This window comes from Lactuca saligna, chromosome 4 (genome assembly GCF_052625555.1).
Source record: "Lactuca saligna cultivar CGN05327 chromosome 4, ASM5262555v1, whole genome shotgun sequence".
NCBI lineage: Eukaryota > Viridiplantae > Streptophyta > Magnoliopsida > Asterales > Asteraceae > Lactuca > Lactuca saligna.
The window spans coordinates 324,157,879-324,229,967 of NC_136420.1; the positions used below are offsets into that span (position 1 = coordinate 324,157,879).

The window sequence follows — 72,089 nt, forward strand, 5'->3', positions numbered from 1 at the left end:
AAGCATATGAAATGTGAAACACACATTTGAAAACATGTTTTCAGTACAAGAAATCCCTTGTACTTTGCTTGTGTTCCCCCCTGAAAACAGTGAAAACGGTGAAAAAGGGTAGGGGTATGAACTCACCAGACTCGGGAATGCGACGGTTTCGGACACTAGACGTTGGTTCGGGGTTTAATTACTCGCGATGTCCCTATGTAAAATGAAATAATGTCCATATATATTCAATTAGGTATACATTCACTAATTATATGGAACATTACACTCCGACGAGGTTAAACACCTCAAAACAAGCGTTTGGAGTGACCCGGGTGACATCTACGGACGTGTATTGGTACTAGGGACTTGGGACTTGAGTTTACTCCCCAAGAGTAAACATTTAAGTGAGTTTACAGCCATAAAACACACACATACATGAGTTTACGGCCGTAAACTCATGTTGGTGTGGTTTTGAGTGTTAAAATGGCTTAAATAGACAAGGGGATGTTGGAATGAACTTCTAAAATGCCTTGGATTAATTTGCTTTGGATTTATACCATTTAAAAGGGAGTTCACTGCTATAAACTTGGAGTTTATGACCGTAAACTCTCTTATGGTCAAGGATAATTGATTTGAAGCACTTAAAGCAATCACATGTGATTCTAGTAATTTTTCCAAGCCTTAGGGTGGTTTAAGGGCATCATTTGACACACTTTTATGAGTTTACAGCCTAAGAGTATGTGCTATGGCCGTAAAATCCTAAATGTGGTGTTTTAATATGTTTAAGGCCTCCAAACTATTTTTAGGTGGTTCTATGATTTATTCCAAGGCTATTGGTTAAGTTTCAAGGCATTCTAACATGATGTAAGGTGTTTAATCCCCATTTTTGAGGATTTTACGAACCAAGAAGGAGCCTTGGCCATAAACTCTCTTTTGTCCCACAAAATTCATGTTTTAAATGTTTCAAGTCCCGATTTGCAAGCCTTAAGGTCGTATCTAAGTCCCAACAATGATTTGGAAGGGTTAAATGGCTCAAAAACCCCTTTATTGTGTGTTTACGGCCCAAGCTTATTCCTTGGCCGTAAACACATGTTCCAAGTCCTAAATCTCATTTTGAACTCGGATTTGAAGGCCTAAGAGGTTGAATAATAAGCTAGGAAGGTTACCTCTACGATTTGGAGCCTTAATTCTTTGATTTTGGACCTTAATTTAGAGTGAGGAGAGAGGTTAGAGAGAGAGAGTAGTGAGATGAAGCCAAAAGATTCAAATGAAGGCTTAGAACACTTTATATAGTGTCTAAGTTTTGGACACGGTGGGATTCTACCCGATACCGGCGTTAGGCGAGGCTTTTGGTCGTACCCGATTGAGTTGCCGTAACCCGATACGGTAAATTCTAGAAATATTCCGATCACTAATATGGGGCGTTAAAATGATTTCTAAATGTATTAAGACACCCATTAAGTCATTTTAGATACTTTCAAATTAATGACTTAATTAAACAAGAAAATCGGAATCGAATTTGGAAACGACGATTGGTTGCTTGAATTGAACTACGAAAGAGTTACAAGAGATGGTACGAAATTTCGGGTTGTTACATAATCCAACTTGATAATCCATGGAGCCTTTTAGCCCACTATACAAGTTATGGATGATTTACATAATCAACCCATATATTTAATTAGTCATCTTTTGATCACTCAATTAATTTCAAATTAATTCTTGATCAATGTAACAACCAAAATTTTACAACGAAAAATTTCATTTAATTTAAATAACACATTGACATAAAACCGTGAACTCCACATTTAGTTTAAAACACCATCCATTACATTATATAGATTATCAAAGTGTGTCCCCAAACATATTAGTGGAAAAAGAGATAGATAGAGTGCACGACGCGCCATGACGCCTTGCCCTTGCCTTTTGGCTCCGATGTACCTGAAACAACTCAACAACATGTAAGCTAAATGCTTAATGAGTTCCCCAGAGCATACCACACACCACACATGAACATATCCAAGTAACATATCACATAGGCCATACATACATAGAACCAGGAAGATTGCAATGGGCTACCCCACATGGACTTTACCTAGGACTACCATGGGCTACCCCGCATGGTCTTACATCCAATGTCATGGGCTACCCCACATGGTCTTTACCTAGGACTGTCATGGGCTACCCCACATGGTCTTACATCCAATGCCACAAGCTCCCTCCTGGGGTCTTCATGCAAAACATACAATCACATTACACACAAAGCGATTGAACATATATCAAAAACACATAATGGGTCGGCCTTGGTGCCGTAGACCCATGGGTATGGTGAAAAGACTCATCTTTACCCGAAGAATACGAATACTGCACTCTTAATGACCCGCAACCTCCCGAACTGAATAATAACAATGATAATATCATCAATGATTGGTCCATAAATTATCCCAAGGGAGGGCCCAACCTTTAAACCCTACCTCAAAGGCCCAAACACCGTTTCATTGCAAATGGGCCCAAGATCTAAGTCTAATTTCCTTAATTGGCCCCCTTGGCCCAAGAAGGCCAACCTAATAAATCCATGGTCCACATGCTCCAACTGATAAAAAGGCCTTTAGCTCACATAATCCAATTCGGCCCAATAACCCAAAAGAGGCCCAAAAGTTCGACAGCCCAAAACAAGAATGGCCCAAACTGTCCCGCGTACGCCCAGCGTACGCTTCAGGTATGCGCAGCGTACCGGGTTTTCAAAGGTTACACGTAGCATACTCAGAGTACGCCCGGCGTAAGTCTCAGTTAAGCACTTTCCCTATTAAGTGCTTATTATTCCATTCTTTTACGTCCAGAATCTAGATCTGAGTCCATTAACACCTCCTAGGGCATAAAGTTGCTAACTTTATGCCTTTGCATGTCCATTAAACCTCCAGAGTCATCATTAAGACTTTTCCCAAGTCTATAATTCATACACAAGGTTAAGACCTCCACCAAGCTCCTATTTTTATGCTCTTAAATGGCTTAAGCACCTTAGATCTGACCTTATTATCGAATGGGGATGATCTAGCCAATAAATGAGGCCCAAAGTCCATCAAAAGGACCGACTACATAAACCCTAGCTAGATCTAAAGAGCAAAGAGGAAAGGTGCAAGCTTTTTACCTCTAAGAGCTCTCGAAGATGATTATGATGCAAGATCTTGAAGCTCCCTCTTGATCCAAACTTGCTTGACCAACTCTTCACTTTAAAATGAACACTAAAGATCACAAAAGCACACTTTTAGGGCTTACAAATGATTTCTCAAGGCTTCTAGCAGTGAAATGATGTTCAAGGGTAGTGGAGGCTCTCCAGGGTTTAGTCCCAATGGCTTAAAGTCGTTTGTATAGGCCTCAAGTCCGAAATTAGGGTTTTCTGGTCCCTGGCGCGTACGCCCCGCACAATCCATGGTACACCCAGCGTACCTCCAAACATTCACGCCCATAAAAGGTCCTAGTACGCTAAGCATACTCCTAAGTACGCCCAGCGTACTAAGGGACTAATAATGAAAAAACTCTAATTTAAAGGGGGTTCAAGTCATACCTTTTATTTCTGGGTGTTACAATCAATACTAATTAAATAATACTATTAATATATTAGAACTTATAATATATTAATAAACCACAAGTGTTATTTCTCTCATTTAGTTTATCTAAATGCGTGATGCCATGCAACCCAAATGCACCATGTCGGGTCAGGTCAAGTATATACCAAATATAGTTATGGAATTAGACACCTTGTCCAATAGGGACAAGATAAGGCATTTAAATAGGGTGCAAACCCTAAATATTAGGGTTTTATCCAAGCAGTCCTACTCGCCGAGTCGGGCTACCGACTTGTTGAGTAGGTTACTTAAAACTCGCATCCTAAGTCTAGTCTACTCGACAAGTTGGGCATCCAACTCGTCAAGTCCCACTGCAAAAAACATACAATTATTTAAATTTAAAATACATACCGGGAACCGGGTATTACACTATAACAGGTTATATGGTTTATTTCAATGGTTATTTGGTACCCTAGAAAAGTAAAAAATAGTCCGCTATTTCCAGATCTTCAATTGATTCTGAGTATACAGCTTTAGGTTCAATCACTTGTGAGATTATATAGATACTGAAAATTTTGTTTGAGTTAGGTGTTAAAGATTTAACACCTATATCCGTATTTTATGATAATGACTCAAGTATTAAGTTGGCATAAAATCCCTTTTTTTCACGAGTGTACTAAACATTTTAAGATAGATTTGCATGTTGTTGTAACACTGTAAAATTTAAAACAAATTTTTCACATTTTAAACACACTTTTCCAACACATTTATTGATAAAACCCCATTGTATCATACTTTGTTTCACAAATATTTCCCAAGATCAAAATACATAAAAACCCATGCGTGTGTACGAATCATGTTGGCGCCCTCCCGTGATCATCACTGGTACCTGAAACACATAACACATAACACTGTAAGCATAAAGCTTAGTGACTTCCCCAAAGTACCATACTAGCCACTCGAGGCTATAACTCTATGGGCATGTGGGCCCTAACTCTGTGGACCCTCTGGTCCTAACTCTGTGAACTTTTCGGTTCTAACTCTGATATACTCTGATATACACATGATATAAACCACATACAAATAATGCAGTACAGCACATCACATAATAGCATACAATAACTTTGTCACATAAATCTAATGACCACTCAAGGTAAAGTATAGTGAGAAGACTCACCTCAGATATCCCAGTAAATCACTGGCTCGGTAGAAATACGATCTAGCCTCCACCTAAACACATAAAGTAATACTCTCATAAATCTAACTCTCAGAACTAGACTCACCCTCTCTAGGCACCCACAGAAGGGTAAAAGACCATTTTACCCTTCCTTTGGCTCAAAGGCCCTCATTGTTGACCAAACCCTAAAAGTCAACCAAAGTCAACGGTCAAACTTTGACCCGACTCGTTGAGTGCACTTGGGCAACTCGGCAAGTCCACATGTGTCCACTAACTCTTTAGTCCCGTTTAACGTGTCGAGTCCCTCCCTTTACTCAACGAGTCCCCAGGTATGAATCGCGGGGCCACCCCGACTCAACTCACCGAGTCTCAAGAGCAACTCGACGAGTACATGCCATGCACAAACTCCATTGACCTCCTGAGGTCAAATCTATTCCTCTAATCCTTAGATTTGGCCTTCCCAAGCATAATAATTACGTAAAGTCCAGACCTTGACACTCATATATCATCTAGATGGTCTCATTTGATGATTTAGCCCCAAAAATGGCATTCTAAGCTCATGACTCCCAAGATAACTCATAAAGCTCTAAGGGTTAAGGTCTTTGGACCTCTTTGAGTCTAGATCCAAAGCATAAACTCAAGAAGGGACCAATTGCTCCACATAACCATCCTCAAAAGAGGTTAAAAAACCCTAACTCTAAGAATCAATACCAAAACTGAAGAAGGTCGGAATAAATACCTCAAGTTGAAGTCTCTGGACTCTGAAACCACTAGAATCACACCTCTTTCAGTCTCCTCTTGCTCTTGATCACCTTCTTCTTGCTAAACCAAAGACAGAAAGATCAAATATAGCTTCTCCTTCCTCCTAAACGATTTAGCTCACTTAGGGTTCTCTCAAGGGACTGGTAGCCGCAATGGGGGACTATGAGTGCCCTTAAATAGGCTCCAACCCCGGGGGATTAGGGTTTCATTAAACAGCGTGGACTCGACGAGTCCAGTTGCGAACCCGGATGATAATCTGCGATCCTACTCTGCGAGTCTAAGCATCAACTCGCCGAGTTCCTTCACAAATTCCAAAATAAAAATATTAGAATAATATACCTGGGAATCCGGATGTTACATTTGTCAGAGAAAAGATTTCAAATGGTGTTTTAAAATGGTGAAAATCAATTCGTCTGATCAAAATGCAGACGTTTTAAAAAAATCTTTGGGTTTAAAACAAGATGATTTTTTGTCCAAAGAAATGGGGTTAGTAGATGTATTTAGGGATAATGACTTGGAATGGTAATATACTTTTCGATTTCTACACATTTAATCACTGATGTTTTTTCTTCCATATTTATCCATTCAACTTGTTTAACTATACATATTTAGTCCTTATGACCGTCTACTTTAGGTAAGCCGAAAAAAATGACTTAAAAGGGAAATATATTTCTTATTTTGTACAAATTTAGTCCTTCATATTTTTTACACATTTAGCCCTTGATATATATATATATATATTCACATAAGTCGTTTTTGTACACATTCAGTATTTATGACTTTTTTTTATGTTTTTCTCACAACATCCTACGCGAGACAATCATTAATAAGGTATATGGGTATGTTCATGCTTATGCCCACCACTGCCACTGCTACTTGGTTGCTTAGGTCTTGTGTTCTGAACGTCAAAACGTCTTCAAACAATCACATATTTTAAGGATATTCATATCTACACGTTTGTATTTGAGTCTACTACAACTTTCATTTAGATTATGTTTGTTAAAAAGTCAAAACATTTTTACTTATGATCTTTATATCCAAGCGTTTTTATGAATGTACATATGAATGTTTTTTTTATAAAATCGCAATAAAAATATATATATTGTTTTTTAACGGGATTAATCTAAACGAAAGTTTTAGTAGACTCAAATACGAACGCGTGGATATAAAGATTGTTAAAAATTCGTGATTATGTGAAGAAGCTACGACGTTCAAAACACAATACCTAAGCCAAACCACAAGAACCAAGCAACCAAGTAGTCGATGTCGCGGTGACCATAAGCATGAACAACCCCAAACACCTTATTAATGATTGTCCTACGTAATATGTTGTGAGAAAAACTAAAAAAAAACGGTCATTAGTATTGAATGTGTAAAAAAACAACAAGGACTTATTTTGCAACAAAAAATATATTAAAGATTAAATGTGTAAAAAAATATTAAGGACTAAATGTGTACAAAATGAAAAATATATTACATTTTAAGTTGTTTTTTTGACATGCTTGGAGTAGCCAGTAATAAGGATTAAATGTTTAAAGTGAAACAAGTTTAATGAGTGGATGTGAAAAAAAAAAAAAAAAAAAAAAAAAAAAAAAAAAAAAAAAAAAAAAAACTTGTTAGCCAAATGTATACAAATTGAAAAATATATTAACCTTTTAAGTCATTATCTCATGTGTTTAATAAAAAAGAAAATAAATAATTACATTGATGGGGGATGTTGAAAATATAAATATATTTTCATATTCAATCTCATTATTTATTTTTGTATTTATCAGGGTGTTTTTGTGTTTTTAGCAATTCTTGTTTTGGGTTTATTTTGTTATGATTGTTAGACAATGGGTTGTTTGTGTTGTTTTGTGGTTCTTGTGGGTTGTGGCTTGCTTTTGTCAAACTTATGGAGGTGGAAACACGCAGGTTTTACCCATGAACCATATCAGATTACCCGAAGATAAAAGGAGTGATTGGCTTGCATTTGGTTCACACACACACACACCTTCATGACTTTCGCTCTCTTTCTTCTCTAAACTTGTATAGAGTTAGGGTTTCAGTTTTCTGGTTCTGCAATTGATTTCTTGTGTAATCATTATAGTTTTAGGTTGAGTGATATTGTTGAGAGTAGACATAGGTGATTTGTAGTGAGTTTTTTTTTTTTTTTTTTTTTTTTTTTTTTTTTTTTTTTTTTTTGTAAGTTTCTTAAAACCTTTTGCTTCTTTATCCTCTTATGACATTATAATCGTTGATCTTGTGCATGATGATTTTCTATGTTTTTTGACAAACTCAGTTCATCGAACTCCTATTATGAGTGATTCGTATATATTAGTTTTTCTCTGTTCACAACAATTTATATTTTATAGAGTTGTACAATACAACATTTTAAAGCATAAATTGTTGTGTATAGAGAAAAATTATTATATACGAATCATCTCCCATTATGAATGGTCTTATACAATTTCTCAAACCTCCATACTTCTTCCTTCTATTAATTGTCAAATCATTTTCATGCCATTTGTAACATATAATCTTTAGTTTACCTATGTGTATAAAATTTGCGACTCACTTAAATTGTTCTTGAGCTTCCGCACAACTTTATCATGATCAACCCTAAGTTTGGAGAAACATATATAAAAAATTGGGTTTAGCTTCTTTCTCAATTTCTTTAAATGCCCAAAATATTTATGTCGGTTCTCTAAAAATTAATCTCCATTAGCACAAACTTCTCAAGAATCAAGTAGTTGTGCATATAGGGAGAGTATAAATGTAATGGTTACATACAATGCTTTACACAACAATACTAGCATCATAAAGCTAACAATAAAATAAGATCTTGGCATTCGAGTTTTGTTGTACACAAGTCGAGAACTAAACAATGTAAAGACATAAGTTAGTATATCTCTTAATCATAAGACTTATAAACATCCTATAACATGGAATACTAACTTTTGTTGTCGTGTCAAGGTCCAAATATCATTCTAAATTTCAAAGCATCTTACAAACATCCTCACTCTAATTGTTAACATAATCAAAAGACTTAAGAGTACACTTTTACAAATGCTTTGTTACGAGCCAATGCAACTCTCAAGACATGAACAACAAATCGATTATACCCATAGTATCCTCTTTTTCCCATTAAACATAACATTTGAACTCAAACCGAGCATACAACAAAGAGCCGATTAAAATACCATATCGCTTTCCTCTTTGTTCTTAAGGTCCCTCACAAACATCCATCCATATATAATCAAGACACATAGTTTTTGTCGGCTTCCAAGTAGTCACCATAGTATCCTTCCTCATCTCTTCTCCTTCGCAAGTGTTTGTAGTACACATATTGCATTATGATCTATGATTATTACTTCCATTAAGGAAGTAATCATGTCAGATGTAAATTAGATATATCAATCCAGATGGCTATAATATAAATAAAAAGGATACAAATGTATCAAGTGCTACACACGCTGCAGCATCGAGCAACCAAGGCATGTTGGCTTTGATTTTTGACCATTCTTTACTTCTTATAAGAATGTTGCGATTGAAAGTTTCATCATCTATCAGTAAACTTCACTCGTATGTATGTATGTATGTATGTATGTATGTATGTATGTATGTATGTATGTATGTATGTATGTATGTATGTACGTATGTATGTATGTATGTATGTGTGTGTATGTATGTATGTATGTATGTATGTATGTATGTATGTATGTATGCATGTATGTATGTATGCATGTATGTATGTATGTATGTAACTAGATGATTGAAAGTACTTCATTTATTGATATCAAGCATTGGGGTTGTACCAGATATATGGAAGCACTTACGGGTAGGATGCCCGTTGAGGTTGTTGCAATGTTGGATGATGCGAAGGCATGTTTTCAATCTCCTTGGAAGAGCAGGAGGATAGTGGTTCTAGATTGGAGATCTGGACAGAGGAAGTTGAGACAGCAGGTTATCAAACTCGGGAGTAGTATCGGCCCATTATAGGCATGCATGGTATTCCAACCCGAGGCTGATTGGGCCAGGTACAAGAGGTTGCGCGAGATGTTTGGTTGATGGGTTTTGGGGGCTGAAGGATGTGGTATCATGTCAGCGCGTGAGGTATAGAATCAGAAGGGAAAACAGGGTTCGTTCCAGGTTGCAAGTTATCATAGTTATTGCCAATCTTGGGCGAAGGAAGATGGATTAGTGTCTTAATAGAGCTCAGTGGGTGTTTGTGGTATCTAGCGCTCGCAGGGCGCGAAGGTGTGTTCCTGATTTGAAGGGATGGTATCATCGGGCGATATGTGACTGATAAGTGGTGCTATGGAGTTGAAAGACCAATGGTTGGCTTGGAGTAGTGGCAAGGATTCCACGTGCGAATAAGCCATTTTAATAGAGATATAGAATTAGGGTTTGTAAGAGCATGAGTTGATTGAGAAATCGGAGTCTACAGTGCAAGGGGTTTGTTCTGAAGCGTATACTGCAGTAGGCTTCGAGGACAAAGCCTGATTGAAGTAAGGGAGAGTTGTAATACCCCAAATTCCAGAGGTGTTGTTGAAGGGCTTCAATTGTAAATTAAGGAAAGGGACTCGACGAGTAGGCATGATTACTCGCCGAGTCGGAGCGGGATTTGTCGCGGGTTTAAGTGGCCAACTCACCGAGTCGGCGACTTGTACTCGACGAGTTGGTGCTGAAGGGAGAAAACCCTAATCCGGAGGGTTGTGCCCTATATAAAGCACATTATAACCCACCCTCAGCCTATTTTCTACCCTTTAGGGATCCAAAAGCCCTAATTTCGTTTGTGAGAAGACTTGGAAGCAAATTGGTGTGATTTGTGAAGGGATCTTGAAGATCAAGAAGCTTGGATCAAGGAGACTTGAAGAGATTCAGATTATACTTCAGTAGGAGGTCATTTTGGAGGTAAGGAATCATTATCCTTGGCCTTCTCCTTTCTAGTTCCATTTTCAGGGGGTTTTAGGGTTTGGTTGGAGAAATATTGTTGAGATCTTGAAGCATGAGTTAGATCTGGAATTGAAACTCCTGATCTAAGTTCTATATGGATCATTGACGAAGAAAGCCTTTCTAGTTGTTATGCAAAAGCCTTTCCCCAAGAGTTAAGTCCCTTTCTAGCATGGTTTTTGGTATTATGGGGAAGCACATAAAGGTAGCAACTTTATGTTGCTAATGGACCTTAGAGACCTAAATCTATTGCTTGGAGCAAAGGAGTAGCTCTGTGACTCGAGATTATGGGAATACACGAATGGACTCGGCGAGTCTGGGAGATGACTTGACGAGTCGGGCTAAGGATCAGACTTTGATTCGCATAGTAACTTAGCGAGTCGCATGGGTGACTCGGCGAGGAGTGTGATGATGAGCTTTCGGTGAGTTGGAAGAATAACTCGGCGAGTCTGTTGAAGATTTCCTTGGACTCGGTGAGTCTGTTCTTGGACTCGGAGAGTCAAGTCGTAGAACCCCAACCTATTTTGGTTAAAGCCTTGGATTAAGTGAGTCGGTTGGCGACTCAGTGAGCCGGACTTGATGGGACTCAGAGGTCGTTGGACTCGGCGAGACTTGGGGTGACTTGGTGAGTTAGGTTGTGTTATGAGAGTTTTCTGAGTATGGGGACACGATGAGTCGTCGGGGTGACTCGGATAGTAGAGTCACCCAGGAAGGTTGACTTTGACTTTGACCAATAGTTGACCAATTTGACTTCCAAGGGTACTTTGGTAATATTGGTATTTATGGAATTGGTTCTTTGGTAGTGTTCAGTGGCGACGATCGTGTCAGAGATTGGAGCAACTTGGTCTTATCTTTTCAATCAGCAATTGCAAGTGAGTTATCATCACTATATCAATAGGATGTAAGGCACCAAGGCCGACCCTTTTAGTTGTTATCTTGGTTGCAATATGCTACATGTGGTTATGTTCCGTTAGATTGGTATCAGAATAGACAGTATATTGTTATGCTCATGTGATCCGTTTGGATTGGTATGTTAGTGACCTGGTTAGGTCGATGCCTTGGTCATGAGAGATTGCTATGATCGATGATCTGTGAGATAGTTATATCTGATATTTGTGCTTGTGTTGTTGATGTGCTTATTGATCTGGTAGGTCGGCGTCCTGGTAATTGGGACAGTATTATGTCATTAACCTGGTTTAAGTCGGTATCCTGGTAGATAGGATGATGCTATCTTAGTGATCGGTTCGGTCGATATCCTGGTAAGGATGATGCTATTCTTTATGATCTGCTAGATCGATTTGTTTGCCTATGAACTGTTATGTGATTTCTTGTTATATGTACACAAGGTTATTTGCTTGATGTTGGGTTGAGGCGGTCCTGCTTTGTGCTGAAGGCCAACATACCCTATGAGTGGTCCGGATAGATTGTAGGCCCGTATGGCGGCCCATTCATAGCGAAGGCTCAGATACATCCAGATAGACTGAAGGCTTGGTGCGGACGGTCCAGTCATGATGTAGACTCAGAGAGTGGACCAAGTGAACTGAAGGCCTGTTGAGGGCAGACAATTCACGCTGCAGACTTGAGAGGCATGGATGTTCTGTATTGTGATACAATATGTTATGATTATGGTTGTATGTGGTTGGTATTTTTGGGGTAACTCACTAAGCTTCCGGGCTTACAGTTCAGTGTATTGTTTCAGGTACTTCATGAGATTGTGGCAAGGTGAAGGTGTGATCGTACTGCCCCTCATGTTTTATGATTCACGTGATATGGTTCTGGGGGATACTCTGATGTTTAAACTATTTTGAAAAAAAGATGTATGAACTTAATGGTTTTTGAATGAAATAAAATGTTTTAAATTGGCTCAAATTTTTGGTCGTTACAAGTTGGTATCAGAGCCTTGTTTTGAGTGAATTGGAGGAACATTCGTGTGAATCCAGTCTCAAATCAAGGAGGGATTTTAAAAATGGTTTTCAAAAGGTTTTTCGAAATAAGTAAAGGAGGATGCAGAGGGTACGATCAGCCAGAGCCAGTATGTAGACCCCCAAATACCATACGAGTTATTTGATTATGTGATATTATAGAACAACATGCTAGTACTAGGCTAGGGGTCCTCAGGAATTGCATGATAGAATTGCATGATTATATGATGCCTGGTAGCCTAGGGTTTCCTTTGTATGAAATTGACATCATTACTGTAGTTATTTAGTGTATGCATCATGGTTATACATAATTAAGATCTTATAGCCTGAGAATGTTTGATTTGGCCTTATGTTCTGTTCTTATATGTTTGGGAGCTTAGGGTAGGATTGGATATTCGAAAGTCTATAGGGTCTAGCGTTATGTATGACTAGCATACACTAGTGCTTCAGGGTTGGTGGAAGTTTCATGGATGGGAGAGTTACGTGAGACCGGTAGGTAGGTTATGGGATAGTGGTGCTCCTTTAGGAGGGGGGATCGAGTGTTCGTTATGTGTATGCTATTGTTAGGGTGTTGTGGTGATACTTGATACAAATATGGGTAGGTGTGGAAGGTAGTATGTGCCCGTACTACTGAAAGAACAGGACCCATACATGTATCAAGGAAGTCACAACCCCTAGGCTTTTTTGGAAGCTAGTTCTCGGGGTTATTATGAGGAATGCATAATATCTTGTGGTGTATTTTATGTATGGAGATTACGAGACGTCTCGGGGCAGGATCCAATTCGGGACCAGGATCAGGAGAGGGTGATCAAGATGGATCAGTACCACCCGGGGTCATTGGTTAGATGAGTACATATGAGTTGGATGCCAGGATTCGTAAGGTCCTGCATGATGAGGTTGCTGCTATGTTCCGGGCTGAGTTGTCGGAGATGTTTGGGTCGATCAAGAGCGCCATGGTTGAGTACCTTGATGAGCGTTATGCATCTCTTACGTAGGCGGCTGTTGCGGCTGTAACAACGGCAGGGGGGGAAACTGGTCGAGGTTTTCAGTATCGGGACTTTGATAATACGAAGCCCTTACTTTCGATGGAGTTCAGGATCCGATCATTGCTATGAGAGGGATGTCAGACGTGGAGGGTTGTTTCTTCACGTGTTGATGCCCTGCGGATCAGAGGGTGAGGTGTGCTCTGAACCTTTTGAGGCTCGGGCGAAGGATTGGTGGAGGTTGACTACGGGATCTTATTCTAATGGGCAGTGGGCTGCAGTTACATGGGATCAGTTCCGGAAGATGTCCAGCACTCGTTATGTTCCACGGGTTGAGAAAGAGAGAGAGAGAGAGAGAGAGAGAGAGGGGGGGGGAGAGAGAGAGAGAGAGAGTTTGGCTCAGGAGTTCCTGGAGCTGAAGCAGGATTCAGAGTCGGTGACGGAGATCACCAGGATGTTCATTGAGAGGGTGATGTTTTGCCTAGAGTTTGCTTCGGAGCAGGCTCAAATGTCCCGATATCTAAGTATGCTCAAGAGGGATATCAGACAGTTTGTGTCCACGCAGAGGTGTGATACCTTGATAGAGTTGCAGGAGGCCGCCAGGCGGCGGGAGTTGCAGATGGAGTTGCAGTTATGAGAGAAGAGGCAGGCCCCGGTGCAGTCGCAGCCGGCGCCAAAACGTTCCAAAACCATTGACTCTAGGGTTGGAGGTCAGAGCAGCCGCACCTGTGAGAAGTGTGGGAAGGGTCATGCCGGAGTTTGTAGGTCCGATGGTGTGTGTCGCAAGTGTGGGAAAGAAGGGCACTATGCGAGGGATTATCGTCAGTCGGTCCCGGCTCAGGATATGCAGATATGTTATCATTGTCATCAGGTTGGACACTTGAGGGTCAACTGTACACAACTTGTTGCAAGACTAGTGCAGGCTCCAACATCGGACACTTTGAGGACTACGGGAGGAGGTCAGGGTAGAGGCGGCGTCCTGGTATATGTGCTTGTGCTGTTGATGTGCTTATTGATCTTTTAGGTCGGCGTCTTGGTAATTGGGACAATATTAGGTCAGTAACCTGGTGTAGGTCGGTATCCTGGGATATAGGATGATGTTATGTTAGTGACCGGTTCGGTCGATATCCTGGTAAGGATGATGCTATACTTTATGATCTGCTAGATCGATTTGTTTGCATATGGACTGTTATGTTTTTTTTTTTTTTTTTTTTTTTTTTTTGTAATTTTCTTAAAACCTTTTGGTTCTTTGTCCTCTTATGATATTATAATCGTTGTTGTTGTGCATGATGATTTTCTATGTTTTTTGACAAACTCAGGTCATCGAACTCCTGTTATGAGTGATTTGTAAATATATTAGTTTTTCTCTATTCACAACAATTTATGTTTTATAAAGTTGTACAATACAACATTTTAAAGCATAAATTGTTATGTACAGAGAAAAATTATTATATACGAATCAACTCCCATTATGAATGGTCTTATACAATTTGTCAAGCCTCCATACGTCTTCCTTCTATTAATCGTCAAATCAGTTTTATGCCATTTGTAACATATAATCTTTAGTTTACCTGTGTGTATAAAATTTGGGACTCACTTAAATTGTTCTTGAGCTTCCACACAACTTTATCATGATCGACTTCAAGTTTGGACAACCATATATAACAAATTGGGTTCAGCTTCTTTCTCGATTTCTTTAAAGGCCCAAAATATTTATGTTAATTCTCTAGAAATTAATCTCTATTAGCCCAAACTTCTCAAAAATCAAGTAGTTATGCATATAGGGAGAGTATAAATGTAATGGTTACATACAATGCTTTACACAACAATACTAGCATCACAAAGCTAACAATAAAAGATCTTGGCATTCGAGTTTTGTTTTACACAAGTCGAGAATGAAACAATGTAAAGACATAAGTTACTATATCTCTTAATCATAAGACTTATAAACATTCTATAACATGAAATACTAGCTTTTGTTGTCGATTCAAGGTCCAAATCTCATTCTAAATTTCAAAGCAACTTACAAACATCCTCACTCTAATTGTTAGCATAATTAAAAGACTTAAAGAGTACACTTTTACAAATGCTTTGTTACGAGCCAATGCAACTCTCAAGACACGAACAACAAATCGATTATGCCCATAGTATCCTCTTTGTTCCATTAAACATAACATTTGAACTCAAACCGAGCATACAACAAAGAGCCTATTAAAATACCACATCCCTTTCCTCTTTGTTCTTAAGGTTCCTCACAAACATCCATCCATATACAATCAAGACACATAGTTTTTGTCAGCTTCCAAGTAGTCACCATAGTATCCTTCCTCATCTCTTCTCCTTCGCAAGTGTTTGTAGTACACATATTGCATTATGATCTATGATTAATATTTCCATTAAGGTTAAACTACGATTACTTTTACACTGTCCTTTCCCATGAGCATCATGTCAGATGTAAATTAGATATATCAGTTCAGATGGTTATAATATAAATAAAAAGGATACAAATGTATCAAGTGCTACGCACACTGCAGCATCGAGTAGCCAAGGCATGTTGGCTTTGATTTTTGACCATTCTGTACTTCTTACAAGAATGCTGCGATTGAAATTTTTATCATTTATCAGTAAACTTCACTCGTATGTATGTATGTATGCGTGTGTGTGTGTGAGAGAGACCTTGAAATTTTTATCATCTATCAGTAAACTTCACTCGTATGTATGTATGTATGCGTGTGTGTGTGAGAGAGAGACCTTGCGACATAAGTGGCATTTGCAACAAGAGCGAAGAGGAACATGAGAGGATTCAAACCCTACAAAGATTTTGTAAAGTTAGAAACTTATAATCTAAAAAAGTAGAAACAACAATATATAAAAAATATTTTTAAAAAAATAATAATTAAAAAAAAAAAAAAAGTAGTTGAAATGTAATAACTTCACCTCTACACTGCCTCTTTTTATCTGTCAGTAACAAAAACAAATATTTCAGAAACCTTCCAATTAATCAAATCACAATCGAGATTAAATTATTAAAAAAAGAATTAAAAAATAATAATAATAATAATAATTCTTACATTCAATACAATTTGAGGAATCCGACCACCCATGTAAATAGCCGCCATCATCCACCCTAACCATTGCCCATACACCGTACTACTTCCACCACCCTCCTACATCATCAACACAATTAATTAATTAACCAAATAAAAAAAAATTCATAACTAAATACAAATTATTTAAACAAAAAATAAAATAAAAATCATACTTGTAACAACTTTCTTCCAACATAAACTTGCATCAAACCCTTGGTATGTGAAGGCAAATTTAATGAAGTAGCCAAGAACGCTCCATACCCCGCCTGTGACGTTAATTAATACAACAACTTATAAATATTTAATATATTTTCTTGACTTTTATCTCTATTAAGCAGGGTTTATGGTTTCTTTAAAAGGAAACGACAATAAATTACAAAAGCCAAAAACATGAAAAGAAACAAAATTAAATTTTTTTTTTTAAAAAAAACCCCCACGTTTTAAAAAATTCAACTTACAGAACGTGGAATGGGTTTGGGTTGTGTAGTAGGCTTCGGTATTTGAACAGATGACTCATCTTCTGAAGAAGAGTCGTCATCGGCAGCCATGGCAGAAGCTGGACCACTTCTTGTTGTCCATAGATAAGATCGATTGGGTGGTGTTGCGCTTCCCGCCATTGATCTTGCAGACCTGCAATTAAAAAGATTTCAATTTAATTTCCGCTCTTTTTCTAATTTCATGTTATGGTGTAATGAAATTCCCAATTAATGATGCCCAATTCGAGGTATGAACATGAAGATGAAGATGAAGATGAAGACGTACGTGAAGAAAAAGTCTTGACGTGGAGAAGACGATGTTGTTCTTATTGCGCGGCTTCGAGAGGTTAATTCATGGGGTTCTGAAGCTGTTGAAGGTCTGAGAAGTTTCTTCGCTTCTTCATCCTGTAAATGATTTGAAATTTTAACGATGTTGAAGCAAAATTTGTAGTGGAATCATTGTGTTAATTCGTAGGAGTGATTTTAATTTGTTATTTGTACCTCTGTGTTAGATGTAGCATGAGCATCGGCTTTTCTGGATTTGAGCCATGTGTAGATGTGATCGTAGTATAAGCTTTGTAAAACTAAGATGATTGTGCTGATTGTGTAAAGCTGTGTGAAATTAACATAAATCGTTAGAGTAAATGTGATTTAAAGAGAACGATTGAGTGAAGTTTTGCGAAAATTAATCCCAAAAAAGCACGACAGATTTACCGCAGCTGTGTAGTATTGAGTCGGCAACTGCATCGAGAAGAAAGAAAGAAAGAAAAAAACGTGAGAAGAATGATAACGAATTAACGATGAAGGTGGATGTGGATTAGTGGATCTGTTGAAGGTTTTATCGGAGTTTTTTGATTGTATACATGTTAAAAAAAAAAAAAAATCGTTAGAAATTGGAAATCAGACGAAGAAATTCACCGTTGCAGGTTCGAGAAGACAACCCACGAGATTAAAGATATCCCTGCGAAGATCAAATTTCACGATTTGATTCAAGGAAACGAAAAAAAAGAAGAAAAAGAAGAAGAAATTTCACTGAGGCATTAACACAAACACCTACCCGGCAATCCAAGTGAGGAGGAAGAGAAGTGAGACGCCATGGCTGGATTTAGTACGAAAGTTGGTGATGATTTGAGGGATTTCAGCGACACCCCAACAAACAAGACTTGCGATTCCAAATCCGAAAGATAATTCGTCTCTAAGATTACACAAACAATCTTTGAAATACTTGTCGACCCACCCAATACATGATTTATTCTCTGTTACACAGTACGATAGTGAGTTACTCGTTGTAGGGGTGATATTGTTATTCAAGAACAACAACTTCATCTCTGCAATGGGGTTTTTGGTATTCGACCCGGATCCGAAAGCAGAATGTGGTGTGGGATTTTTGTGTATGTAATATGCATATAATAGGCCTATATAATGTATGGAACGAATGAATCAAGAAGAAGAAGAAGATGATGATGATGATGATGATGATGATAGACGATTGTAGTAACAGTAGCAAAGTATGTGGGGGCGGGGGAGGGGGTGTAATGTGAAATTACGGAAATAACCTTTGTGTGGATTTTGGTGAAAATCGTAAGAGATTGGATAGCTGTGTGGTGGTCCTTGAGTTCTTGCTCGAAATGTTCGGACCCTTCGCTTTTTTATGTTTAGTTTTATTTATATTTATTTATTATTATTCCTTGGATTTTGAACAATAAACATTTAGTATTTCTTAATATAACATTAAAAAAATTGTTTTGTTTTTTTATATATGAAACTTTGTTGGAAACGAAATATGCAGAGATTAAATTTAAAGAGCAAGTTGTCGAAAGAATACTTGATAATATATTTGTATATTCATAAGAATCATTATATTTCATTTAATTTTATGGGTTTAACAAATTGTATGTTCTCATTAATGAATGTCGATAAAGTTTGATAAGTTTTTGATGTCTGCCACTTTGATATACTATAGAAAAGTTAAAATAGTTATTAATAAAATATAGTGTCAAAGTACAATGGTTTTAGTATGATATTTAGTGTTAAAGTGTGGAGTTTTATTGTGGAAAGATAATACGGTAATAATATATATTTTCATAAAAAATAGTTATAATAAAATATTGTGTCGAGTGATAATAAAATTAGACCGTTATTAGTTGCATGTTACCATATTTCTCAAGAACTGAATCACATACTTAGAACATAACTCGGTATATATATATATATATATATATATATATATATATATATATATATATATATATATATATATATATATATATATATATATATATATATATATATATATATATAGTACATTACAGCCCCACCTAAGCTTAGGTACTAAACCTCTTGAAAATACGTTGTTTTACTATATAACGATTACGGTTAATGGATTCACGATTAATACTTCAAGATGTAAATTCAAGATCGACACAATAGGGTTTAGGGTTTAGAGTTTAAGGTTTAGGGTTTAGGGTTTAGGTTTATGTTTAGGGTTTAGGGTTTTGGGTTTAGGGTTAGGGTTTATGGTTTAGGGTTTAAGGTTTAGGGTTTAGTGTTTAGATTTAGGGTTTAGGGTTTAGCTTTAGTGTTTAGGGTTTAAATTTAGGGTTTAGGTTTAGGTTTAAGGTTTAGTAATGTTCACTTGGATGAAGTAACAAAAACAATAATTGAGGAAAGAAAACAGAGATGATAAAACGATAATGAAATAAAGAAATATTATTGAGAATGATATATTTACCAAGTGAAACCAAACCGGATATATTTAGCATGTTAAAACGACATATTTTAGAGGTTTAGTACCTAAGCTTAGGTGGGGCTGTAATGTATATATATATATATATATATATATATATATATATATATATATATATATATATATATATATATATATATATATATATAAGAGGTTTCCTAATATTAGATAACTACTAATAGTCTAATACACAAAGGAAACTTGTTGAGATTTCCTTTTGAGAGAAGAACTTTGAAAAACACTTGAACAAACGTTATTATAAGATTATAGTTACAGAATAAGTTAATCTCAAATGATCATAAAAACTCTATAGTAATAAGTTGGATTTGTTAGATAGTTAGTTGTGGAATTAAAGTGCTGAAAAGTAAATGAAAGATAAATGACAACAAGCTATATATTAAGTAAACACTAAATTGATTCTTAACAAGGTTTGCAATCAAACACGAGTTAGTATGTGAGATCAGTTTAAAGTGAAGAGTGTCTTCGATGATTATCAATAAGATAGAGATATAAGAAAGTGATCTTTGTATTTCAGAGAGAAAGATCAAAAGATCATAGTGAAGAAGTGATAAGAGGTGTTTAATACAAAAGATGAACACTCTATTTATAGAGCCTCTAAAAGTTACATCCTAAATAAACAAATAATAACCTACTAACTAACATGGCCATGCAAGGTCCATTGGATAAAGAAAGGCTATCACACCAACGCAGAGGATGTAACATAATCTTCATTGAGGTAGAGGGATTGGGGTTCACTTCTTGAAACTACGGTAAAGACTTCATTGCGGTAAGGAGAGAGTTGATTGTGGTAGCAGAAAGATAGTTGAGGTAGACAGAAGATGATTGCGGATTGCTAAGTTTAAGAGGGTCACTTTTTGTTCTAACAATTTCCCCCAAAGTGACCTCTTCAACTTTTCTTTATTACTTATCAAGCATAAAAAAATTGATGAGGAGCCACCAAAACTTCCTTACTTCTCCTAGCCAAGTGATTCTTCTTGTAATCTCGTACTTCACTTCTTCAGTTGTATGCTTAGATCTCTGAACCGAAGCCAAAGTCACTTCAAGTTGTTTGCGGGTCAGTTAATGCATTGCGATGATTGGGATAAAGTACTTGATATCATTGTTGGCTCTTTTATACACAACTCTAAGTTCACGGAAGTTGGTTATTCCTAAGGACCTTTCTTAATATCCTTCAGTGAACACTAGTGCGGGTTCAAGAGTAAGGAGATTGAACTTTTGGGCAAGCATCAGATGAATATCTGCATCGATCTTGGCAAAGTTACACATTGATGACTTGAGAAATTCGTGGGCTTCTCATACGCAATCTTCATCTTTGGATGTTTCTCAGACTTGATTTGAAAGACCCTTACAATCAGAAATACTTCCTTAGGATTCATGCAAGGAAAATCAGCTTGAGTCCTGAATTAGTCATCGCCTCTTCTTGTAAGCATGTACTTAATAAAGTCTGACTTCATTAACTTCCTTATCTTGAAACTTTTCACAGCTGATTTGTCTATCATTAGACCAGATGCTCTCAAATTTAGATCCATGCTTGGCATGGAACTAGTTCAGACGTTTAAACTCGAGAGGTATCATTTGATCATCGGGAAGGCTAAGGTCGAAAAGTTCAAAGACAAGGAAGAATTTGGAGTTGGGCGAAATCGGAACATCCCAGTATCCATCCAAAGGTGGTTCAACATAAATTAGAACTGGCCTGTAATAATCATCAAATAATCTTCAAGTGGGATTTACCCAAGAATTGATCAGGGTTTCATTCATGGTTGTGTTGAAGCCATGTTCTCTCCAAATTTGTTCAGCGAATTTTGTTGTATTCCAGTCTTTCTTCCGATGACGAGTGGCAGGAGAGTCATTGGAGTGCTCTGAAGACATTGTTGGTTCCGAATTATTGAATTTAGGAGGAGGTTCTTGGTGAGGGGATTGATAATGAACTTCTTGTTGAGGGGAATCTTGTTACAGTGGAGGAGAATGATGAGATTGCACCGGAGTTGATGTTTTAGGAGATGGTTGCGGTGAAGATTATGGAGTTGGAGGCTTGTTTTGATCCGAAGTTCTTGTAGGAGTTTGATGAACCGAAGGAATTTTGGAGTGTGAAGGATCAGGTTGTTGATTGAACGGACTGTGATCATTTCCCCGTTTTGAGGAATCAGACACTTGTTGATCCTCAAACAACTGCTTTAGTTTTTGGAGAATGTTTCAGTAAACTGGTATTTGATCAACTCGGAGACTTGGAGATTGTTTGGGATTTCTTTGTTGAACAAGAGTTAGTGGATTTTCTTTGTAAGCTTGAGAATTTCATTGACATGGGATGGAGCAGAGACAGAGCGTCTGAGGTTGTTAATGGTGGATTGGAGGACCACAATGGCTGACTCATAAGCATTGTGATTCTCTTGTACCAGGTTCTTAGAGTGAACAACTTGACTATCAAGGGTAGACTTGATTTCTTCTTTGAGTGCAGTTACCTCTTTGATGAGGTTTTTAGAAGTGGATAGAAATTGTTTGTGATCCGCAATGTGACTGTTATCAAGGGATCTAATGCCTATTTCAATTTTGAGAGAGATGCGCTCTGTAGTCAGACGTTCCCTGGTTTCAAGATTTTCAACCCTTTCAACTAACGACTGTGGGGTAGGGAGCTCAGTGTTTTGAGTTTTGTTGGAGGAGACTACATGCAAAATTTGGTCGAATTTAGATTGTAGAGAAAGAAATTCTTTTCTTGTAGCTACCAGCTTCTTCTTCTTCTTCTTCTTTTCCTTAGGCTTTGAAGTGGAGTTTTTGGATCCACTTGATTCTTATTCTTCGTAAAAAATCATCATGAACTCATTTGAATGTGCAGGTTGTACGACTTCATTAACATCCAGAACATCAAGTCCAAAAATCAGACCTAAGCTGATCTCTATTGCGGTTCCATCATCGTTTGATTCGTGATTTTTAGTATTTAGGGGAAGTTGAGATGGACCAGAACCATCTTGAAGATTCTGAGCTTGTTGCATCATGGCTTCCATTTTTGACATTCATTCTTGAATCCACAAGATATCATGAATAGTTTTTACGTTGTTGAATGTATCAACCCAACACTTAGCTACGGTTTGAATATCCTTTTCCTATTGCTGAAGTTGTCGAGTTTGCTCAGCCTTGCGTGCCTAAAAAGCCCTGAGAAAATCTTCATATTTCCTGACTCCGGATTCAGTACTTGGTTGGTACTGAGTCCAAGAATCGTCATAATGATATTTGTCAAATCCTTTGATTCACATCGAGGTGTCCCCCGGGTTCGTGGATCCTGGTATAATGGTGCTTACCACACCTAAACCACTTGTATTTAATGGTGGTGGAGTAGGTTTTCCCAAGCTTCCTTGGTCTCCTTGATCTCTAGTCAAGTTTGGCCTTGGCTCGATTCTTTCAAGAGCTGAAGAAGTGCCATGCAGTAGGTCATGTGCTTGCAGTGTTTGGGTTACATAAAGATGGATGGACTGCAACTCCTCAGGCTCAAAGACATGTAAGTGGATTGTCCTGGAGACGTTAGGGCGACTTGTAGTAATTGGATCCTCTTGGGATCCAACTATGGGTGTGTCTCAATGTGATGAAACAAATACACTTTCTGTATCTAAGTAGTTAGATAGGGTAAAAGCGATTAAGCCTGCAGGGGCTCCAAGGACTACCAGAGTCTTTAGAGAGACTGCAGTATGAGTCTGGTCACACATTTGGCTATGACTAGGGGTAAGTTTGAGCTTTTTGCGTCTGAAAAGATCAATGGAGTCATGATCAGAGTCTTCTACAACATTGACATGTATGTCTTGAGTTTCAGAGGGGGAGGGAGGGGCTTCAACCGAATATTCAATGATTTTAGACTTGCATTTCTTTGAGAAAGTTTTTCCCTTTTGGACAATGTTACGAGTAGCTTTCTTGTAGGATACAACTTTCTTGAAGCATTTGGGTTTTGGTTGACTAGACTGTTATTCGGTACGAGGGACTGAGGTTGAGATAGGAGTTGTGGTACCAGAAGGACCTTGATTTTTGTAGGAACTAGGATAGACTGACTAGGATGAGGAGAGGAAGAATGGTATCGGTCAATACCATCTGTAGCCTCAATATGATATGTGACTTCACGAGAATTGAGTCCAATAGTGTGACACCCCCGAACCAGACGGCGAAAACGTCCGGGGGCTCATGTGACTAACAATTGAATAATCATCACAATGAATATACATGAAACATAACACATTCATCACCAACATTACATAATACAACCAACATTGTTCACATCAAGTACATTGTTAAAATACATAAATTCTAATTGTTCAAAGTACGATAAGTGACATTACATAAACAAAACCAAACACACTCGCATATCTTCCAGCTTAACGATTACCTGAGAACACAAGTTATTATGAAAACGGTCAACATATATAATGTTGGTGAGTTCATAAGTAAGTTTGAATAAAAGTTTTTGTATCTTTTGTAAAAACCCAGAAAATCCGATATTTTTTGTAAATTGTCTGAAAATGATGTGAAAATCCATTATAAATGCATGTGTGAATTTCACAGCTATAACTTGTATAAAAGTAGGTTATGTTCATTGTATTTCGAATAACTGGTAAATATGTACGAATAATTTCCCCAGAAAACCCGATATTTTCCGTTTTATAGCAATGTTTAGATTTTTGTATCCTTAAATAAGAGTTTTGTATTGACACCCTCAAAGAGTTTATCTTTAAAAGGTTTAACTTTTGGTATCGAATCCCTAAATGAGCCGTTATAACCATGCATGATAATGACTAGGTCGCCCGTCTTGGTATTTTTCCAAATGTAGGTCTTGATAAGGATGTTGTCGTCGTAGACTGGTCTAATCTAGTTGTAGCGAATAGCTAAGGCTAGGGGGTCACCCCGTATAGATCTATACACAAGCTCCCACTTTCCACCCAGGAAACTCTGATTATAACTACAGGTACAATTGTAGACTCAGTGGTGCCAACCAACATCTCTCACTAGATTCTCAACTCCTTTTTCGTACCATGTTTAATGTTCACACATATGTTGTAGGTTTGGATTCAAAAGGTACATTTTTATATAAGTATAAGACGTTAAGTGATTACGTAACGGTATAGTTTTGATCACAAGCACATGGATTCCATTCCAAACCCAATTAGCATGTAAATGGACCACGAAGGCCCAATAACATGTAAGAAGGTAACTTGGGCCCAATAGATATGTATATGGGCCACAAAAGCCCAATAAACATATAGTCCATAATATAAGCTCAAATTAACATGTAAGTGGGTCGCAAGGCCCACTAAACACGTCATGGAACACATTGGGTTCAATATATTCTTAGTTGGGCCATTTGGGCCCAACGGCCAGGTATCGTGAATATTAAGCCCAATAATTGATTATCAACATAGTTTGTTCGTTCGTTTTTGTTTCGTGGTTTGTTTTAGCTAAGGGTTTACTAGATTGTCGATAAGAGTTTTCTTTTTGAAAAAAAAATGACATTTTTAACCAATAATCCTCAAAATTTTAGTTAAGGCCCAAAGTTTTGTAAAAAATAACATTTTAGGCCATAAGTTATAAAAAGTTGCAGTTTTGTCCCAAATGTCTAAAAACTTACGATTTTAGCCCAAAAAGTTATATTTTCAAATTTCGAAACCTGTGTTTGCAGAAAAGTGCATTTTCAGCCCTTCGTTTGTAAAAAATTACATTTTCGGCCCAATTTTGGAAAGTTTTTCATTTTTGGTCCATTTTGAAAATAGATGTTATTTTCACCTCCAAATTCAGTTTATTTACATTTATGACTCCAACTTTGGCCAAATAAAAATTTTAAACCTTAAAACTTCATGTTTTTCGCAAATTAGACCCTAAGGCCGCGAGGCCCAATAAGCTTAAATTTGCATTTTTGACCCTTGTAAAAGTATGTTTAGCATAAAAATATCTTTTTATACATATAGGACCTGTTTGGCCCCTTTAAAAACAAAATGTTCTCTTTTTACCCTTATCTTTTGTTTTCTTGACAATTTTGACCCTTAACAAGATTTTTGTTGAATTCTTTTTGTATCTTAAACATGTGTTCTTCTTTGGCTTGGTAATATGATATGTATAATGCAATAGTTCATATATCCTTGCTAGATAATACTTGAATTTCGAGATTTGCTAAGATCTAACCCCTTATTACCAAATAAAACAAGTATTCACACAAAACATGCATCCAACACATAGATCTACACATTTTACTTGTATTCACCCCCAAAAATCTTATGAAAACCGAAAACAAGGGGGTATGAACTCACCTTTTCTTTGATGTTTCGGTTTTGAAGAAGAAATGAAGAAGATTTTGATCCTAGAGAGCTTTCTTGAGTGGATTTCGAACTTAATAAGTTCTAGGAAGCAAAATCACCAAAACTTTGCTTAAAAGAGTGATCTAACAAGAGAATGGAATTATAAAACTTGGAGGTGTAAATACTTACCAAGAAATGATGATTATCTTTTGAAAACCTCTTGGAACACAAGAAAAATTCTTGAGAATTTTGGATGAAGAAGATGAATGAGTCTTGAGAGAATTGGAGAGAGTTTGGTGTAATGCGAGTGTGTATTTGTGGCTCCCAGTCGAGAGTAGAAGAGGAGAGGGGAGAGAGAGAGTGGTGAATGACTATCTTGGATACATGAAGGATCTTGCATGGGTGTATGATGGACAAAATGGAGGTGGCACTCCAAAGTCACCCCCCCCCCCTTAATTCTCTTCTTTTTTTTTATACATGGATCGAGATTTTGGGCCAAGGAGAAGTGGTGGAGTAGTTTGGGATTATCTTTAGTTTGGACATTTGGGTCCTAAACATAAAATTTTTCGGCCCATTGGGCTCTTGGAAGCATTTAATGCCCAATTAGAATAAAAGAATGGTTTATGGCTCACTAATGGTTAATTGGACTGGTTATGGCCCAATTAGGCCCATTAGGTTTAAAATGAATCATTCTAGGCCAAAATGGTCCAAAATGTTTTAGTTTTTTGAATTGGGTCCAATTAGGATCCATTGAGGGCTTCTAAGTCCAATAAAGTTGAATAGGGTGCTTATTGGTCCATTAGGCCCAATAAGGAACTTTTAGTCCAATATGGACTTAAACCGGGATTCTTAGGGTTTTTAGTCTCTTTGTTGGACATCATTGATGAATCTAATGAGCATAGTGGGAGGTTTAATTAGAGTATAAGATTTAAAATAGTTGAATGGTTACACAGGAATAGAATTTCCTAGCTAAAATGCTAGTTGTGACAAATAGACTCCAAAATGTGTTTTGGTAATCACTAAGGGGTCCAAATACAGATTGATCTTTAGAGGCAACGTACCTTTTAAGATCGCGGGTGACATATAGGCTTGAATCATATCCCATGTGGAGATTGGCTTGCTTGTGAAGATTAAGAATGCAGAGTGACCAAAAACGAGCAGATGTGAGATCGATTACACCTTCTTTAGGAGTCTCTTTGGGGATATATTAAAGAAAGTCATTCCAATGAATTTGACCATAGTTGATCGGATTCCCACTGAAGATACTCCAAACCAATTCCATAAGCTTTATACCCATATTATCGGTGCCGCTTGTTCTGCAGGAAAGGCTTCGGATGATGAAGTGGCACATGAACTGCCACACCGTCGGTAGCCGATTTTTCTAGAATTCTCCAATGCCTCTTAATTTATTCTAATATGCAATTCGATATAGGGTTATGATCACATCGTTGGTGCTAGGGGAGAAGAACTTTGTATTAGGCATAACTCTTAGGTTGATGGCTTCCAAGAACTTTGCTTTGGTTGAAACTACAAGAGAATCATCCACCAGATTAAGATGAACCTCTTGAAGGTTATGAGATGGCCAGAAGGCACTGAAAGCAAATTTGAATACGATTGGTAATGGAACAATTTCAGTGAAAGCATTGAATGGTCCAAACAATGGGTGTTTTGAGAGAAACTGGATCATTAGTCTGATCACATCATTGTATGAAGGATAATCAGCGAACATTGCTCTAAAATTGCTTGATGCGATGGAAGGATATTGACCTTTGATTGTTGATTCAGAGCCAGTGGGTCAAGCAGACCCAGAAGCCTTCGATTGTTTCTTGGAGATGCTTGGTTTCACCATTGTTTTGGAAAAGGTTTTTGAAGAACTTGCAAGAAAACTGTTTTGAGCAAGAGGGAAGAAGATGAAGATCGTCGATTTAGGGACTCAGAAAGCGTAAAGCCTTCTTGGGAGAAATAAGGGGTTTTATACCTCCGGATTTTAAATATTATTTGAAATAACTTATTTACAGTTCTTAATGGTAAAAACCCTTGGGTTTTAACCATTATCAGCCACAAGAAAATTAAATCAAAAATAAAAGATTTTACTAAAAAAACGGGGCATTTAATGATTGTTAGACCTATCTTCACACGTTTGAGAAATATTAGGAGCGTAGGGTTTATCCATTGTAAAAAGAGAGAATTTGAAATAGATTAGATAGTTTGGGGGCTGTGAGAAGTGATTGACTAAGAAAAAGAGATTTCTTAAAGATTTATTTTATTGGAAAAAAATTATTTGTCATTTAACCTAAAATAGGCCTGACACAAAAAAGTGATTTAGAAAGAAACCGAAACGTTGTATACTAAAAAATGAATGTTTTTATGAGGAATCTTTTTATTTAATTAAGATCATTAAATAGCACACAATGTTATCAATGAATTTATGAAGTGATTGTGGGATCATTAATTGTAGTTACGGATGGATTTTGATGATTGCGGTGGAGAATAGTGTGACTACGGTAGTGGAAGCTAAAAGGAACACTTGATAAAAGGTTAGAAATAACAAAAATTAAAGACCCAATGAATATAAGTATTATATATGATTGTGGTATACAAAGTATACTAAAAAGATATATGATAAGTATATTATTTTAGTACCGTAGAGGAGACCAGAAGTGGTCTGCAGTACCTATCAGTTCACGAAGAAAGACACCAATGATACCTGAAGCAATAAAGAACTAGATAAGCATAAAGCTTAGAGATTTTCCCCCAAAAATACCACCACATAAACGGATAACATATATGGTCAAACATGTCGGGTCCAATCAACCATCAGGTTAGAATACCCAGGGTTTGTTGGCTTACCGCCTCAACCCTACCGCTATTCCCGAGCTTCTGTGCCTATGGATTACAGCCATCCCGCACCAGGTATCTTGGCTACAACACATAGCAGGATCGTGTCAACCCAAAACAAACATAACATGTCGACATATAAACAATCAGGATCAAGTAGACACATAATACAGGCACACAACAATCACACTAGTACTCTCACAACATACAGTCCTGCTACTAGGTAACCTCCATAGAATGCATAACCATAAGTAACCAAAGGTGAGATAGCCACCCGAACAGATGATCCTACTCTAAAGTCACATCCAAACAAGGAACATGGAAGCGAGCCTAGACCAAGAGTTATCAGGTTATCCTGCATAACTACAGACAGTCCTTAATGGAAATCCATAGATAATAACCAACACGCACAGATAACATACAGTTCTATAGTTCATTATATCATAGCAGTATACTCAATACCAGAACACAGATCTAACATATCACTACATCATAGCAACATACTCAATACCAGAACACAGATCTAATAGGTCACTACAACATAGTGGCATATTCAATACCAGAACACATATCTAATATATCATTATAGCATATTCAATATCAATAATAAAAAAGAATGCATGGTTGTATATACTTAAAGGTGAGATAGTGTAACAACGTAAATTTTCAAAAAAAAAAAATCATTTCTTAAAACATGTTTTCATCCGATCAAATCATAAAATCCAATGTATCATAACATAATACAAATCATGTAAAATCCCAAGATCATAAATACATCCACTGATAGTGTGTAAAGATCACGTCGGCGCCTTCCCACGGTCCTCGCTAGTACCTGAACACGTAACACAACAACTGTAAGCATAAAAGCTTAGTGAATTCCCCAAAATACTACTTACGCACATACGCCCTTCCAGGCCCTGACCTTCCGGTCCATGTGTCTCAGGGGACTTCCGTCCCGACTCGGTAAACCTTCCGGTCCTACCCACGTCAACCTTACGGTCCACATCACAACGCTTTCTGGCTCATAACATATATGCCTTCCGGCCCATAACATAATGCCTTCCGGCCCATATCAAGCATGAAATACATAGCACATACAACGGTTAACTTATTATATACAATGCATACAACTCATGACATATCCGACCTTCCGGTCACACAATAAAACCCTTCCAGGTACAGTATAGTGAGAAAACTCACCTCGTGAAAAGTCTAGAATCTCACGTGCTCGCTATCTCCAAATCTCGAAACGAAGACCCAACCCCGCCTAATCATAATGAAATATCATTTTAATTAATATATACTTCCACAACTAGACTTCACCCTTATTAATATTCCTCAGAGGGGTAAAAGACCATTTTACCCTTCCTTGACTCAAAGTCCACATGTTGACCAAAACCCTAAAAGTCAACAAAAATCAACATATCACAATACGCGGGGCGTACATCACTGATCCACAGTCGGGGTCTCCACCCAGTACGCTGCGCGTACTGGGAGTTACGCCAAGTGTAACACCCAGATTCAACCACTCTTCATTTCTGGTCTTAAATGGTTAAGACACTTCTTCAACTTCTAGATCCAGCTCTCGTTAAGCCTCCTTACCCATAAAGTCGAAACCTTTAAGCCTTGGGATGGCTGTAAAGGCTCCTACACTCCTTAATACCTTTCCATTTCAACTAAAGAGATCTAGATCTCATGCATGGCTAATCATTCACGTCCAAGATTACATTTTTATGAACCTACAACTCAAATGGACCAGAAATATGATGGATCTAAGCCAATGGAGACTACTTGCTCATAAAGTCTCCATCATTGGGACCTAAACCCTAGAAAATGGTCCATAAATCATACCACAAGAGTTACAAGGCAAGATTTGAACTTTTTACCTTAGGAAGACGCTCCAACCTTTGCTATTCACGGATCTACACTTGAACACCAACTTCTAGCCTCCATAATGGACTCCTCTTTTCTTTTGCTACCTTGAAATGACACCTCAAAGCTTAGAACACTCACAAACAAGCTATGAACGAAGGAACAACTCTCTTAGGGTTTCTTTCTGAAGGATGGTGGCTGAGGAACCAAGCCATCTCATTCCTTTTATAGCCAACCACCAAATTAGGGTTTTTGAGTCTGGACCGGTTACGCCCAATGTAACCTTGGGTACACCCAGCGTACCCGGGTGATGATGCGTTTAAATGAGGCGCGCGAGTACGAGCAACGTACTCCTTGTACACCCAGCGTACTCACCCAACACAAAGGCCCAAAATAACAACATATAAAAAGATGAAGGTCAATTTAGTGGTACCTGAATTTCGGGCTGTTACAGATACTCACCCGGACAGGTGATCCTACTCTAGAACCACAACCAAACAAGGAATCGGTAAGAGAGCTTAAATCAAGAGTCCTCTGTCAATCCTACATAACTATATACAGTCCCTAAGGTATCCATTTACTAATAAATAACCAAAACTAGTGGGTCGGCATTGATGCCTTCGACGAAAGGTACAGTGAGGCAAAACTCACCTCAATATACGCGTAGATAACCAATGTAGAAACAAAAAGCTCTACCAGCTTCAACTCACTTTCAATCAACTACAAGAAGATACTTGAGTCAATACCCAATCACAAGTCAAAGTCACTTGCAACAGTAACCACGTCATATGAAATGACGATTAAGGTTTCACATAAAATGACGATTAGGGTTAAGTAAGAAAACTTAACCCGTTAACAACTTAATCACCTAAGGGTATCACTAAGAATCCAAGTACATCAGAGTAATACAAAATGTGGAATAACAAGGTGTGTTCACTGCAATCATCCCGGGCTCTTCCCCTTCGAACCAGAAGTACCTGAAACATAAACTGAAAACTGTAAGCACAAACCTTAGTGAGTTCCCCAAAAATACTACACACCATACATATAAAACATATAATGGGCCCCGCTTGGCATTAGGCCCCACCTGATATACATATAAACACATAAAGATGTAATCAAATAACACCTGCAATAATCACAAAGATAAATAGAATACAGGATTTTCACCGGGCACTGCCTGACATTGGGCCCGCCTGATAAACATATAAACACATATCACATGCAACAGTCATGTAGACAACTAGCTTCCTAAACATAACAAACCATGGGTCGGTATTGGTGCCTTCGTGTCACACCCCAAAACCAAGTACAGCAGAAACATTCTAGGGTGGAGGACGTCATGTAAAGTATCACAACAATGCAAAGTAGTAAACAAGTAACAACATCATCCATTGCATTAATAGTATAATTTTAAATACAAGTGTGTTCTTTCATAGAATAACAATATAATGAATATTCAAAATAAAAGACAAGTCTTGACTGCTCCATCTTCACAAAAACCTGGTCATCGTACCTGTCTATTGGTGACCTGATAATACAAGTTATTTAGAAAGCGAGTATCAGCATAAAGCTGGTGAATTCATAAGTATTTAATATCATTATTTATAAACAAAACTTGTAATAAAAGACTTGTAATTGTTTTAAGGAAAAGTGTGTATAAGTATGAAAACCCTAGAAACTCCCATATTTCCTACTAGTATAAAAAGTAGTCTTCTACCAAGACCCAAATGAAAGTAAGTAAATAGTCTTCTAACGAGACTTGCTGACAGTAAGTAAGTAAATAAGTAAGTAGTCTTCTCACAAGACCCGTTGTAAGTAAGTAGTATTCTCACGAGAACTGTTGTAAGTAAGTAAGTAAGTAGTCTTCTCACGAGACCCACTGAAAGTAATTAATAATGTGATTGGTAGTCCTCATACTAAAAGTTCTCCTTAGAAGAGATTCAGGGGACTAAAGGTGACTTCTACAATGAATCGCTAGGTCAAAATCCACATTTATGTTACGTGATCATATATATATATATATATATATATATATATATATATATATATATACACACACACACCCAAAACTATACCTATAATAGTTTACTAGAAATACATGAACGTATACCGTTGCTACCCAAAGGTACTAAACTGACTGATTAGAACCTTTACATCTTTATATGTATACATAATATATAACTAATATTTAGACGACATTCGAACAACTAACCGATGCCCTAAGTCCACATCCCAATGAGGAAAAGGAAACATGGCGAGTTAGCAGTTCTAAGTCCTTCAAACATTATTTATATAACTATACATATATAGACATGCTTTTAACAATTGTATTAGGAATAGTAAATAGTATCTCCTAAGTATACCTATTATAGTTACTAGTAATGTGTGCGAATAACCGCAAGTATGCCTTTGCTACCCAAAGGTACTAAATTGACTGATAGAACTTTTATGTCTATATATGTATACATGATATATAATTAATATTTAGATGACATTCGGACGAATAACCGATGCCCTAAGACCACATCCCAACAAGGAAAAGGAAACAAGGTGAGCTAGCCGTCCTAAGTCCTTTAAACATTACTTATATAACTATACATATATGGGAATGCATTTGACAATATAAAAGTATAAAAGAAGTTTTGGTAAAACCTTTGAAAAGTTTAATAAATAAGAGTTCATGACTTGGTGTTAGTTAATAAAACGATTTGAAAGTAATTGGTTTGATAAGACAGTTTTAAGTATAAGAAAAACCTTTGTTTGAAACAAAATTGTAACAAAGTTTGAAAGGAAACATACAGTATGTAAGACAGTTTGATAAAGAGTTTTAACATGTAAAAACGTTTGAGAAAGTCATTTCAAGTAACATATTTAGTGAAACAGCTAAAAGTGTAGTAAATCCATTTGTTTGCTAGTTGTTAATCGCATGTGATTGACATAATAACTAGCATGATTCAACTTGTATTCCCCCCCCCATAAAGCATTTATAAGCATTTAAATACATTTAAAAGGTTAATTAAGGGGTATGAACTCACCTGTAGTGAGTGGTTTGTTCGGAAGTGTCGGAAGTGTTGGACAAGGTGCTAGGTGACAAGTGAAGACTTGTACACACACAATGATCCTAATTAACATATAATAAACATATATGTATCTAATTAGTGATTTAACAACTAATTAATCAAGTTAAGACACCCTAGGATATGGAAACACTTTGATTCAAGTGCTATAGGTACCAACGGGTTGCATCTAAGGGTTGTATGGCATGGCATTGGAGTTTATGGCCCATGAACCACTCCTTATGGAGTTTACGGCCCATAACCATTTCCCCATGAGTTTATGGCCGTAAACTCATGTTACTAAGTTCCATTTGATGTTTTGAGGTCTTATAAGTCATGATTGAGCATTTGATGATCAAATCCAAGCCTTAGGAAGGGACTAATGTCCATTTTACCACTTTAAAAGGGTTTACGGCCCAAGAACATCCTTGGCCGTAAACTCCTTTGTTCTTGTATTATTTTATGATTTTCAAGTGTTATCAAGTTCATATTAAGCACACAAGAAGCTAGGGCAAGTGTACTTACAAGATAGAAGCTTGATTTGGTGTTTAAGGTCCAAGAACACTAGTGTGTGTTCTTGGTGTTTTGAAGAACACTTGAAGATCTAGCTATAAATCAATAATGAATGGATGAAATGGTGTATAACTACTAGATGTTAGTTTATAACAACAAATCAAGTCGAGAAAAACTTTCGTTTTCAGAAGATCGGGTGAAGAACGGGATGATAGTTGAGAGAGAATGGAGGGTGTTCTTGAGAATGGAAGTTGGAAATGAAGAATTTGGGGAGTAAACTCATGCTTAAGGCATGATTTTATGGCCTAGGGAGAGTTTACGGCCCAAACTCCAACTCTTGATTAGGGTGCAATGGGTAGGTTTGCTACTTCACGACCCAAGACGGTACTTCCTTTCCTTCGTTCGTTTAAAGAATAAACACTAAAAATGCTCAAATGAACTTCTAAATTGGCTAACAATTATTAGAAATGTAATTGACTTTTAATTGAAGTGATTGACTTTAGAGTTTGTCCGAATGAAAATTTCGGGTTGTCACATCATCCCCCCGTTAAAGGGAATTTCGTCCCGAAATTCAGATTCAATAGTGAATACTCCTGAATCATGAAAAGAATATGTACTTCTGCTCCATCTGCATCTCCTCTCCTTATCGATGGGAAGTTCTAAGTTTGGCTTCTAAGTTTATCTGTATGGTAGCACAACTACTCGTTGTCTGGAGATGGTCTCCGTCCTGAGATTTGTATTAAAACTCATACATGGTTCATCATCCACCATCTCGGGTATACGAGTCATATATAATTAAGATTGAAAAGGTAGTTGAATAAATTATTCCTCTCTAAGATCACATCCCAACGAGGAAAAGAAGTTAAAGCGGAATCATCAATTCTAAACCTGTAGAATCTTGATTATGTACCACCCTAGCGTATACTTTCTTCGTGATTGGTTAACCGTATGGGTCTTTGGTTTGAACTTGACGTACTGTACGAGTAGTTTTTCGGAGAGGTTTGTTGAAGTTACTTCGGAGCACTTCAGAGTTTTGGAATGATGGCTTCGCTAGAGAGTTGATTACGAGAAAAGGATTTTTGCTTGAAACTAACACTGTGAGGATCAAATCGAGTCAACTCAAATGATGACGTTGAACTATTCGAAATTACAGGCGTTAGACTGGATCAAAAGGTGTTACAAAACAATACGGTGCAATCTATGAAAGAGTTTTCAGTACTTTAGTTTCAGCTATGCTATTACAGTTGTGAACAAAGTAGACTACGAAAAACCAGTATAGGTAGCACGAGAGTCCCTAACACAGATGGGATCTCACAAAAGATAAGACTCTAGTTGCACTAGTTTTTAAAAGTTTAGAAGTCTAACATAAATGCTACTGAACGTAACAGATTTTTAACGTGGGTTCGTAGTAGTCTCTCCTGCGGCAGTCATCGTTAGCATCCTTCCGTCTGTGCCAGCATTCGATGTTCCCGGGCAGTTTCTTTTGTAGTGACCCACCTCGCCACAACCGTAGCAAGCCTGGCTCACACCAGCGTTGGGTACTTGGTTGATCGGCCTTGCTGGAGTCTTGCAGTAATGGATGGTGTGTCCCTTTTTGTTGCAGTTTAAGCACTGCATTTCCCAACAAGATACATGATGGTGATAGTTGCATTTGTTGCACTTCGGGAGATTACCAGCATAAGGCTTTGATGGTAATGGGTTAGTAGAGACTATTGTAGGTATGGTAGCAGCATTGACAGTAAGTAGTTGTTGTTTCCTTGAGGACTCGTGTAACGCCCCGTTCTTAAAGTATTTATTTATGAGTCACTGAGATTTAAGAGGAAGGGTAATTTTGGTCCTTTTATGGGAAATGGGTTTTATCCGAGAAGGTTTTGGACTGGTGTATGTTGATAGAAGCATAGCGCTTCTCGCAACCCTCGTGTGAATGTAAAGTTTATCAGGAACGGGTTTAGAGTAGAGGACTTACGGAATTTTGAAGATAATATCGATTACAGCTCTTAATGGGAAAAGTGGAAAGAGAAGACCAAGTATGAAGAAAAGGGACACGCTGGGTACGCCCAACGTAGGCTGCGTTACGCCCAGTGTAATTGGTTAAATGAACGCGGGTGCAAGGTCGAGTACGCCCATCGTACTCTCAGAGTCCTAAAACCCTAATTTTAAGGGCAACCACTATATGAGGAACATAATGGTTCCCTCCTCATCCTCCATAGACACTCTCTTACCCCCAGAAACCCTAGATATCCGTATTACCTCCATTGTTGGGTGTGGTTGTTCTTGGAAAGCTTGGATTAGCATAGGAAAGCATAAAGGAAGAAAGGAGAAGTTGGCAAAGAAGGAGTGGAATGGTTGGAGCTTATAGATCTGGAAAGACATCATCCTTTGGAGCCTATTTGAGGTATAAAGCTTCTTGCTTGACATTTATATTGTGTAGATCTATGTGTTGTGAAGCTTTGACACCATTCTTGTCCTAAAAGTCCTCATCTTGTTGCATGTTTCGAATTGGTCAAGATTATATGCCCTTTCAGACTTTAGGAGAGGTCTTGAGTGAGAAAAATGAGGTCCCAAGGGCTGAGGTCGTTCCATGTGTGAGATAAGTAGGTCTTAATGGATTAAGACCTTGGATTAAGAGATTTATGGATGTCCCAGGTGATAAAGTTTGAGACTTTATGGATCCTAATCATATTTGGCCTAAGGATCTGAAGTTTGGGCTTAAGAGCTTAAGCCATTAAGAAGTTACATGGATTTGTTGAGCAATGGAGTTACGCCCCGCGTAACATGGGTGTACGCCCAACATAGCGGGCCAGTGCCCCGATCCCATTTTGCTAGCATCGTTGTACGCCTAGCGTACCAAGAAGGGTACGCCTAGCGTACCAAGATGGGCGTACCCCCTCTGTGACATTTTAATTTTGGGCCTTGCTTGTTTGGGATGCCATTGGGCTAATAAGTTGGACCTTGATTGAATAATATGGATAGAGTATTTTGGGCCCAATTATTATTATGGACCTTGGATCTAGGCCCATTTGATGAGGAGGGCCCAATTTAGTAAATTGGGCCAATATTGGGCTTTGTAGGAGAATTGGACTTTGGCCTTGGCCCAATAAGTGGATATATGTTTAGCCTAATGATTATTTTGTTATGTTGGCTAGTTCAGGATTATCGGTAAGTCGGTGATTCGGGAGTCAGCTTCTCAAGTTCAGAGTTTCATAAATTGCGAGGTGAGTTATCCTCACTATATCAACAGGGTCTAAGGCACCAAGGCCGGCCCTTTATCGGATTGTAATCCGGGTATCGTTGCTATGTTGTTGTCTTGCTATGTTTGCATCCGGGTATTAGGATGGTATATGCTAGTGACCTGTTAGGTCGGTATCCTGTTTAGAGTACGTTATGATACGTGATCTTCTAGATCGGTTTGATTGGATGTGAATTATTATATGATTTTATGTTTATGTGCACATGGTTGTTTGACTGGGGTTGGGTTGAGGCGGGACCTGCTTTGTACTATAAGCCAACATACCCAGGGCAGACCGGTTATTTTGAAGGCCCAGCGAGCGGTCCGGATAGGCTGTAGGCCCTACAAGGGCGGACCAGACGTGTCGAGGCTCAGAGAGTGGACCCGGCCGACTAAAGGCCCGATGCGGGTGGACCAGTCATACTGTAGACTTAGAGAGTGGACCAGGTGGGTTGAAGGCCCGGTGCGGGTGGACCAACCACACTGCAGACTCAAGGGACATGACTAGACTCGGAGGGTGGACCAGGTGGACTGAAGGCCCGATACGGCGGACCAATCACATAGTAGACCCGAAATGCATGGCTGTTCTGTGATTTGTTATGATATAGCATGTTATGTGTGTATGGTATATATGGTTGGTATTTGGGTGTATCTCACTAAGATTTCGGGCTTACAGTTGTGGTTTAATGTTTTTCAGGTTATTCAGGAGTCCGTGGCAAGGCAAAGGCGTGATCGTACCGCTCCTCATGATTGTGTTTTATGATGTGATTCTGGGGAGACTCTGAAAATAATTGTATTGAAAACCTTTTTGTAATAACATTATGAAAATGGGTTGTTTTTGAAAAGTTAAAATTTGTTGAAATTTTATGGTCGTTACAAGTTGGTATCAGAGCCTTGGTTTGAGTGAATTGGAGAAACGTTCGTGTGAATCCAGTCTCAAATCAGGGAGAGTGTTTAAAAGAGAATTTAAAATGGTTTTCAAAATAAGTAAAAGGAGGACGCGGAGGTAGGATCAGCTGGAGCCAGTAAGTAACCCCAAAATACCATACATGATATTGTTTTCGAGCTTTGATAGAACACCATGCTAGTACTAGGCTAGGGATCTTTAGGATTTCATGATAATGTTGCCTATTTTATGATGCCTGCTAGCCTAGGGTTTCCTTCTATTTGAGATTCCAGTGTTCCTCTAGGAATGAGGATTGAGCGCTTGTTATGTATGTCTGTCACTAGGGTGTTTTGGTAGTACTTAATACAAATATGGGTAGGTGTGGAAGGTAGTATGGGCCCGTACTACTGAAAGCACAGGACCCATACGCATATCAGGGAAACCATGACCTCTAGGGTTGAGTTGGGATTTGGTTCCCGGGTTAGTGGGAAGTATTTGAGATTTTGTGGTGTTTTTCAGTATGGTGGTCACGAGGCATGCTGGGAGCGGATCCGAGTCAGGATCAGGGGTAAGAGAGGGGGGTCAAGGCGGGTCAGTACCGCCCGAGGTTATTGGTCAGATGAGCACAGGCGAGTTGGATGCTAGGATTCATGAGATCCTGCATGATGAGGTTGTTGCGTTGTTCCGGGCTAAGCTGCCAGAACTGTTTGGGTCGATCAAGACCGCCATGGTTGAGTATTTTGATGAGTGTTATGCGTCTCTCACAGAGACGGATGCTGCGGTGGCTACAACGGCTGTAGCAGCGGCAGGGGGAGCTGGTAGAGGTTTCCAGTATCGGGACTTCGATAATACGAAGCCCCCTACCTTTGATGGAGTACAGGACCTGATTGTTGCTATGAGATGGTTGTCAGACGTGGAAGGGTGTTTCTTCACGTGTTCATGCCCTGTTGATCAGAGGATGAGGTGTGCTCTGAACCTGTTGAGGCTTGGGGCGAAGGATTGGTGGAGACTGACCACAGGGTCATATTCGGATTCTCAGAGGGCTGCGGTTTCATGGGATCAGTTCCGAGAGATGTTCAGCACTCGTTATGTTCCGCGGGTTGAGAGGGAGAGATTGTCTCAGGAGTTCCTTGAGCTGAAGCAGGATTCGGAGTCGGTGACGGAGATCACCAGGATGTTCACTGAGAGGGCGATTTTTTGCCCCGAGTTTGCTTCGGAGCAGGCTCAGATGTCCCGATATCTGAGTATGATCAAGAGGGATATCAGGCAATTTGTGTCTACACAGAGGTGCGAGACCTTGTTAGAGTTGCAGGAGGCCGCCAGGCGGCGTGAGTTGGAGATTGAGTTGCAGTTGCGAGAGCAGAGGCAGGCTCCGGTGTAGTCACTGCCAGTACCGAAACGGTCTAAGACCGTCGATTCTAGATTGGAAGATCAGAGCAGCCACACTTGTGGGAAGTGTGGGAAGGGTTACACCGGAGTTTGTAGGTCCGGTGGTGCATGCAGCAAGTGCGGAAAGGAGGGGCACTATGCGAGGGATTATCGGCAGGCAGCCCCGGGTCGGGATTTGAGGATCTGTTGTCATTGTCATCAGGTTGGGAACTTGAGGGTCAACTGTCCACAGCTCTCTGCGGGACCGGTGCAGGCTCCAGCACCGGCCACATTAAGGATCACGGGTGGAGGTCAGGGTGGAGCGGATCCCCCAAGGGCTCAGGGTCGTGCTCTCCAGCTTACAGCAGAAGAGGTCAAGGCAGTGCCGGATGCAGCTGCGGGTATGTTTCTTCTTGATGTCTTATTATTGTATGATTTTGTGGAGTATTGTTTATCTGGTAGTCTCGTTGTGTGGTTTTCGGTATTGTATTCATTGATTTTTGAGGGTTATGGCACGGTTGGGTTTAGTGTTGGAAATTTCGTTGGTTATCATTCATGAGGGTTATTAGTGGGAATCAGGTGTTTGGTCTAAATATCGGGTAGCATCTGCAGTCTGAGGAGTGGTTAGCTGAAGATCGAGTTTCTTTCGAGCTCGGGATGATCACTGTTGATATGTGATTTGTGAAGGTTGCTCGTGTTAGTGGGAATTAGTTCGCGTGTAAGTCTTTGTGTCGTGAAGGGTTGTTGAGGAAGGTCGGTGATTGTGACCTGTGGTTGATAGTCAGTGCTCTAAGTGGGGGAGAATTGGAGAATTCTTCGGAAGATCAATGAGCATGAGAGGTCGTTTAGATGCATGGGACTCAACAGTGTTTCTGTCAGCCAAAAACATAGGCTGGTATGAGTAAGTGGCAGGCGTGAGGATCGGGCCGGGACGGGACGGAGTATGTAGGATGGAGGTAGAGTTCGGAACCCCTAGAGGGCTAGAACAGTATGAATGGGAGGAGCTTCCTGAAGGAGTAACTCGGAATGTTGATTGCTAGTTGAGCGGTCCGGATAGACTGAAGGCCGGTAGGCGTATTAGTCAGGCCGAAGGCTCGGAGAACGGTCCAGCCAGGCTGAAGGCCCTGGAGGGCGGTCCAGATCTGCTGAAGATTCTGAGAGTGGTCCAGATTGGCTGAAGGCCTGGTAAGGCGGTCCAGTCATGATGAAGACTCTGCTTGTGTCGTTAGATCGGTGCGAGGAAATGGATTGAGTATGTCGTGATATGTTAGCTTTTGAAGGTCTGGCCCCGGGTATTGATCATGGTGGAAGGTCGAGCATGGACTTGGGAGTCCTCGCAAGCGGATCCAGAGTATATGTGGTGCATAGGATAGCGGTTATGCTATAAGAGAACGATGTAGTTTTGAGTGAGCACCGTGGAACTTGTGGAAGTGTCAAGGCAACCAAGTGGGTTTCCTTAGTAAGGGAAAGGAGGGGAATGTAGCTCCGAGAGGGAGTGTAAGTTCACGGAAGTGAAAGTAGTAGTGCAGAGTTATGATTAGAATCACATCCGGGTTGGATGGTTGCTGAGGCTCGGAAGGAATGCAGGGATGGAATCTCGGATTTCCAGTTTGATTTTGATTTATGTGGTGGAAATTCATCTTGGAGGATGTTTGGTGGTGTCATCAGTGTATCGGGTTTTCCCAAACCGAGAATGCTAGAGCCAGTTCAGTGTGGGTATGAGATTGCGGTGGAGAACTCGTGGGCGTTGCTCTGAGGCTGAAGCATGTGTCATCCTATCAGCAAGAAAAGGACAGTTGGGTTTCGGGTTTCGATGGTTATGTCTTAAGGAACCTGGTCTGGCGAATGCCAGGTGGTGCATTGCGGGAGAGGTTCTGGAGTCGACTTGCTGCAAGCTTCGAGGGCGAAGCCTAATTTAAGTGGGGGAGAATTGTAATGACCCGTTCTTAAAGTATTTATTTATGAGTCGCTGAGATTTAAGAGGAAGGGTAATTTTGGTCCTTTTATGGGAAATGGGTTTTATCCGAGAAGGTTTCAGACTGGTGTATGTTGATAGAAGCATAGGGCTTCTCGCCAACCTCGTGTGAATGTAAAGTTTATCGGGAGCAGTTTTAGAGTAGAGGAGTTACGGCATTTCGAAGATAATATCGATTATAGCTCTTAATGGGAAAAGTGGAAAAAGAAGACCAAGTATGAAGAAAAGGGACACTCTGGGTACGCCCAACATAATTGGTTAAATGAACGCGGGTGCAAGGTCAAGTACGCCCAATGTACTAGAGGTACGCCCAGCGTCCTCTCAGAGTCCTAAAACCCTAATTTTAAGGGCAACCACTATATAAGGAACATAATGGTTCCCTCCTCAGCCTCCATAGACACTCTCTTACCCCCAGAAACCCTAGATATCCGTATTACCTCCATTGTTGGGTGTGGTTGGTCTTGGAAAGCTTGGATTAGCAAAGGAAAGCGTAAAGGAAGAAAGGAGAAGTTGGAAAAGAAGGAGTGGAACGGCTGGAGTTTATAGATCTGGAAAGACATCATCCTTTGGAGCCTATTTGAGGTATAAAGCTTCTTGCTTGACATTTATATTGTGTAGATCTATGTGTTGTGAAGCTTTGACACCATTCTTGTCCCAAAAGTCCTCATCTTGTTGCATGTTTCGAATTGGTCAAGATTATATGTCCTTTCAGACTTTAGGAGAGGTCTTGAGTGCGAAAAATGAGGTCCCTAGGGCTGAGGTTGTTCCATGTGTGAGATAAGTAGGTGTTAATGGATTAAGACCTTGGATTAAGAGTTTTATGGATGTCCTAGGTGATAAAGTTTGAGACTTTATGGATCCTAATCATATTTGGCCTAAGGATCTGAAGTTTGAGCTTAAGAGCTTAAGTCATTAAGAAGTTACATGGATTTGTTGAGCAATGGAGTTACGCCCCGCGTAACATGGGTGTACGCCCAGCGTAGCGGGCCAGTGCCCCGATCCCATTTTGCTAGCATCGTTGTATGCCTAGCATACCAAGAAGGGTACGCCCAGCGTACCCCTCTGTGGCATTTTAATTTTGGGCCTTGCTTGTTTGGGATGCCATTGGGCTAATAAGTTGGACCTTGATTGAATAATATGGATAGAGTATTTTGGGCCCAATTATTATTATGGACCTTGGATCTAGGCCCATTTGGTGAGGAGGGCCCAATTTAGTAAATTGGGCCAATATTGGGCTTTGTAGGAGAATTGGACTTTGGCCTTGGCCCAATAAGTGGATATATGTTTGGCCTAATGATTATTTTGTTATGTTGGCTAGTTCGGGATTTTCGGTAAGTCGGTGATTCGGGAGTCAACTTCTCAAGTTCAGAGTTTCGTCAATTGCAAGGTGAGTTATCCTCACTATATCAACAGGGTCTAAGGCACCAAGGCCGGCCCTTTATCGGATTGTAATCCGGGTATCGTTGCTATGTTGTTGTCTTTCTATGTTTGCATCCGGGTATTAGGATGGTATATGCTAGTGACCTGTTAGGTCGGTATCCTGTTTAGAGTACGTTATGATACGTAATCTGCTAGATCGGTTTGATTGGATGTGAATTATTATATGATTTTATGTTTATGTGCACATGGTTGTTTGACTAGGGTTGGGTTGAGGCGGGACCTGCTTTGTGTTGTAGGCCAACACACCCAGGGCGGACCGGTTATTCCAAAGGCCCAGCAAGCGGTCCAGATAGGCTGTAGGCCCCACGAGGGCGGACCAGACGTGTCGAGTCTCGGAGAGTGGACCAGGCCGACTGAAGGCCCGATACGGGTGGACCAATCGTACTGTAGACTTAGAGAGTGGACCGGGTGGGTTGAAGGCCCGGTGCGGGCAGACCAACCACAGTGCAGACTCAAGGGACATGACTAGACTCGGAGGGTGGACCAGGTGGACTGAAGGCCCGATATGGCGGACCAGTCACACAGTATACCCGAAATGCGTGGCTGTTCTGTCATTTGTTATCATATAGCATGTTATGTGTGTATGGTATATGTGGTTGGTATTTTGGGGGTATCTCACTAAGCTTTCAGGCTTACAGTTGTGGTTTAATGTTTTTCAGGTTCTCCAGGAGATCGTGGCAAGGCAAAGGCGTGATCGTACTGCTCCTCATGATTGTGTTTTATGATGTGATTCTGGGAAGACTTTGAAAATAATTGTATTGAAACCTTTTTGTAATAACATTATGAAAATGGGTTGTTTTTGAAAAGTTAAAATTTGTTGAAATTTTATGGTCGTTACAACTCGTCTTTCGTCTTGTGCCAACCTTGCTTCATGTTGTTGGTGTTGTTTCCCTTTTGTTGATCTTGTAGAGCAATCATTGAGTTCTGATAGTTTCCGTGGTCAATAATAGATTGTGCTAGTTCTTTGGCACTATCAAAAGTATCGGGCCTTGACGCTAACACGCTTGACTGAATTTGGGATGACAGTCCCCAAATATATCTTTCTATTTTCTTGCTCTCTAGTGCAACCATATTTGTGCAAAGAATTGCCAGGTCGCAAAATCTGTTGGTATAGGTTGATATATCATAACCAACCATTTCAAGATTCCAGAGTTCCTGCTCGAGTTTTTGAATTTCCCCTTGTGGACAATACTCTTTCATCAGCATTATCTTTAAGCTCTGCCAGCTTATCGAATTTGCCACTATTAGAGTCAGTGCCTTAACGTGGCCATTCCACCTTGTTAAAGAACTTTCTGAAAAGGTACAAGTAGCAAACTTGACCTTGTTGTTCTCTAGGAAGGCGCAGATCTCAAAGACTGCTTCTGTCTTTTCTATCCATTGTCTTAATATCATAACCCCTCCAGTTCCATTAAAATTCAGGGGTTTGGCGTTCGTAAAATCTTTATAGGTGCACTCTCATAAGTGCCCATGACTTTTGCCATGGATCGAAGGAAATGCCCCAATTCCCGAACCAGTAGCGCCGAAAGTGTTGATATGTGTCATGGCAGCCGCTACAGCCACTGTGACTGCTGCTTGGAACATAGTAGCATCGAACTAACGAGGTGGTGGTGGTGGGAGTGGTATCGGTGCTTCAGTACCATTATTACGTATTAGATTTCTTCTAGGAGGCATCTTTCAACTATAAGTTGAAAAAAATCAGAAAATGATAAGAATTCAATAAAACAGAAAATGAACATGTCCTATGAACTAAGTCGCTATAGTTCAACAACAAGAGATAGTATGAATGGTATTGGGTTCTAATGATAGAAGAATGAAATTATTTGGGCAAGGACTGTCAGGAACTAATCCAACTGTCAAAATCATTGATATTCAAGATGTAGTTATAAAGACTTTAAGCCTATCACAGAAGGTGATTAGTTTAATCACTAACTCACTAGGCCGTATTGGGCTCTTAGTTATTAATGTGACGCTTATGGTTTTTAGCCATCTGGCATGCTTCGTGAGTGGTATCCTTTGTTCTCTGTCCTACTCCTGACGAAAGAAATTTGTTTTCCACTTATGTCTCTTGGGTGTGCTCTGGCATCCCAATAGCTTCGTACTCTTTGTTTGATCCCTTCTCGAAGTTCTCTCTGTTGGCTATTTTAGTGAGGTGGCGTCTCTAGTCAAGTTATCGGTGCGAGAATGGAAATGTCTAGAGAATCTATGAGAATACTCAATCTATTTCTAGTACTAATTTTTAACATGAGATCCTTATTGAATCTTTCTATAATCACATAGGGTATACAAATTATATACATCTTGGATCTAATAGTCATTTGAATATGTGATACTACTCCAAATCCACATCCCAACGAGGAAAAGGAAGTGAAGCGAAACCACACATTCTAAGTCTATGAGATCTTTATTATATATAACTCTAGGTTGTATACACTTTTCCATTATAGACCGATCAGTAAGGGTCTTTTACTTCTCATATAATTATTTACAGTTATTGAAGATACTCCTATAGTATCTCTGTTTTGGGTTTGGTTCTTAGGTTTCTTGTTACTGTATAATTTTAGTATTGTTATTGGATAGTATCTCAAAATACTCCGATAGTATTTTACTTTATGTTTTATTCTAAAGACTCCTTTGGACCTAGTACTCGGTAAGTTTTAGGTTTTTCGCAACACCACTATCATCCCCAAACACACGTTCACCATATCTCAAATAAATATAGTTGATCAAGATATATTAATTCCATATATGATTACATAACTGCCTCGTTTTGACTGTTGTTCCTAACAATTAAATACTTTAGTTATGTTCCAGTATGATATTGTTCTATAGTAAGTATGTAGGTACGTAGATATGTATAATTTTAGTTAAGTATGATGAGATATAAAAACTCTTTGATCGGTTAGATCTTTGCTACAGGTAGATAATGAAAGTAAAACAATGAAACAATACTCAAGAATGGATCTGAATGAGTCGAATGATTAGAATGTTCAATCCTCAGCAGAGCTCGATAAAGAACTTCCGCTTTAGAGGATTTTAGGGTTACAAAAGAGATCTGCTTTATTACACGTAAAAAACGATCTATCAGTTATCAAAAAGATGCATGCAAGCATCTATTAATACACAAACCCTAATAAAACAAGATACGGATGGACTGGCCCATGCTGTATACAAAATGGGCTAAGAGGCGAGCCCAAGACGCAACATCAAATACCCAACAATCTCCCCCTTTGCGTCAATTGGGGCGAGACCTCACTCCAGCTTGCTTACCCCTGCGGCACTGGCTTTCTTTACAGTCTTGAACAGGCAGGGAATGATAGCAAGAAGTGTTTGTCGGAAGTGAATGTACCAATGGATCATATCGTTGAAGTACTTTTTATCACTTTCCGAGTTCTGTTTGCACCGATTGATGATACCCAGAACATGCTCCAAGCAGGTAGTGGTGTAAAGATGTTTGTCAGCCAAAGCGAATAAGCATTTCCGACCTTCTGCCCTGGTGAACATGACTGAGTTCTGTTTCGGATCAATCTTTCCCATCTTCATTCGGTTTATATCGCTTGCAGAACCGACTGGAGTGATGATGGGCTTCTTCCTGAGAACATTAGCAACCTCTTGATCCAGCTTAGCCACCTCCAAAATATAACAAACTAACATTCTTTTGAAATGGTCTATGATTGGACCATATTCTGCTTCATTGACAAGAAGAATGTTGTGCAAGACAATCCAATCATGAGGGTTTAAGTTGGGAACATCAGCCAGAGAGATGGAATGCTCGGATTTGTCAGATCCCCTTAAGACCTTGAATCTAACATTGACAAAGTTGCCCTCACGAACAGGTTTGAGAACCCGAACATTGGTTATCTTCTGTGCACTCCATGTCTGATACTGAGGTTGAGTAGTCCTCAGATAATAGTCTACAAGCTCCCTATCAACCTTCGGGTGAGGATGAGGAACTTCAGCTATATGAGCGAATGCATGGAAGATAAAGGCTTTTCGGATCAGGGGCATGTCAAACTGGGAATCGACCGAATTGACATGGTCTAAGGAGATCACCGGTTCTAACCAAAGAGTGCAGGGGGACTCAATGGCTTCTTTGATAAGCACTTCGAGAGTCCAAGGAGGAAATAAAGTTTTCCTACTTCCAAGGAGATCATGAGCCTCCTTTATCTTCCTCTCCTTGGCTTCGGCTTCTCTGACAATGCGAGCGTTTTCATCCAGCTCCTTCTCTCTGGTCTGTTTCCTCACTAAGCTGACAATCGGTTCTTGATCATCACTTTCATCACTGTCTTCAACAATTTGTTTGGCTTTGCTTTGAGCACTCAAACCTGATGCAAGAACAGTTGTTGGTTTGGGTGATTTCGGAGGGATAAGTGATGAAAATGGAAGTGATTGAACTTTGGAACTCGGAGGGGGTTTTGATTGAGCTGTGGGCTTCTTTTCTCCCCCTTGTTTCGGATGGTCCTCCTGCTCAGGAATGCCTTCAATGCGGCTAAGCAGGGCAAGAGCAGGAGCGAGCTTCTCTGCAAGAGTACGCCTCACCGAATAGTTAAGAATCGGATCATGGGCTTCGATAATGTTAGACAGAGCTCCATGGTCATCTGAAACACAACTCCTGACCATAGCTTTCTCAGACCGAAGAGAATCGATCTCCTTCTCGGCTCGGGAGAGCTGATGAGTTGCTAGAGTAAGCTCGGACGATTTTCGAGCAAGCTCGTCCTTTGTAGTGGATTCGGCGGCAAGAGTGGCTTGAAAGGAAAGAAGACGATCCGCAACCGAAGATTGAAAAGATTGATTGTCTTCTTTGAGTTTCTGGCGGAAGCTGGCAAATTGGTCTTTTTTGGTTTTGAAAGAATGGACCAGCTTCTCCACAACGGTGCGAATTTTCTTGGTGTTTGTTTCTGATGCCGCCTACAAAGACTCCAGCTAGATCTGGGCATCTTGAAATAGTTTGTCGACTTTTTCGGTTGCAACAGCACTAGCCTTTGTTGATTTATCAATAGCAGTAGCAGCTGAGCTGATGGAGGCTTCGTGTGCTTTGGAGAGAGATTCCACCATTCCCTGAATGGCAGCCTCAGAAAAGTGAGATGTTGAGGAAGAGGAAGAAGCTACAAGATTGACAATCTTCTCGTGGAGTTCCTTGATGTGCTTTCTAGTAACTGGAGCATCATCATCATCATCACTTTGAAGTTGGTAGGGGCTGTAGTAGATAGAATCAAAAACCATATCCTCCCCTCCCAAAAAGTTTTCGGTTTCAACAGATGGAGTGGGAGATAAGGTTACGGTGGGTTGTTCGGTAGTGGTAGTGGGTTCGAGAACGGAAGTGGGTTCATGTTGTGAAGTTGGAACCCCCGTATCAGATACGTTGGTTAGAACCTCACTGGTGGTGGTTTTGGTGGCTTCTATGAAGAGTGGTGGGGGGATGGAAGTTGTTGTGGTTGAAAGGGTAGTAGAGGTAGTTATGGGGGGGGGGGGGGAATAGAAATAAGGTTAGATATGGAGGGAATGGAAACGGAGGAGGTTATGATGGGAATGGAAGAGGTTATGGTGGGAATGGAAAAGGTTATGGGGGGAATGGAAGAGGTTATGGGGGGAATGGAAGAGGTGGAGATAGTAGAAGGGGAAGGAGGTTTTGATGAAACAGGTACCTCATGAGCAGGCGAGTGAGGAGGAGTTTCGCCTCTAGCCGACTCGTCTGCGTCAGAGTGGTTATCGTCTGAATCACTGGATGAAGAAGAGAGAATAAGTTTCCTCTTCGGCTGTGCCTTCTTCTTCTTCGCTGGGGGGGGGGGGGGGGAATCTGTCTTTGAGGGTTTTCGCTTCTTAGGAGAAGGACCCTTTGCCCCCTTTGCTGCTTTCTTGATCTTCCCTTTCTCGGGTGTCTTCTCTCTAGCAGCTGGTTTATCTGCATCATTAATGGACTGAACCATTTCCGCAGAAAGTTCCCGTGGACCCGAAGGATGAAAGTCCTTGTAGGCCTTCATTATAACGCTTTCCTTGGACACCCCAGCGGACATAGAATCCGGAATGGATCCGACGAAGGAGAACTTGGTCGGATCGGTAACGATGATCTTGGTGGTGTGGAAGACACTGATGGAGGAGAGAAGGGAATCTGCAACTGTTGCAGCATGAAGTTTATCCATGGCCCACTTGGTGATCAGCATCCAAAATCTGGCGTAGGACACTTCAGTGTGGCGAGAGGAGGAGGCTAGGCTCTGAATGAGTTGTTTCCAGAGAACCGAGTCGTAGTCGAGGTTGATGCCATGATATAGACCATAGAGAATGGTCATGAACAACTTGCTAGCCCCATTAGAACCAGAACTGCGCTCAGAGAGCCCTTTGAACAGAATGGTGAAGAAACCATTCTATGGAGGAGGAAGACACGGCTTCTTGAACTTGGTGACCGTCGTGAGAATTTTTTTGTAGCCTATGTTGTAGAACATCAAAAATAACTGTCCTACTGTGATTGAATCGGGATTAACCCTAGATTCCTCGGCTTCAAAACCTAGGAGCCAACAGAATCGTTGCTTGGAGATGGAGGTCTTGTGAGAAAAAAGGTCGAAGTAGATTCGATCCACTGATCTCTTATAATGGGCAGTGGAGAAGACCTGGGAAAGGCATTCCATGGGCACAATCTGGACCTTGGAAAGAGCTAGCACCAATGGAGAGTATTTGAGACACTCCACCATGGGATACATATAATTCTCGTAAGCTTTAGGGTTTAAATTGATCACCAGACTTTGTTGAGCGCGGATGGGAAGAATGTTGGTGCAGGAAGAGGTTTCCTGAACAGAGGAAGAGTCCGCCATTGTTGAATGTGGAAGATGATGAACAGTAGAGTATAAATCGCCTGATTTTGCTCGTTTGATTTTTGAATCCTGTAAGTATGGAATGAAGCAGAGGTGTTCCTTTTATACTGTAGGTAGAGGAAAGAGAAAAATCATTCCTCAAATCTTCTTGATACACGAAACAGTTTCGGATGTGACAGAAGCGCGACGGTTGGCACCCCCGATGATTACGCATGAGAGAGAAAAATTGTTCTGTTTTGCACGCGTGCCCGTCAACTCACTATTGAAGCCGTTACTCTGTCGGCTGAGTCAGCATCTTATCTGTTAAATAGCTGTCATCCAAACACAAGATTATAATGGAACCGAACGAGATTTTTGGAAAATCAAAGATTTTTGTGCATATAGTGTGAAAGATAAGGAAATAAAGCGAGATATATGTGGGAATTTGTGATGTCAATATAGACACAAAACAGTTGATCCCGGGCACGAATCACTTTCTTCAAGGTCAAGAGAGACCTTAAAGTGTCTGTATGGATTCCCGTTGAATTACGATCAATCACTTTCTAAGAAGTGTTGAAAGACATATTTTTATAAGGCTTAAAAGGGTGGCTTTCGCTTCAGTTTAGAATCCCGGACCTTGACATAAGACCGAGACTAAATGAAGTACCTGGGAGACCGATGTGGTCTGTTGAACAAGAAGGCTGGATTATGTATATAGTGACTTATTGAAGATGTGTGATGATGAAATCTCAAAAAAAAAAATTAAACTGGATTCTAAGGGAAGAAATGCTATGGTAAATAACAATTTCATAAGAATCTCACAACAAAAAGAGATTTCATGTTTACCGTCAATTCATGTTAGGTATTGAATTTTGGGTTTCACTAAGCACGTAGTGACATGAGGCTCAGATCATAAACACAAAGATTGTGTAACCATAAACCTCAGTGGTTAATTCTGAGAGTCTCAAGGGTTACGATATGAGACCGAAATATGATGGAGAAAAATATTGAGGTGGTGAAGAGAAAGTATAGTACCTCTGCTGAAAATAGTGACCAAGCAGTAAACTCTTAACCCATATGAGAAAAGAGTAAGGTAGCTCAGGATTAGAATAAATGGAGCAGCCTTATTGGGAAGACAAGGTTTGTGTATACCTAGTCATTAAGGATTTTATTCAAAATCAGTTGAGGCTTTGGACAACATGCAGCAACATGCTTCTAGGGACGCTTAACTATTATAAAGTGTGAGAACGAAACCTGTCCCATCGATATTTAAACAAGAATGAAAGAAAAAGAAAAAAAATATTTTTGGAGATTTTAAGTTTTTGAAAAGATAAAAACCAAACAGAATAAAAAAAAAATTGAACCGAACCCGAAATGGACCGAACGCTCGGTTCATTTCGGTTCCTAAAAAAAATATTTTTGGATTTTTGGAAAACAACTTTACAAAAGTTTACAACCATAGACAACACCTTTTTGAGATTGAGCGAAAATATGTGCAAAGGGACCGAACCCGAAATAGACCGAGCGTTCGGTTCATTTCGGTTCCCATGTGAATCGAACCCGAAATAGACCGAGCGTTCGGTTCATTTCGCTTCTAACTTTTAACTTTGAGATGGTGTTTTTGGTACCGATTCTGATTCCATCATTCCTAGACCTTGAAGGATTTTATTGAAACTTGCTTCAGGTAGGGCTTTGGTGAAGATATCGGCCAGTTGATCAATGGTTCGAACAAAGTGAATTTCGACATTTCCATCCTCCACATGATCCTTAATGAAGTGATACCTCAGTGCTATATGTTTGGTCTTAGAGTGTTGCACTGGGTTATGATAGATCCTAATTGCACTTTCTGAATCGCAATATAGTGGGATCTTTTTCATGTTGAGTCCATAATCTATGAGCTGACTTTGGATCCAAATGACTTGAGATGTGCAAGAGGTGGCTACGATGTACTCTGTTTCGGCTGTGGAAAGGGAAACGCAGGTTTGCTTCTTTGACTGCCAGCTGACCAACTTGCCATCAAGGAATTGGCAACCCCCTGTGGTGCTTTTCCTGTCCAAACCGCATCCTCCAAGGTCTGCATCAGAGAAGGCTTGAACGAAGAAGCCTGAGTTGGATGGATACCATAGACCGAGAGAGGTAGTTCGCTTCAGATACCTGAGTATATTTTTCACTGCAAGCATATGTGGTTCTCGAGGGTTCTCCTGAAACCTAGCACAATAACATATGGAAAACATGATATCAGGCATGCTAGCAGTAAGATACATTAAGGACCCAATCATCTGGCGGTATAGCGTAATGTCAACTGCCGGTTTCTCCAGCGAAGGTGTGAGTTTGGTGCCGAATGCCATTGGAACTTTGACCTTTGAGTCTCCCATCATACCAAATTTGGCAAGAAGAGTTTTGGTGTATGCTTCCTGGTTGATAAAGATGCCTTCGGGTCCCTGTTTAATATTTAAACCAAGGAAAAAATTAATCGGACCCATGGAGCTCATTTCAAATTAAGTCTTCATCAACTTTCTGAATTCAACTGTTAAGCTGGGATTCATTGAGCCAAAGATGATATCATCGACATAAATTTGTACAATCATAAGGTGGTTACCTTCCTTCTTACGAAAGAAGGTTGGGTCAACCGAACCTTGTTTGAATTTGGACATCTTTAAAAACTTAGTTAGCGTTTCATACCAGGCCCTAGGTGCTTATTTCAGACCATAAACTGCCTTGTCCAGAATATAGCAGTGATTTGGGAACTTCTCATTGACAAAACCAGGAGGTTGTTCCACGTAGACTATTTGTTCGAGTTCTCCATTCAGAAAAGCGCATTTGACGTCCATTTGGTAGACCTCGAAGTTTTTGTGCGCTGCATAGGCAAGAAATATTCGAACAGATTCCAGCCTTGCAACTGGAGCGAAAGTCTCTTCATAATCAATTCCTTCTTCCTGGCAATATCCTTTCACCACTAAACGAGCTTTGTTCCTTATTACGTTACCTTCCTTGTCCATTTTATTTCTAAAGACCCATTTGAGACCAACAACGGAGGCATCATGAGGAGTTGGAATGAGACGCCAAACTTTATTTCTTTCGAACTCATTAAGTTCGTCTTGCATAGCTTGAACCCAATCAGAGTGATCAAGAGCAGTGTTTACCGTCTTTGGTTCAACCTTTGAGACGAAAGAATTAAACATGCAGAACTCAACTTTGGAAAATAAAGAAGTTTGTTTTGCCTTCAGTTGAGATCTGGTCAACACCTTTTCAGAGACATCACCCACAACCTGTGAAACAGGATGATCTCTAGTCCATTTGACAAGAGGAGGGTAATTTGGATCATAGGAAGGATCCAATTCAGCGTTCACCAATTCTTTAAATTCTGATTGACTATCTTCATCATAAAACGTATTGGCATTCTCCCCCTCGAATGATGAGCCTTCTGGTGCAGGGGGACTTTCGGGTGTAGTGAAGTGTTCGGGTGCTACAGTGCCTTCAGATGCTGTGGAGTGTTCGGGTGCTACAGTACCTTCAGATGCTGTTGGGCGTTCAGGTGCTACAGTACCTTCGGGTGCTACAGTACCTTCGGGTGCTGTGGAACGTTCGGGTGCTACAGTACCTTCGGGTGCTACTGGATCAGAGTGCTCCCCCTCAACTGGTGCATTGTGCTGAGAAGTTTTATTTGGAGCTGATTCTCCGTCACCCAGTCGTTTAGCAGCTTCATCGACGATTTGCTTTAGATGGTTGATTTTGTTGTCTGCTGCCTTGGCTTCAAAGAGAGTAGCTTTCTCAGGTTCATCGAATAACTCCACAAACTGCTCAAACAAATTAGCAATCGAGGCCGTAACATGACTTGTCTGAGTGAAAATTTCTCCAATTGCTTCTTCAGTAGCGTTTATCCTTTTGACGAAGCTGTCATCGAAAGTCACATAATATGTCTCTTCAATCTTCCTTGAACGCTTATTTAAGACCCTATATGCTTTTGAAGTTAGAGAATATCCCAGAAAAATTCCTTCATCGGCTTTTACGTCAAACTTGTTACGATGTTCTTTAGAATTGAAGATAAAGCATCGTGAGCTGAACATGTGGAAGAATTTGACATTCGGTTTTCTGTTGTTGATGATCTCATAAGGGGTGAGAGTGAAACGCTTATTGAGATAGGACCTGTTTTGTGTAAAACAAGCTGCAGAAATAGCATCAGCCCAGAAATATAATGGTAAGGAAGCGAAACTCAACATGGTTCTGGCCGCCTCACACAAAGATCAGTTTCGTCTTTCGACAATTCCATTTTGTTGAGGGGTGTAGGGAGCTGAGAAGTTGTGACTGATTCCTTTATCTGCTAGAAAGTCTTCAAATTCTTTATTTTTGAACTCCAGCCCATTGTCGCTTCTAATGTTTCGTACAACTTTCTTCAGCTGCACTTCAACTTGCTTGATAAACAGCTTCAGCTTGTGAGTTGCCTCAGATTTGTGATTCAGAAAGAACACCCATGTAAAACGTGAAAAGTCATCGACAATAACAAGAATATACTTATTACCGCCTATGCTTTCAATAGAAGATGGACCACACAAGTCAATGTGAATTAACTCAAGTGGTTCAACAACCTTTGTGTTTATGATGGATGGGTGACTTTGACGACTTTGCTTCCCCATTTCACATGCAGCACACAAATGTTCTCGATCAAACTTAAGCAATGGAAGACCCCTAACATGACCTCCTGTGACGAGTTTATTAATATCCTTGAAATTGAGATGGGAGAGCCTTCGGTGCCACAACCAGCTTTCATCAGAATGTGCTTTGGATAACAGACAAATAGTTGGGTTTCCTTTGATAGGTTTGAGATTGAGAGGAAACATTTCGCCTTTGCGCTCTGATTTGAGAATTACCCTTTTTGTCTTTTTCTCTATGATTTCCGAACCCTCATCATCAAATGAAACTTTAAGACCAGTGCCTCCAACAAGCTGAGACACACTGATGAGATTGTGCTGAAGTCCTTCAACATATGCAACCTTTCTTATTGTGAAGTCTCCATTCGTTATCATACCATACCCTTTAATCGTGCCATACGAGTTGTTCCCAAACTTGACATTTCCACCATTTGAAAGAGATCGAAATTCCCTCAGCTCTTCCTTCCTTCCTATCATGTGACGCGAGCATCCACTGTCAATATACCATTCTTCGTCGAACTGCTCGTCACTGGTAACCTGCAAAAATTAAGCAGATTTAGGAACCCAAAGTTTCTTGGGTCCACATGAACCTTTCACAGGAACAGGAATAGGTAGAGAGATATCAACGAAATATGTTCTTTTTATTAACGTTGTTTCATTTTTCTTTTGAATGGTGTAAACTTTAATTTTATTGGGATCTATTGCAGTTGGCTTGATTTTAGGTTCGGGTGTTTGAACTTTGGGATTCTTTTGATCACTCTTGACCGAGGAAACCTTCGATTTTCCTTTCAAATCTGTTGAAGATTTTGGATTCTGAGTTTGAACAGAATTGGATTTAGAATGAGGTTGAGAAGAGTTAGAAAGAGAGAATTTCACTTGAGAATTTTGCTTGACTTGATATTCTAGGTGACCTTTTTGTTGGTGGTTATGGGATAGACCAAACCTTGAGCCTTGATAACCTGTGCTCTCGGGACCGAACCTGTGCTTTCGGTTGCTTGAGTGCTCTGAGCCGAACCTATGCTTTCGATTGTTTGTGTGTTCTGAGCCGAACCTATGCTTTCGGTTGTTTGTGTGTTCTGAGCCGAACCTATGCTTTCGGTTGTGAATACCTTCTTGCGATCTAACTTCCCTTTTCGCTGACTTCCTATTATGATCAAAAAAATGATCGTTTTGAGATTGCCAGAACTGTTTTCGCTCTGAGAGATTCTTCTTGTATCTTAGATTCCTCTGTTGCTTTTGGTTTTTCACCTGTTTGGGTTGCATGTGAATATTCACCTTTTGTTTTGGCTTTTGAACAACAGGTTCGTTTGTTGTAGATGAGTTTTCGGTAGAAGGGGTGACTTCATCTAATGGAATTTCTTTGGTGCCACTAGTACTTGGCACGTAAAAGTTATCAGGCTTGTTCAGTGGCTCTGGAATATATCTTCCTTTTGTTTTCCAGTATGTTCGCTCTGATAGACCAACTGTTTCATCAGCATTGTCGATAGGGGCGGACCAGATGAACTCATCACAACCATCAGCATTATCTTCGTTTACAATGGCTGTGAGTTCAGCTGTCTGATGTTCGGTTACACCTGTGACCTTTACACCTGATTTGGAGTTGTCCTTACCTTTTGGTATACAACAACCTTTTCTTCAAGAATCGGGGACTTTTGTTGGGACAATCGAGCAAACTCCACAGAATTTTCTGAGATAAGATTTTTTTGGTTTTCGGGTTCGCTCTTGACAAACTCTGAACAGTCAACTTCATCCTCTACAGAAATTTCACTTATATCATCATCCTCATTAAGCTCAGATGCATTTTCAACATTAATTTTATTTTCTGAGCTCAAATTGGCATTCAATGAGTCAAACTTATGTATGGTTTCGGTCCTTAGATTCAGTTTATCATTTTCATCCAAAAGGTTTTTCAGCATGTTCTTATGGTCCTTGGACTTTATGAAAGATTCGATTTTGTCTAGGCCATACATATAAGTCGGATTTACATCCTCAGATGAAACTACACTTTAGCAATTGTATGCTTCAGCGTCGATTTCATCTTCCTGAAACTCAAGGAAGGGCAAAATCATGCGATGAATTTTCTGTCCTATTTCGTAGTTAAGATGAAGTTGAGTAATGTTAGAATAAAGACGCTTAGAAATCAAACAAAACACTTTTCTTTGTTTCAAAAGTTTTAAATTATCTCTTTGCAAATAAATGTTTTCGTCTTTAGATTTGATCAGCTCCGCCTCCTTCAGCTCTATCCACATCCTCCGTTCTTCACTCTTTGAAGACACCCTGCTTATTTGGTCAGTTAGGTTAGAACTGGTGACCCGTGTTTGAGTTAAACTGCTATCTAGATGAGAGATTCTTGAATTTACATTTTTTTAATTCCTTTTCATATGAGTTTTGTGGGACTTTGAATGAAACAAAAATAGATTGTACCTTCTTGATTAATTCATCAAGCTCATTGAACTGAACGCTGAGAGGTTTTGCTGTGAAACACAAGTCCTCTCGCTCCTTCATGTCTCTATTCCCACTGTCTGTGTTATATCCCCTCATTTGGGATACATCCGACACCATCAAGCACTTTCCACCTCTTCCTTCATCTTTTGCAACATAAGCCTTTCCATGAGATGGCTTCCTAACTTCATCATCCTCAGAGTCGGTTGACCAGACCTCCACGCCACCGAACTCATCATCCGCTACAGAACCCTGTACAATTAAAGCATTCATTGAAGGGTTAGTGATAGTTTTCTTTCTCTTTATCTCTTCCAGCTTTTTCATTAACATAGCTTCTTCATCTTTCTCCTCATCCTTTTCTGCCATTTTCTTTAGGACACAGTCTTTGGCATAGTGGTTCTTTCCTCCACAATAGTAGCAGTTCACCCCCGAATCTCCTTCAGCTTTCGGTTATTTCTTTGGTTCTTCTGTCTTTGGTTCTTCCCTGACCTTTTTAGAACTATAACTTCCCTGCCAATTACAGTTCTTATTGATAGGAAACCTTTTCTTGATGAACTTTTTCGGGTTTGACACCATCATTGCATAGTCTTCAGAGGTAAGGTCGTGGTCTTCTAAGTTAAGATCTTCATCTTCCATCATGCCTTTTCTTTTGGACAGAAGTGCCAATGACCCCAAGCTCGAAACCACATTTTTCTCTTGCAAGACAATCTTTTCTTGGGATTTTAAAATCCCTACTAGCTTTGCTAATGAGTAAGATTTGAATTGCTCATGTGCTTTAACAGTGGACACAACTGCTCTCCACTCAGATCTAAGACCGTTTTAAAAACGTAACCTTTTGTTCAATCAACTTCCTTTCAATATCGTGTTTAATCATCTTACTAAGAAGATGATTGAAGCGATCAAACGTCTGAGTGACAGTTTCTTCAGGATTCTGCTTAAATTCACCAAATTTAGACAAAAGTAAGGATTGAATTGAATGCTCGAGATCTTCGTCTGTTGAATATAGCTCTCGCAGCCTATCCCATATTTCTTTAGCAATGCTGCATGAACTCGCCAGCCTGAAAGTGTCAGATTGAAGAGCAAATCTGATTAGTCTCAATGCTTTAATATTGCACTGAAATTTATCCTTTTCGTTTTGGGCAACATCTTTTACGTCTTTCAACAGATCATTATACTCTTTCTGAGTTTTAATGATTCTTGACGTTGCTGAATGAGCGAATGGTCCAGACACAATTGCTTCCCAAATAAGATATCCATTGTCTTCAGATCCGATGATATAATCTTCAAAGTGATGTGCCCAGACTTCATAATCATGGGTGTAAAGAATAGGAATCTTTGTTGTTGACCCAATACTATTTGAGATGTTGATAGGATTTGATTGAGAATCGTCCATGCTTGATCGTTTAACCTGTTTGAAAGATCAGACTTGTAATATATAATATTAGGGAAAAACGAATAAGTAATGAGATACGTCAATTATGGAGTGACGACTCAATAAATATTAGTTAATGCAGAATAAACCCTAATAGCTTCTTTCACGGGAGAGATGTGTATGAATTACACAGCGTCCTGCTCTGATACCAATTGATGAGATATAAAAACTCTTTGATCGGTTAGATCTTTGCTACAGGTAGATAATGAAAGTAGAACAATGAAACAATACTCAAGAATGGATCTGAATGAGTCGAATGATTAGAACGTTCAATCCTCAGCAGAGCTTGATAAAGAACTTCCGCTGTAGAGGATTTTAGGGTTACAAAAGAGATTTGCTTTATTACACGTAAAAAACGATCTATCAGTTATCAAAAAGATGCATGCAAGCATCTATTAATACACAAACCCTAATAAAACAAGATACGGATGGACAGGCCCATGCCGTATACAAAATGGGCTAAGAGGCGAGCCCAAGACGCAACATCAAATACCCAACAAAGTAGTTTAGTAACTAAATGTATAAACCCTTGGTCAGAGTATTTTAATCCCATTGTATTTGTAGTTAGTATATCTTTTATGGGTTGATATACTCAATTCACTATAAACAATGCTCTGATACCAATCTGTCACACCCCAAAACCAAGAACGGCGGAAACGTTCTGGGGCGGAGGACGTCATGTAAAGTATCACAACAATACAAAGTAGTAAACAAGCAACAACATCATCCATTGCATTAATAGTATAATTTTAAATACAGGTGTGTTCTTTCATAGAATAACAATATAATGAATATTCAAAATAAAAGACAAGTCTTGACTGCTCCGTCTTCACAAAAACCTGGTCATCGTACATGTCTATTGGTGACCTGAGAATACAAGTTATTTAGAAAGCGAGTATCAGCATAAAGCTGGTGAATTCATAAGTATTTAATGTCATTATTTGTAAATAAAACTTGTAATAAAAGACTTGTAATAGGTTTGAGGAAAAGTGTGTATAATTATGAAAACCCTAGAAAATCCCATATTTCCTACTAGTATAAAAAGTAGTCTTCTACCAAGACCCAAATGAAAGTAAGTAAATAGTCTTCTAACGAGAATTGCTGATAGTACGTAAGTAAGTAAGTAACTAGTCTTCTCACGAGACCCACAATAAGTAAGTAGCCTTCTCACAAGACCCGCTGTAAGTAAGTAAGTAAATAGTCTTCTCACGAGACCCACTGAAAGTAAGTAATAATGTGATTGGTAGTCCCCATACTAAAAGTTCTCCTTAGAAGAGATTCTCGAGACTAAAGGTGACTTCCACAACGAATCGCTAGGTCGAAATCCACATTTATGTTATGTAATCATATATATATATATATATATATATATATATATATATATATATATATATACACATATATATATACCCAAAACTTTACCTATAATAGTTTACTAGACATATATGAATGTATACCTTTGCTACCCAAAGGTACTAAACTAACTGATTAGAACCTTTATATCTTTATATGTATACATAATATATATAACTAATATTTAGACGACATTCAGACAACTAACCGATACACTAAGGCCACATCCCAATGAGGAATAGGAAACAAGGCAATTAAGTAGTTCTAAGTCCTTCAAACATTATTTATATAACTATACATATATTGACATGCTTTTAACAATTGTACTAGGAATAGTAAATAGTATCTCCTAACTATACCTATTATAGTTACTAGTAATGTATGTGAATAACTGCAAGTATGCCTTTGCTACATATAAGTACTAAATTGACTGATAGAACTTTTATGTCTATATATGTATACATGATATATAAGTAATATTTAGACTACATTCGGACGAATAACTGATGCCCTAAGACCACATCCCAACGAGGAAAAGGAAACAAGGCGAGCTAGCCGTCCTAAGTCCTTTAAACATTACTTATATAACTATACATATATGGGCATACATTTGAAAATAAAAAAGTATAAAAGAATTTTTGGTAAAACCTTTGAAAATTTTAATAAATAAGAGTTTATGACTTGATGTTAGTTTATAAAACGATTTGAAAGTAGTTGGTTTGATAAGACAGTTTTAAGTATAAGAAAAACCTTTGTTTGAAAAAAAATTGTAACAAAGTTTGAAAGGAAACATACAGTATCTAAGACAGTTTGATAAAGAGTTTTAACATGTAAAAACGTTTGAGAAATTCATTTGAAGTAACATATTTTGTAAAACAGCTAAAAGTGTAGTAAATCCATTTGTATGCTAGTTGTTAATCACATGTGATTGACATAATAACTAGCATGATTCAACTTGTATCCCCCCATAAAGCATTTATAAGCATTTAAAAACATTTAAAAGGTTAATTAAGGGGTATGAACTCACCTGTAGTGAGTGGTTTGTTCGGAAGTGTTGGACAAGGTGATAGGTGACAAGTAAAGACTTGTACACACACAATGATCCTAATTAACATATAATATATATATATATATATATATATATATATATATATGTATCTAATTAGTGATTTAACAACTAATTAATCAATTTAAGACACCCTAGGATATGGAAACACTTTGAATTAAGTGATATAGGTACCAACAGGTTGCATCTAAGGGTTGTATGGCATGGCATTGGAGTTTATGGCCCATGAACCACTCCTTATGGAGTTTACGGCCTATAACCATTTCCCAATGAGTTTATGGCCGTAAACTCATGTTACTAAGTTCCATTTGGTGTTTTGAGGTCTTATAAGTCATGATTGAGCATCTGATGATCAAATCCAAGCCATAGGAAGGGACTAATGTCCATTTTACCACTTTAAAAGGGGTTTACGGCCCAAGAACATCCTTGGCCGTAAACTCCTTTGTTCTTGTATTATTTGATGATTTTCAAGTGTTATCAAGTTCATATTAAGCACACAAGAAGCTAGGGCAAGTGTACTTACAAGATAGAAGCTTGATTTGGTGTGTAAGGTCCAAGAACACTAGTGTGTGTTCTTGGTGTTCTTGGTGTTTTGAAGAACACTTGAAGATCTAGCTATAAATAAATAATGAATGGATGAAATGGTGTATAACTACTAGATGTTAGGTTATAACAACAAATCAAGTCGAGAAACACTTTCGTTTTCAGAAGATCGGGTGAAGAACGGGGTGATAGTTGAGAGAGAATGGAGGGTGTTCTTGAGAATGGAAGTTGGAAATGAAGAGTTTGCAGAGTAAACTAATGCTTAAGGCATGAGTTCATGGCCTATGGAGAGTTTACGGCCCAAACTCCAAAATTTTGGCCGTGAACTCTTGGTTAGGGTGCAATGGGTGGGTTTGCTACTTCGCGACCCGAGACGGTACTTCCTTTCCTTCGTTCGTTTAAAGAATAAACACTAAAAATGCTCAAACGATCTTTTAAATTGGCTAAAAATTATTAGAAATGTAATTGAATTTTAATTGAAGTGATTGACTTTATAGTTTGTCCGAATGAAAATTTCTGGTTGTCACACTTCGAGCCGCTAAACACAGTGAGGAAACTCACCTCAAGCTACAGAATCGCTCAGATGAAATCTTATTCTGTTGGTCCGGAAGATCCACACACAAACATCATCAAATAAATATCCAATTAACAATTGGATCTCGACCCATAATCGAGAATCTAAGTTTCTTTTCTATTATCTAGGGAAAAACCATTTTACCCTTTTTCATACTTGGCCCAAAACCAAGGCCTAACCTAATACTCAAAAAGCACAAATTCCTAAACGGCATCCCAAAGACCAATAAGACCCAACATCCAAATTTAGCCCAAAAATCATCATGGACCTAATCCTAAGAAATTCCATAGTCTATCCATAATCCAAAGTCAGAAGTCCAAAAAGTCCACAATCCTAAAAGCCCAAAATAAGGTCTAAACGGATGAAGTTAAACCAAAGGTCAATCTACTGAGTACGCAGGGCCTACTCAGCTTGTACGCTTAGCGTACTCCTTCCAAGGCCAGTACACCCTACGTACTCCCAAGATTACTAACCCAACCCATTAAGCACTTAATTGGTTAAGCCAACATGCTCAGCTCTCAGATCTGATTCTAAATGGCGACTTAATACGTAAAGTGGATAACTTTACTCCCATGCATGACTTAATGGGTCCGAATACTCAATAAGAGGCTTAACAAGACTCTTAACACTTGCATGGGCCGATATCTTACATAAAGTTTGCATTTTTATGAATAAGGGACCTCAAATGAGAAACGATCTAACATACAAAGTTTCTGGAGTAGACCATAACTTCATATATGAGTAAAAAGATCCAAAAATGCATAAATAAGACCATAAAGTGGATCTAGTATAAACGACCATCAAGATGAGATCTTTTTACCTCAAAGGGTTTCTAAAGTGAAGATAAATCTGGACTACAAGCTCATGCTACTCCCAAGAACCCTAGAAGTGTTCCTCTTTTTCTTATTCACCACAAAACACCAACAAACTTACTTTTAAGATTAAATCTCACCAAACACACTTAGGGTTTCAATATTAAGGTATAGGGTGATGGAGGCTGATCAAGAAAATGTCCAAAGGTGTTATAAGTTTTTAAAATAGGGTGCAAACCCTAAAAGTTAGGGTTTTCCCCATCACCACGTACTCCGTACGCACTCCTACGTACGCCCCACGTACGTAGGTGAATCCACGATCATCAAATGAGCTAGTACGCTAAGTGTACTAAGAGTACGCTTCGTGTACAAGCTATGGAATAAAATGAGATTATTTTCACATTAACGGGCTAAAGGAAACATACCAAATTCTAGATTTTTACAATTCTCCCCCACTTGAATCTGACTTCGTCCTCGAAGTCTGCTCCACCAAACAACTCTATGTAGTGCTCCCTCATCTCGTCCTCCGAATCCCACGTCTATTCTAAACCCTTGCGATGTTTCGATTAAACTTTCACTAACTCAAAAACCTTGTTCCTCAAGGTTTTTGTCTTCTTGTCAAGAATCGTCACCAGTCTTTCGATATAATTCAGACGATCATCTAGCTGAATATCCTACAATGGAACCACCATGGAATCATCCACTAAACATTTCCGCAACTGACAGACGTGGAACGTGCTATGGATCTGACTAAGCTCCTCAGGAATATCTAATCGATACGCAACCCGAACCACCTGTGATAAAACCCATAAACGACCGATGTACCTAGGGTCCAACTTGTCCCTCTTCTTGAATCAGATGCCACCTTTCCAAGGCAACTCCTTCATGAGACCCATATCCCTAACCTGGAATTCTAGATCTGACATGTGTTGATCAACATAGCTCTTCTTCCAACTCTGTGATGTTTGAAGTCTACTCTAAACCTGCTGAATCAACTCGGTAGTCCTGAGTACCACTTCGGTATTCCCATAACTCGCCGACTGAACTCGCCCTAGAAAATCAGGGTCCTGTATTTCCTCCCATAGAGCATCTCAAAAGGAGGTCGATCAGTGCTAGAATTATATGTGTTGTTATACGAAAACTCCACCAACAGAAGATACATATCCCAACTCCCATCGAAATCTAAAACACACTCCCGAAGCATATCCTACAAGGTCTGGATAGTCCGCTCACTCTGTCCTTCAGTCTGTGGGAAAGTCGTGCTGAAATGCAGACGAGTACCCAAATCCTCATAGAACCTCTCCCAAAACCTAGAAGTAAATCGGACATCCCTGTCTGAAACCACTAAAACTGGCACCCCAAGCTGTTCCACAACCTCCCTAATATAGATGTCGTCCACCTTCTTTGCTGAAATACTCTCCTGAATCAGAATAAAATGTGCGCACTTGGTCAATCGATCCACGATGAACCATATAGAATTCACTTTGTGTGCATTCCGAGGCAACTTTGTAATGAAATCCATGGTAATCTCTTCGTATTTGTAAATGGGAATGTCTAACGGGTGCATCTTATCGTGAGGCCACTGATTTTCGGCCTTCACTTTCCTGCAATTCAAGCACCTCTCCACATACCACGTTACATCCCTCTTCATGCAAGGCCACCAATAATCAGGATGAATATCTCTATACATATTTGTCGCCCCAAGAAGAACAGAGAACCTTGATTTGTGTGCCTCCTCCATCAAAACCTAACACACACCACCCAATACAGAACCCACACTCTTTGATGGAGATTCAATAACCCTCAATTGTCATAATCAATGGAAGTCACCTGACCAAGTATGTGTTCACTCTTCCGGTGCTCTTCCTTCATAGATTTAACTTGAGCTTCTCGAATCCACTACAAAAGTGGAGTAATCACGGTCATCCTCATATAGATATCCCTGATCAGAGCTGAGACTGTCTTGTAGCTAAGAGCATCAGCCACCAAATTGGCCTTTCTCGGGTAATAAAGGATCTCACAATCATAATCATTCACCACATCCAACCACCGGCACTGCCTCATGTTCAGATTCGGATGATCCATAACAATACCTTAAGCTCTTGTGATCCGAGTAAATAATACATCGTACCCAATTGAGGTAATGTCACTAAATCTTGAGGGCGAAAACCATATCCCCCATCTCCAAATCATGTGTCAGGTAATTAACCTCATGAGGCATCAGCTGCCTCGAAGCATATGTAATAACATGACCCCGATGCGTCAGAACTGCACCCAGGCCCAAGATTGAAGCATCACAATAAACCACAAAATCCTTAACACCCTTAGATAGGGTTAGAATCTGCACCTCACATAATCTCTATCTCAAAGTCTCAAAAGTTGCTTGCTACTCAGGCCCCCAACGAAAAGTGATTGTCTTCTTCACCAATCGAGTCAAAGAAACTGCTATCTTGGAGAAATATTGAATGAACCTCTGAAAGTATCCTGCCAATCCAAGAAAACTTCGAATCTCATATGGAGACCTCGGAACCTCCCACCTCATTATGGCCTCGACCTTGGTCGGATAGACTAGAATATCATTCTGGTTGACAAGGTGACCTAGAAACTACACCTCGTGCAACCAAAACTCAGACTTTGAGAACTTTCCATAAAGTATCTCCATCCTCAGAGTCTTTAAAACCTCCCTCATGTTCTTCTCATACAGCTCATGGATCTTAGAATAGACCAGGATATCATTAATGAATACAATCACATACCGATCGAGCATCGCCCTGCATACGTGATTCTTGAGGTCCATTAATGTGGCTAGAGAATTGGTGAGCCCGAAGGGAATCACTACCAACTCGTAATGGCCATAATGAATCCGGAAGGCCATCTTCTATACATCCTCCTCTCTGAACGTGATCTGATGATAACCCTGTTAGGTTTTATACAAACAATCCTATGTGTGCATGCAACCTTAGTTTGGATCTATGTTTTCACTATAAGACATACAACTTTATGAACACAAAATAAACCCTAGCATGCTTCTATAATTTTCGAAATTTAGATAGAAGTGTAGAAAACATACCTTTGTTGTTATATAGCAATAACAACTAGTTTCCTTGATCTCTTGAACTCTCTAGAACTCTTGAAAGCAAGCACCACAATTGTAGTGCCTCTAATGGCTCACAAACACCTTGAAGCAAGAAGGCAACTAAGAGAGAGAAGGGAATGATGCTAATTTCGGCCCTAGGGTTCCCTTGGAATCAAGTGGCCTTAAATTGAAGCATAGGGCATGTATTTATAGTATAGGGTACTAGGGTTTCAGTCAAAACCCTAATGGACAGCTTAGCCACCAAGCAGCCCAAGAAACCTTATGGAATGAGGCCTTGGACGAAAATATGATGATCCTTCATCATAATTTCGTTCCCCCTTAGTCCATTAGGTTTCCTAGCCCAAAACTCAACTATCACACAATTGACAGTTTATACCCCTTTATTTAATTTGTCTCTTTTAGTCACCAAATTAATTCCTAATTAATTTATGACTAATACTAATCAAATAAATATGATTTCTCCTTTAATATATTATTCTTATAATATATTAATAAATCATAATATCTCCTCTCTCATATCAAATTACCTTGTCAAGTTGCTTTGGTGAAGGCAACCCAAAAGGACCATGCACACTCGGGTCAAGTATATACCAAATATGGTTACTGACTTAGACATTAATCCAACAGTCTCCCACTTGGATAAGTCTAGTAACTATATCTCACGTATTACTTCCGTACCCGATAGCAATCGTAGCTTTCAATAGCCGCTGTCAACTCTGACCAATAACTTGTCCTTTAGATAAGGGATCGTATAATCCTTTGTTCTAGATATCATGCTAACGATACTTATCGTACAGCATTTTGTTTCTTGATCTCTGATTCGTTCGACATAGAACTCAGTTGAACACATCAACTTCATCTTGACCGGGCCCGGCACATCAGTCAAACCAAATCATCAAGTGGCCGAGATATCGCTTTTATCCTTATAGAATAAAAGGAACAGAAAAACGTCGACTAATATGCCTTTATCATTTACCAGTTAAACCATACACAATAATGCGTTTTATGACATCAAGTTACTGATGCGTTTTCGCATTATCAATGTATAATCAACTAGCAAACAATAACCATATCTCTAGGTTTAAAGATTATATGATATTATCATCTTGCGATCACTTGTGATGACATTCATGAAGTAATACCAGCAAGTGTGGGTCTGTTCCAATGCTCAATACTAATTTCATAAGCACTCATAAACTTTGCAGCAAACCTTTGCTATGTCTAAAACTTTTCAGACAATCTACAAACAAATTTATGACAATCTTTCTTCATATCTACTTCCAACATATGAGTGATTGTGGACTGTTCGAATAATCTCATTATTCAGGAAGTCAAAACATGCAAAAATCGGAAAAATAGATAAATAATCAACACATGATAGAAACTTTCTTATAAATAACACACCTTTATTTAATCATCAATTGTTGAGTATGACATTATCTATTACAAGTTTCCTACCTATCTAATCTAAACTAATATCGTCCTTCAGCCCTACGCTCCTAGCGTGCTGAAAATGCTTGACCCTACTTAGTCCCTTCGTAAGGGGATCTGCTGGGTTATCTTCTGACGATACCCTCCTCACAACGAGGAGTCCCTCTTCTACCCGATGTCTAATAAAATGGTATTTCCTGTCGATATGTCGAGATCTGCCATGATCCCTCGGTTCCTTGGTTAAGGCAACCGCTCCTTCATTATCACAGAAAATTTCCATGGGCTCCTTTATGGATGGCACAACTCCAAGGTCTCCAATGAAGTTCTTCAACCATATAGCCTCCTTCGACGCTTCGCTCGCCGCAATACACTCTGATTCGCATGTTGAATCAGCTACGGTCTCTTGTTTGGAACTTTTCCAAGTCACTGCTCCTCCATTTAGGGTAAAGACCCAGCCCGACTGCGATCGGAAGTTATCCCGATCCGTCTGAAAACTAGCATCACTGTACCCTCGTACCCTTAAGTCATCACTCCCACCGAGGACTAGAAACCATTCCTTGGTCCTCCGAAGGTACTTAAGAATATTCTTAACTGCAATCCAATGTGCTCTACCAGGATTCCCCTGATATCTGCTGACCATGCTTAAGGCGAAGGCCACATCAGGGCGAGTACAAGTCATAGCGTACATGATAGAGCCTACTGCGGAAGCGTAAGGTACTCGGCTCATATCAGCTATCTCTGTCTCTGTACTCGGCTCTGAGTCTTACTCAGCTTGGTATTGCTTTGGATTGGCAACTCCCCTTTCTTGGAATTTTCCATACTAAAACGCTTTAGCACCTTTTCCAAGTATGTATCCTGACTGAGTCCTATCAGTCTCTTTTCCCTGTTTCTTACTATTCTTATTCCCAGAATATAAGCAGCTTCTCCGAGGTCCTTCATAGCGAAACATTTCCCAAGCCAGGACTTGACCTCCTGCAAGGTTGGGACATCGTTTCCTATGAGTAGTATGTCGTCGACATACAATACGAGAAAGCTTATTATACTCCCACTGGCTTTGACATACACACAAGATTCATCTTCGCTTCGCAGAAAGCCAAACTCTTTAACCTTCTCATCAAAACAAAGATTCCATCTGCGAGATGCTTGTTTCAATCCATAAATAGATCTCTCAAGCTTGCATACTCTATTCGGATGCTTCACATCGACAAAACCCTCTGGCTTATTCATGTAGACATCCTCAGCCAACTTTCCATTAAGTAAAGCGGTCTTTACGTCCATCTGCCATATTTCATAATCATGAAACGCAGCTATGGCAAGCATCACCCTAATAGACTTTATCTTCGCAACTGGTGAGAAGGTCTCATCATAGTCAACTCCGGGAGTTTGAGTAAAGCCCTTCGCAACCAATCGCGCTTTATAAGTATGCACTTTCCCATCCATGTCCGTCTTCTTCTTGAAGATCCACTTGCACCCGACTCTCTTACGACCTGGTACATTATCAACCAAATTCCAAACTTGGTTGTCATACATGGACTGAATCTTGCTGTCCATAGCCTCTTTCCATTTTGTAGACTCTGGGCCTGCCATGGCTTCCTTATAGTTGCTAGGTTCTTCCAAATTTACTAGTGTACTATCACTAATAAACGTATCCCCTTCAGTAGTAATATGAAAACCATAAAACTGGGGTGGAACACTAGCCCTAGAGGAACGTCGAAGAGGTAAGGACACGTCAACAGGTTCAACAGGAGTTTCCTCCTCAAGTTGAGTGCCAGTGTCAGAGGTTCCTTCATCGCTTTGATCTTGAATTTCTTCAAGTTCAATTTGCCTCCCACTATCTTCTTGGCCTATCAATTCCTTTTCTCGGAAAACTCCTCTTTTAGCTACGAAGACAACATTGTCACTCGGTCTATAGAAAAGGTAGCCAAAAGACTTCTGTGGATAGCCGATGAAATAACACTTCTCACTACGAGGTTCAAGTTTATCGTGAGTCTCTCGTCTTACGAAAGCCTCACAACCCCAAACCTTAATATGTGCCAACGAGGGAGCCTTCCCTGTCCACATCTCGTGAGGAGTCTTGGAAACCTTCTTAGTGGGAACTAAGTTAAGTATACGGGCGGCAGTCTCTAAGGCATACCCCCAGAAAGCTATTGGTAACGAAGTCCGACTCATCATAGAACGAACCATGTCCAACAAGGTCCGATTACGTCTCTCAGCCACACCATTCAATTGTGGCGTCCTCGGAGGCGTCAATTGTGAAACGATTCCACATTCTTTTAGATAGTCGTGAAACTCAAGACTTAGGTACTCTCCTCCTCGGTCTGACCGAAGCATCTTGATTTTCCTGCCTAGCTGATTCTCCACTTCACTCTTAAACTCTTTGAACTTTTCAAAAGTTTCTGACTTTTGCTTGATCAAGTAAATATATCCATATCTGCTATAATCATCTGTAAAAGTCACGTAGAAGCGGCAAGCATCCCTTGTGGTGGATCTAAAGGGCCCACACACATCAGTGTGTATGAGATCCAATAAACCCTCACCCCTTTCACAAGTGCCAGTAAAGGGTGACTTGGTCATCTTCCCAAGTAAACAAGATTCACATGTATCATCGTCCCTAAGGTCGAATGATTCCAACACTCCATCCTTTTGGAGTTGGGCTATGCGTTTCTTGTTGACATGGCCAAGGCGACAGTGCCACAAGCATGCTTTGTCTAGACTAGTAGACGAATCAATATTCAAAACATTATTTCCGAAATTATCAACAATCATCACAGATTCATAAATCCCATTACAAGGTAATGCATTGAAATAAAAGACACCATTCAAATAAACATTAATAGAACCATTACTATTATCAAAAGAATATCTGAAACCTTGTCTAAACAACCCGTGAAAAGAAATAATGTTTCTTGCCATATCTGGCGAATAACAGCAATTCTCTAAATCTATTCCTAACCCATTACTCAACACTAAAGAATAAACACCGACTTTGGTCACAGGCGATGATCTTCTGTTTCCCATAATCAGGTTCATCTTCCCATGCTCCATTTCCCTACTTCTTTTTAGGCCCTGCAAATCAGAACAAACGTGGTAACCACATCCTGTATCAAGAACCCATGAAGTAGCAAATGATGAGTTATTAGATTTAATAGAATACATACCTGCAAATGTGGGCTTGATCTTCCCATCTTTTATGTCCTGCAGATATTGTGGGCAGCTTCGCTTCCAGTGGCCCTTTTGGTGGCAATAGAAGCACTCTGCTTCTTTAGGATCTGAAGAGGGTCTAGCGGGGCCTACTTTGGTCCCACTTGAGGACGAACCATCACGGGGTTTCCCTTTATGGTGGCTCTTACATGGAGCCTTCCTCTTTTTACCCTTTCCTTGACCTATTGCCATCACAGGAGCGGCCACAACAGGGGACGGTGCAATGGATTTGTCTTTGAGGTTGCTCTCAGCAGTCCTCAAGAGTCCTTGGAGCTTGCTCAAGGAGACCTCCTCTTTATTCATATGGTAGGTCATCCTAAACTGATTGTAGCATGAGGGCAAGGAGTGGAGGATTATGTCGATAGCCAAATCCTCATCAAACTTAACATTAAGTTTGAGAAGACGATCAACATACCTCTGCATTTTCTGCAAATGAGAGGTTAGGGATTCTCCACTCCCCATCTTAGCGGTGATCATGTTAGTAATGATCTCATAGCGCTCTTGCCTCGCGCTCTGGTGATACCTGTCCAGCAAATCCTGATGCATTTCATATGGATACATGTCCTCATAGGACTTTTGGAGTTCGAGGTTCATGGTGGCCAGCATGATGCAGTGAACTTTCGTGGCATCATGCTCGTGGGCCTCAAAGGCGGCCAATTCCTCAGGAGTAGCAACATCTGGGATGATCTTCTCAAGCTTTTCATCGAGGACATATTCTTTGTCCTCGTAGCGTGTGATCATGCGGATATACCTCATCCATTCGTTGAAGTTTGAACCATCAAATGTCACTTTCTGACACAAGTTCATCAACGAGAATGACCCAGAAGCGTTGTTGTTGTTGTTGTTTGCAGACATCTGAAAAAGGAAAGGAACAAAGTTTGATTAGAAATGAATCCCTAATTAAACACCCAAATGAGTAATTAGGGCTAGGATCCAACAACATTATTTACAACTTAGAAAGGGATGCCGTACTCTAAAAGTAAATAATTTGAAGGTAAGTGAATGACGATTCACTAATTCTCATCATGAAAAACGAAAAAGCAATTTAGGTTTTAAATGTATTGAAAACTCCTAGATCTTTGAGATTCATTGAACTTTTCAATGGCATGTTTAAATCTCGATATGCATTTCAAATTTGCGACTGGGATGCCGAGGATCGCAAACAAATTTGTGAATAACCATGCGAATCAACGCGGTGCACTCAATGTCTTTATCACCTAATCAATGTGCCGGTGAACCACACACGCTCCATTGATCTATGACAAACATCGAGTCACCCTTCGCTACCAATATCATCCCCAAATTGATGTGCCGGTTAACCACACGCGCTCCATCAACGTTTGACAAGGGTGCGAAGTGTAATTCCATGGATTAGCATCATTTTCACATTTTACCCTAAAGTAACTAAGAGTGGGAATTTGTAAAACAATGTAGTTACTTTAATATTTCCATTATACTTTTAATGAGGAATTAAGTGCCCTATCCTATCCGTTCGGCTAACGACCCTCCACCAGTCAAGCAAGCGGTAGATGTGAGTGTACATCCATTAAGCGCCATTTTATAGGCAGCAACCTTATACCCACCTTATAGACCGGTTTCGTGAATGAGGCC

General features: G+C 39.5%; 1 protein-coding gene and 1 long non-coding RNA gene across 4 annotated transcripts; both read right to left on the reverse strand.

The window, feature by feature from the left end:
• Positions 1 to 8,579: 8,579 nt before the first annotated feature.
• On the reverse strand, positions 8,580 to 9,004 carry LOC145039853 (uncharacterized). Its single transcript, XR_013679838.1, has 2 exons — positions 8,914 to 9,004; positions 8,580 to 8,821 (listed from the first exon to the last, which is right to left on the reverse strand). It is a non-coding gene; the product is annotated as an uncharacterized LOC145039853 (long non-coding RNA).
• A 6,340-nt stretch (positions 9,005 to 15,344) lies between these two features.
• Positions 15,345 to 18,488, reverse strand: LOC145044063 (vacuolar lysine transporter YPQ1-like). 3 transcript variants are annotated; one of them, XM_078992868.1, is made up of 12 exons: positions 17,944 to 18,488; positions 17,805 to 17,847; positions 17,601 to 17,627; positions 17,388 to 17,498; positions 17,173 to 17,291; positions 16,869 to 17,040; positions 16,584 to 16,676; positions 16,393 to 16,488; positions 16,259 to 16,279; positions 16,073 to 16,131; positions 15,827 to 15,917; positions 15,345 to 15,704 (listed from the first exon to the last, which is right to left on the reverse strand). In XM_078992868.1, exons 1-12 carry the CDS (start codon positions 18,210 to 18,212, stop codon positions 15,693 to 15,695), a joined length of 1,113 nt encoding a protein of 370 aa, XP_078848994.1. In that variant the 5' UTR covers positions 18,213 to 18,488; the 3' UTR covers positions 15,345 to 15,692. The 3 variants fall into 3 exon arrangements, with proteins under 3 accessions (XP_078848994.1, XP_078848993.1, XP_078848995.1); XM_078992867.1 differs by having other exon boundaries at positions 15,345 to 15,699; positions 17,944 to 18,484; XM_078992869.1 differs by lacking the exon at positions 15,345 to 15,704 and having other exon boundaries at positions 15,998 to 16,131.
• Between the last annotated feature and the right edge of the window lie 53,601 nt (positions 18,489 to 72,089).

What these genes read in the sequence shown, in the direction of transcription:
- LOC145044063 (XM_078992867.1), bottom strand. Translation starts at nt 18,212, where the DNA reads ATGAAGTTGTTGTTCTTGAATAACAATATCACCCCTACAACGAGTAAC. An exon ending in CCAAACCCATTCCACGTTCT is followed by an intron (nt 16,677 to 16,868) that starts GTAAGTTGAATT and finishes TTAACGTCACAG; the next exon opens with GCGGGGTATGGAGCGTTCTT. An exon ending in AATGCCACTTATGTCGCAAG is followed by an intron (nt 15,918 to 16,072) that starts GTCTCTCTCTCA and finishes TTTCAATCGCAG; the next exon opens with CATTCTTGTAAGAAGTACAG.